General features: G+C 42.9%; 1 protein-coding gene across 1 annotated transcript; it reads right to left on the reverse strand.

The window, feature by feature from the left end:
• Positions 1 to 12,335: 12,335 nt before the first annotated feature.
• On the reverse strand, positions 12,336 to 60,597 carry LOC141984245 (uncharacterized). Its single transcript, XM_074947181.1, has 5 exons — positions 60,223 to 60,597; positions 25,539 to 26,097; positions 17,066 to 17,185; positions 15,861 to 15,967; positions 12,336 to 12,797 (listed from the first exon to the last, which is right to left on the reverse strand). Exons 2-4 carry the CDS (start codon positions 25,945 to 25,947, stop codon positions 15,864 to 15,866), a joined length of 633 nt encoding a protein of 210 aa, XP_074803282.1. The 5' UTR covers positions 25,948 to 26,097; positions 60,223 to 60,597; the 3' UTR covers positions 12,336 to 12,797; positions 15,861 to 15,863.
• Between the last annotated feature and the right edge of the window lie 5,007 nt (positions 60,598 to 65,604).

Raw genomic sequence — 65,604 nt, forward strand, 5'->3', positions numbered from 1 at the left:
ATATTCAACAGGAGTCCACATATATTTCTGGGTTTTGTTTGCATAGAATGTGTTTCTTCAACACATCTATTTTTATAGTGACCACCATAGTTTGTTTGTTTTTTGTTCTTTCCAAGTCAACCTAAGAGACAAGAGAAAGTGTAAGACAGAAGAAGAGTGACTGCATATAACAAGGAGTTTACATAGAGCAGAAAATTAGTGGTTGGAAACTGTAGTGGGTTTCTTTGAAAACTCTGAAGAATAATGATTTTGCGTCTGAACTGTGATAGCACGAACAGGTGCCTGGTTCTGATTGAGTAAAGTTAGTTTTAGCCTGGAGTAATTGATATGACCTAAGGTTTTTTGCTGCTTGGGGAAATGTGTTGTGGGGAAGGAATGGAGTGATTTTGCTAGAACAGAATGAAAGCAAGGCCTAAGAACAGGAGTCCAGCCAGCGCTGAGAAACAAGTAACAGGCAGGGGCAGAGACAGAGTAAGTCCACCCCAGACAGAAGGCTCGTCAGAGTGAGTTGAGCCCTGAGTCAGTCGTCTGAATTACAGCGAAGTGGAGTAGAGGTGAATAACTAGCTGTGTGGAGAGTGACAAAAAAACATGCTTCATACTTTGGGCCTGATTGTGCCAGTCTTACACTAGTGAGCACTTACTCATGTGAGTAATGCCATTTGATTCAATGAGACTATATGGGCAGAAGAGATCACTGGCATTATCACCACCGTCAGCGAGATAGTTGGATTTAAGTCAAAGCCCTGCGTAGGGGGTGGTGCAGAGTTGTACCACACCGGGGGAGCCATGGAGAGAACATTCTCTAAGACGCAGTCTCTCCAGGGAAGCTCCAGGAACACAAGGAAGCACAATCTACTCCATCCATCAGGAAGGGCTAGATTGCTCCCTGACATATGTCCGCCCCGCCTCTGTCGGCTGCATCCCATCTCAACCTTTCAGCATCCTGCTTCCTCACAGGGAGCTGAAGCAGGTGGCCCCAGAGCTCAGGGGTCAGTAGAGAGAAATAGAGCTCAAATGCTCTGCTGGTGTAAGCTGGTATGGTGCCAGTGATCTGAATGGAGCTGTGCCATTTTGCACCAGGAGAGAAATTGTCCCTAGGTCTCCAGAGCTATCCGTATAATACCTTTCAGAAGCATTAAAAGCACTTAAAATGCAAAGGATGACTCAGTAATGGGTCTGTCCTAGTCTAAATTGGGTCCAATCGATTCATTAACTTCCTGGAGGAAGAGGTAAATAACAGGGTGACAAAATTTGCTGCTGTCACAACGTTATTGAGGTTAGTCAAAACAAGGAGGATTAGAAAAAGACTTAATAAGATCTGTGTTATACAGGAGGTCAGACTACATGATCATCATGGGCCCTTCTGGCCTTAGAATCTTTGAGTGAATCTAACAGAACTAAATAACGGAGCAGCCCAATGGCCAATGATTTCAACATAGACAAGTGCAAGGCAATGAACATACTCGTCCATGCTATCCATGGGGACCAGCACTTTACATTTCCTGACTTTTGTGTTTATAATCTCAAGCATTACACCACTCTATGTGGGATTGGTTTGGATTTTCATGTCGTTGAACTAGCTGCACTGAGGACCTAATGAAGCAGTTAGCACATATTTAACTTCAAGCATGTGAATCATCCCCTTGACTTCCATAGGAATATTCACATGCTTGTAGTTACATATGTGTGTAAATGCTTTGTTGGATCAGAACCTGGGTGCACTTGTGAACCCAAAAATGTTACTGATAAACTGAATGTGCTCTAGGATGAGACTACCATAATAAGGACAGCTGTTATGACGAAAGACCGATTTACACCACATTTATCCAGTAAAATATGAGAAGATGAAGGCCAGATAGCTAGAAAGCTCTGAGGGGGAAAATGAGGACAGGGAGAGATTTTGATTTCAGATACCCCAATGTAAATCTAAAGTAACCCCTGATGTCATTGCTGCAACTCCAGACTGATACTGGAGTAGCTGAGAGGAGAATGTGACTCTCCAAGACAGCATGAGAACAACCTACAAGTATCTAGAGGGCATCCGTTTTACGAATGAGAGGCATTGTTCGGGGAGGTGCAGGGAGGGGTAATCCAGAGCAATGCAATGGGAGTGCATAAAGGAACGGTTAGACACCGCAGTCATAAAGGTCTGATTGATTTCAATTGGCTTTGGATCAGGCCCTAAATCCTGACAGAGTATGGAATCCTTTTCAGAGGCTAGTTCTGATGCCCAATCACAAGAAATAATCCAGAGCAGGCTGCTTAAAGCACTCATGAAGAGTACGTAGGGACATTTCTGTTATAATGCAGGGGAATGAAAGGACTAGATGACTGGGCAGCTCTTTCCTGCCTCTAATGCTCCTGTGAACACTGGTATTATTTTTATATGTTTGAGCCATTTGTCTGGTGGAAAGCATTTGGTTAGCGCTTCAGCTCTTCTTTCCTTTTAGCTATGTCCCTTGCCTAGTTTTTTTTTCTTTCATGTTTTGCTGTCCTTGCTTTTTTTGTTGTACTTGAGTTGGCCGCCCCCCAATGCCCCCCTGTGGCTGGAGTGCCTCTGCAGTGCCCTGCCATTTATTCTCCCTTCTCCAGGTCCTTTTACCCAGACTCCCCATGCCTGCTCATCCAATCATCACCTTTACTGGGGCTGGGTTTATTCAGACAAAATGAACTCCAAAGAAAAACCCAAAGTCGATTCTAGGGCATGGCCCTTACTTCAGAGCCTGAGTGAGCGAGGCGGTTCCTTCCCAGGATCCTTTTATCATTTCTTAGGAGATGACCTGCTCTGGGGTTCAGTTTGCACCTGCCTTGCTCAGAGCTGACTCCCTGACAGATTTCCAAGAGTCTGTTCCCTTCAAGAACCGCTTCAGCATTTTCATAAGGAACCAGCTGCTTGAAGCTCCCTCCCTGAAACCAGGGTCTCTGGTTAACTCAATTAGTAAGCCCGCTGCAGGCTTCAAGTCTCCTGTGAGCAGCTCCTCTCAATCCCTTTGCTCTCTCACATTCCCCCTGTTAACTTCTGGACTCTCAAGCTCCTCTCTTTATTCTTACCCTGAAGAAATAGCTTGCTTGCTGGGCAAGGTTTTTCCAAGTTCTTCCAGCTATTGTGGTTATGTGTAGATATTGGATGCTCGGTGGGGTGAGATGTTGGGTCTTTAAAGTTTCTCTCAATATATGATTTTACAGAAGTTTGATTATGTTCTCTTCAGAAGGGCTCTATTACCTGCGGGAATCAGGAATGATTTTTACAAAGCAGATATTTCAAATTCATCTAGGACAATGCAAGTCTAATCCTCTGCCGTTCCCTGGCACATTTCAGTAACTTTAGCACAGCATATATTTTTATCTTCAAAAATGGAGAAACACGTTCTGTATCTTTCCTTTACAGAACTTGCACTGGAAAAGAATAGCATCCAGTGCATATATTACACAGAAAGAAGGCATCAGATGATCACCTGTTTGATCAAGATGTGCACTCATTTTACAGGTCCAATCCTGCAGTGTGTTACTCATGCAAGTTCTCTCATTTGGGTGACTGATTAGTCAATGGTATTACCCACATTTGGTGGGGCTGCAACTGGTATCCTAAATCCAAACGTCCCCGAACTTTTGGCAGGGTGAATGTCTGCACCTAGATCTGGATTCAGATTTTTGGATTAAGATGTTTTGTATAAATTTTGTATGCATTTGTTTTGTATAAATCCGTGGTACGCCCACATCTTGAATACTGTGTGCAGATGGGGTCACCCCATCTCAAAAAAGATATATTGGAATTGAAAGATTTAGAAAGGGGCAACAAAAATGATCAGGGGTATGGAACGGCTTCCGTATGAGGAGAGATTGATAAGACTGGGACTCTTCAGCTTGGAAAAAACAGCTAAGGGGAGATATGACTGAGGTCTATAAAATCATGACTGTTGTAGAGAAAGTAGATAAGGAAGTGTTTACTACTTCTCATAACACAAGAACTAGGGGTCACCAAATGAAATTAATAGGCAGCAGGGTTAAAACAAACAGAAGGAAGTATCGTTTCACACAGCATACAGTCAACCTGTGGAACTCCTTGCCAGAGGATGTTGTGAAGGCCAAGACCATAACAGCGCTCAAAAAAACTAGATAAATTCATGGAGGCTAGGTGCATCAATGGCTATTAGCCAGGATGGGCAGGGATGGTGTCCCTAGCATTTGTTTGCCAGAAGCTGGGAATGAGCAACAGGGGATGGATCATTTGTTGATTACCTGTTCTGTTCATTCGGTCTGGGGCACCTGGTACAGGCCACTTTTGGAAGACAGGATGCTGGGCTAGATGGACCTTTGGCCTGATCCAATAGGGCCATTCTTGTAGATCTCAGTCTGGGAGTCAACATTATCTAGTTAACAGACACAGGAATGGGATTCAGGAGACCTGCATTCTATTCCCAACTCTGCCACTGTCCTTCTAATGCTGGGCAAGTCACTTCCCCTCTCCAGGCTGCTATTCTCTTCCTACCTTTTAACTGTCCTGTCAATTTAGATTCTCAAAATTTTGTAAGACTTTTTCAGATCGGTCACTGTCTTTTCTGCTCCAATACTGCAAAGACTTATGCAAGTACCTTACCTTATGCACTGTGATTAGCTCCATAGAAGTCAATGGAATTAGTCACCATATATAAAGTTGAACATGTGCATAAGTCTTGGCATAAGGTCATGACTTCAACTGGGGCTTCTCGGTGCTCCCGCAATACAAATAATTACTTATAATGTTAATAGTTCCAAATCCAGACCTAATCTGAATTTTGCTAGTCAAGCCCAGCTCTAGATTTGATATTACAGTCTTATTCGAGTTCAAGGAACTGTGTATATGCATATGACATTAGTTGGTGGTGGTGAGTTTGTGCACACCAGTGTGGTGAGGAGCTCTGATGGGGCACTGTTTTCTGAGCCCAGCCCCAGACATACATTAGACCAGCCTCAAGCCTTGACCTTATTTTGTCCCATGATTCCATGCAGTGAAAAGCACATCTGCATGGGCTCCCCAGAGAAGCTGGTTGGCAGATGTCCAGCCACGGCTGTGAAAAAATGGTTAGGTAGCTTAAATCATGCGATGCTACAATTTTCAAAAACCCATTTAACTTTGTGCTCCTGTGTATGGGGCATCAGTCGTTGAATAGCCCAGGAAAAATATAATCCCAGCCAAAACCAAGAACAAAAACAACGGTCTCTCTTGGGCTTCCTGTTCAGACTTTCTAAGAGCTAATACATTAACATTGCCTGGAGTTGTGTTCTGCTGGTTTCTTTCTTTTTTTTCTTTTTCTTCAGGGAATGCCAGCATAAATCAGAGATGTTAAATCAAACCAATCTCGTGGCCACATATTTCAGTGTCCCTGTGTTTTGGAACATTGCATACAGGGTTCATTGAACAGACATAGCCTGTAGCATTTACTGTTGCAATTATGTGGAACTGCTCAAAGACTAAAATTTATAAACGGCACACCCTAAGCTAGTCTTTGAGCCTATGGGGACAAATACTCATCTGGCGTAAACCAGCTAGTTCTATTCAGCTTCATGGACTTCAGTGGAGGACGGCCATTTTGCAACTGTTGAGGATCTGGTCTGAAATTTCTGAGAGTTAATTTCTTGGAGTCAACCACTGCGAAATTCACTCAGCTCAGACAATTTTAGCCCCTTATAATGTAATTAGCGTTATCCTAAACTTACTCCAGATGAATTGGTTTTTACATGTCCTGAAGCTTCCTGACAGTCCTTATTAGTCCTTTTGGGGATTTGAAAGAAACCGCTGAAGGCAACTTGTTATCTCCTTGCCCAAACAAAATCCCATCAACAATAAGTAACATAAGAGAGGCCCATGGCTGTCCAATACCAAAATGCCCGACAAGGATATCTGACAAAAAATCATAAATAATATTGTGTTAAATTGCATATACAACTAGTTCTTAGCACATACAAGATCTGGCCAAGGTTTCAACATAAGAACATAAAAATGGCCATATTGGATCAGACCAATGGTCTTTCTAGCCCAGTATCCTGTCTTCCAACAGTGGCCAGTGCCAGGTGTTTCAGAGGGAATGAACCGAACAGGCAATCATCAAATGATCCATCCTGTTGTCCACTCCCAGGTTCTGGCAGACATGGTCTGGGTGTCCATACCCTCTGGGGTTGCATCCCGGACCATCTTGGCTAAGAGCCATTGTTGGACCCATCCTCCATGAACTAATTTAATTCTTTTTGAACCCTATTAGAGCTGTGGCCTTCACAACATCCCCTGGCAATGAGTTCCACAGGTTGACTATGTTGTATAAAGAAGTACTTCCTTTTGTTTGTTTTAAACCTGCTGCCTATTAATTTTATTGGGAGACCCCTGTTATGCTATGTGAAGGGATAAATAACATTTCCTTATTTACTTTCTCCACACCATTCATGATTTTATAGATCTCTATCATATTCCACCCCCCTTAGTCGTCTCTTTTCCAAGCTGAAAAGTCTTTTTAATCTCTCCTCATATGGAAGCCATTCCGTACTCCTAATAATTTTTGTTGCCCTTCTCTGTACCTTTTCCAATTCCATAGATCTTTTTTGAAACGGGACAACCAGAACTGCACACAGTATTCAAGATGTGGGTGTACCATCTATTTATATAGAGGCAATATGATATTTTCTGTCTTATTAGCTATCCTTTTTCTAATTGTTCCTACCCTTTGTTTCCTGCCTTTGAACCAGTTGGTGATCTATGAGGGGACCTTTCCTCTTATCCCATGACTGCTTACTGTGCTTAAGAGCCTTTGGTCAGGAACTTTTCAAAGGCATTCTGAAAGTCCAAGTGCACTATATCCTCTGGATCACCCTTGTCTACATGTTTGCTGACCCCCTCAAAAATTCTTATGGATTGGTGAGGCATGATTTTCCTTTATAAAAGCCAATATAAAATGTTGGCTCTTTCCAAAAAAATCGTGTTCATCTGTGATAATTCTGTCCTTTGCTATCATTTCAACCAATTTGCCTGGTACCAAAGTTAGGCCTACTGGCCAGTAATGGCCAGGATTGCCTATGGAGCCTTTTTAAAAATTGGCATCATGTTAACTATCCTCCAGTCATCTGGTACAGAAGCTGATTTAAGTGATAGGTTACATACCACACTTAGTAGTTCTGCAATTTCATATCTGAGTTCCTTCAAAACTGTTGGGTGAATACCATCTGGTCCTGGTGACTTATTTCTGTTTAATTTATCAGTTTATTCCCAAACCTCCTCTGACACCTCAATCTGGGACAGTTCTTCAGATTTGTCATCTCAAAAAATGGCTCAGGTGTGGGAATCTCCCTCACATCCTCTGCAAGTGAATACTGATGCAAAGAATTCCTTTAGCTTCTCTGCAATGGCCTCATGTTCTCTGAGTGCTCTTTTAGCACCTTGATCATCCAGTGGCCCCATTGACTACTTGGCAGGCTTTCTGCTTCTGATGTACTTAATATTTTTGCTGTTAGTTTTTGAATCTTTGGCTAGTTGCTCTTCAAATTCTTTCTTGGCCTGCTTAATTTCACTTGTCTTGCCAGAGTTTGCTTCACTATTTTAATAATTAAATTGTTATGAACTACATAATTACATTATCATGAATTACAGTATATGAAAATCATTGGGTCACCTACAAGCTGTCTTCACTAACGTCCCAGTGTAAAGACATTATGTATTACTGTAGCTTTCTGGATGAAACTGTCAGCAATCTTATTTACATCTGGTTCCCTGGTGTGCTCTTGATGAAAGTTAAGGACAGCTACATTATTCAGTTGTCTGTCCCATTGATGACTGGAGATAATTTTTAAGTGCTCTGAAGCTGGAGAATGAGTGTTCCGCAGTTCAGGATGATACAGGCACAATGAGAAGGATTCTTAAAACTATGCTTCCAGAATACTGTAAATGACTCCAAGATCACTTTCTTGACAGGTAACAGCTAATTTAGATCCCATCATTTTGTATGAGTCTTTGGGATTATATTTTGCCATGTGCATTACTTTGCATTTAGCATTGAATTTCACCTGACATTTTGTTGCCGGGTCACCCAGTTTTGTGAGATCCCATTGTAACTCTCTGCAGTCAGCTTTGTACTTAACTGTCTTGAGTAATTTTGTATCATCTGCAAAATTTGCTACCTCAATATTTACCCTGGAAATTGATCTGGAAAAGATCATTTGTGAATATGTTGAACAGCACTGATCCCAGCACAGGCCCCCCTGAGGGACACCACTATTTACCTCTCTCCATTCTGAAAACTGCACCATTTATTCCTACTCTTTGTTTCCGATCTTTTAACTGGAGTGTCTGGCAATGCTCTCAGGATCATCTAAGGATCCATAATTTAATGACAAGCCTTTTGTTATCTTAATCACCCTGCCTCTGTTTAAAAACTCCCTGCCAAAAGGGCAGAAGCTGGGAGCAGCACAGAACTTATCACCTTCCACACTCCCTCTGGGACCTGTGCTGTGACCAGACCTCAGGCATAAAACTCAGGGCGGGCCAGGAACCAGTATGGCTTGTGGGTGCCGAGCACCCCTGACTTTTTCTGTGGATGCTTGAGCCTCAGAGCACCCACAGAGTCAGCGCCTATGCTCCTTTCTGTTTTCCTCAGGAGGATTTAACCTCCAATTTTTAAAGGATGCCTTTTTGCTTCTAGCTGCCTGTTTTACTTTGTTTAGCCATGGTGGCACCTTTTTGGTCCTCTTACTAGGGTTTTAAATGTAAACCCCAAATTAAAGTTAAGCCTCTATTTAGTTTGCAGCTTTTGTGACTGTACCTTTTAACTTCCATTTAATTAGCTTCCTCATTTTTGTGTTCCTCTTTCTGAATTTAATGCTATTGTGGTGGGCTTCTTAGGCATTCCCCTTTCCCCCAAGGATAAATTTAATTATATTATGGTTGCTATTACTGAGTGGTTCAGCTATAATCACCCCTTGGACCAGATCCTGTGCTCCACTGAGGACTAGTTCAAGCATTGCCTGACCCCTTGTGGGTTCCAGGGCTAGCTGCACCAAGAAGCAGTCATTTATAGTGTCTAGAAATTTTATCTCTGCATCCCATCCTGAGGTGACATGTACCCAGTCAATATGGGGAGAGTTGAAATCCCCCATTATTATTGAGTTTTCTATTTTTATAGTCTCTCTCATCTTCTGGAGCATTTCACAATCACCATCACCATCCTGGTCACATGGTGAGTAGTATTTAAGCATGGAATTTCTATCCATAGAGATTCTATGGTACAGTTTGATTCATTCAAGATTTTTACTATATTTGATCCTATGCTGCTTTCACATACAGTGCCACTCCCGCACCAGCACGACCTACTCTGTCAAAAGTGACTCAGCTGCGCAACAACTAAGTTGCGCAATCACACCTATCCCCATTGTTATCCTGTCCTTCTTCTTCCTTTGTCTGTCTGTTTAGTCACCTTTTTGTGTAACCTGCAAAGTCCACAAAGCTAACCACTCATTTACCCTAGCTGAGAATCTGATCCATTACCTGGAAGCCCAATTCAGTGCTAAGTGCAGATCTGCTTCAAAGTTTATAGAGCACAGCTAGAGGAAAGGAGAAAGTTGTAAGTACGAACAAACGGTTAGGCTGGGAAAGGGGCAGAGAATGAGGGGACAAGGAAACTGCTTTCTTGAAGAAGAACTCAAAGGTCTCTAGGGATTGGGAGGAAGTATGCATTTTTTAGATTCTTTATTTAAAGAATCTTTGTGCCCCAGCTCCTAAATGGCTTTATGTAAAACAAATTGAATATGTAAGGCCAGGTTCTGACACCATTACTCTCCCTGAGTGGCACCTTACTCTACAACTAGTCTTGCTTAAACCAATAGGATTACTCGTGTAGTAAGATACTACTCAGCAAGAATGAGTGGGATAATGGTCATTAACCACACACAACAAACTAACAGCAGACTCTCCCTGTGTCAAACACTGCCACTCTAGCCATACAGAACGGCAGATGGAAACAGGGGAAGTTAAATGAATAGTAGCTGACCCAAGATGGGTGCTCTGAGGGGTAGAGTTCTACACATGAAATCCTAACTCTGAGAAAGCCATGCTCTCAGCTGGGACCAGACTGACCCAAAAGATATGGATCAAGCTCAAACCCTTCTGAATTAAAAGGGAGGAATACCAGCTTTGGAAAAGACAAACTTGAGGAGGAGCTCAGCTCAATGTGTAGTATGATAGAATTATTATTATTATTATGCTGTATTATGTGTAAGCCATGGAATGGGATTTGAACCCACACTTTCCTGGCCCATAGGTTAATATAATAAAAGCTGAGCTGCAAGGACATTCAAACACGTGAATACATTCTGTATTTTTCTGAAGTTACATATAAAAAACTCAAGCATGTGGGTCAGATAAGAGGGCACATTCAATGTTTTTATTGATCAAGTTAATAACAATAATATAAAACCAGACCACCGTAATGGCTATTTATTATTGGCATTGCATTACAGTGCTTTTCAGCAGTGATACGAGCAGATAAAATGGTATTCCTGCCCCCAAAGACCACCTTATCTAAAATGCCAGCCCTGCAGATCATTATGCCGGTGAGTAGCCCATACTCAGTTGGATTTGGCTTCAGTATGACTACTCACGTGAGTAAACACTAGTCGTGTAAGGGAATTCTACAGCACCAGGCCTGAAAACACAGCAAGGTATTCTAACAGGAGAATTACCGCTCCGAGGAGCAGCTATCCCAGTGGAATTGTACTGATATCGGCCTTGTGCCATATGTGTTTGACGGCATTGCTAGAGTTGGCATATAGGGACTGTGGCTTTGATAAAGGCAGCTGGCAAAGAATGTGACTTGTTGATAACATCTGCCATGATGATATTTTTGAAAATGGAAAGAATGTCAGTGCTCACATAATGTAAATAAACCCTTTTGGCTGGGAAACATTCTGAGAGGGTTACCCAGGAAAGGTGGGTGTATTTACAGCTTGGTCCTGCACGTGTGACATTATTGGGCATTTTGCCATTGAGTTCAATGGGAGAAGGTTCAGGGCTTGAGTGGTCAGCTGTCATTTCCATTGTCAGCTCTTGAATTCGAGGGTTTAGTTGCCATGGGACCAAACATTTGTAAGCCAGCTGCATTTTCATTAGAGCTGGCTGGAAAATGGTGAGTCTGTTTGGGGGGGGTGAGGGGGGAATTGTTTTCCAGAAAATTTTCTCAAAGCTCTTGAATTTTTTCAGTGTTCTGCCAAAAAAAACAATTGAAAACATGAAAATTATTTTGAAACCTAAAATGAAGGTGTCTTTCATTTTTTAGGCTTTTTCTCTCCTTTTCCATTTTTCTATTTTTTTGGAGGGGGGTATGGAGGGGGGAAAGAAACATTTGCTGCAGGAAAAAAAACCTTTTTTAAAAAAAATAAAGGAATAATTTTGACCAGCTCTGACTTTTGTGTATTTGTTTTGGTCTGGCAAAATTAGGTTGCCCTTTGGCTTTTAAATAGGGACATATGGCAACAATAGGTGTGCTAAGGTGTTAGCTTTAACAGTGAATTATGTCAATGTTATACATTATGACTGAGTTTCAAGACTGCTTAAAGAATTTAGGTGGCTGACTCCCACTAAAACTGAAGGGAGTTGAGCATTCAGCTCCCCTAGACAGCTTCGAAAATCTCAACATATAACTTCTGCATTACTTTGATGTAGCTAATTTGTATTATAATTTTAGGGAAGGTATATCATAACTGGGTTTCACAACAGAATTGCCTTAAAGCCATAATTTTATAAATGTATAGTTCCTTTTATCTCAAAGGATCATAAAGCATTATAAACAATTATAGTCTATCATAATGTCTTTAAGCAAACAATTTCCATTGAAGCCAACAGGTGTTTTGTTCAAATAAGGACTGTACAATCAGGCTGTACATACCAGTGTGAATACAAATAGGTATCATTTAACCATCCATGAAACAGCAGCTATTTAAAAGCCCACATCAATGACATGCAACAGTTTAGTGGAGAAAATAAAGAATACATTATCCATCTAAAACTGCACAAGGAATTTCCGGACAAAATGTTGTTGCTCACCAGAGCTGATTAAAAAACAAAAAAACGCATGTAGTCAAACACCCAATTTGCAGTTGAAAAACAGTTTCAGTGGAACATTTTTAAAGTCTGCTTACCACAGAAAATTTTGACTTTTTGGTGAAAAACCAAAGGCCAAACATTTTTGGTTTCTAGCCAAAACTTTCAATTCAGAAATGTTGAAATGAAATGTTTTAACAGCTTTAATCAAAACAAAACTTTTTGACATGGTTGAATTAAAATGGTTAGTTTTGGCTCAGTTTGACATTTAACTGCCGTTTTTTTCTGTGGGCTGGGACTGGACTACATTTCACATGTGTAATGATAATTCTGAGTTGCAATTTGAGAGATGAAAGACCAACAGTTTGTCCATCAATTAAGCCAAGTCATAGCACAGCATATGTCGAAAGCTTAACGTTCAGTAGTCTTTCAGGAGTTTTTCATTATTTCCTTCCATCTTAGATCATTTATCCCAGTACAATTTCAACATTCACCATATTCTCAGTTACAAATGTGATTTGAAAGCAGACCTCCAATACAATTAGGGGAATAGTCTTCCATCCAGATCTAATTCACAATGTTTTCTCATTGTCTTATGACTAAGTTTGAAGACACCATTCAGCACTTGATTCTTGCAAGTCAGGAATCAGTCAGTTCCATTCCAAGTTACTCCTCCCTGCATCTCCTTTTCACTGCGGCATTAGTAACCCGTTGAGTCATTCCACAAGTTTCCTTCCATGCTGAAATAAATGTATTTGGGGGGGGGGGAATTAATCTTTCTTCAGCAGTGAATAATTCCATTCACTCTGATTTCATGCAAATTATTCCATTCCGACTGAACTGTTTTCCAATCCATATCACATCACTACTATGGCACAGCCACTGGTGAGCGTGTGCAGACCAAATGAGAGAGAAGTTGATATTTATTTCCATTTCTAAAATTTCTTTCAAAAAGCATCTATGCCAAGCTCTGAGGTCTAATCCATTGAAGTCAATACAAAGACTCTCATTAACTTTACTGGGCTTTTGATCAGGCTCTAGGGCCCAGAGCCTCAAAGCTATTTAGGTGCCTAATTCTCACTGAAATCAATGGGATTATATGAATACCTCTGAGGTGCTTTTACCACCCCCAAGAAGTATGTTCATATATACAGAACCAGGAGCCTCTCCTCGCCTTTAACGAATAAAGCCAGTCAGTGGTGAGTGCACAAAGGCAGTCTCTACCCTATTCCTCATTCCCCAAAAGCATGGGTAAATAAATGGGCCTTTGCTGTATACCCTCATGGTCAACACTCTCTGGCTACCTTGGACCAAGCAGGAGCGTGAGTCCCAAAGTCGAGGGACCCTCATGGAGCACGCCTTGCTGGCAGCTTTTCTTCCCGTCGGTTCCATCTTGAGGGCTTCCACTGCCTGCAACTGTGCTAGCATTGCAATGGGGGAGAGAAGGCGCATCATGCAGACAGGTCACAGGCCATTTAGGGGTTTATAGTTCAGAACAAGCACCTTAAATTCCTTGTGGAAACCAATAGGTGGCGAGTTCAGGTCCCGAGTTCGAGGCACGTTGCACATCATTATGTCCCAATATTAGAGTTTGGCCTGGACAAATTCTGCTCTGACACCAATCCAAATCCACAGTAACTCCACTGACTGCAGAATTCCACAGGAATTTGGCCCATTGTCCTCACCCCAAGTAGTTTACAGTCTAAAGCCTTGATTCTGCCACCCGTGCGGACTGGTTTCTTCCCTCCTAAGTTGTCCCACTGATTTCAGTGGAAGTGCTTGCAGGAGCAGAACTGAGCCTTGAACAAACAAGCAACCCAGAACCCAATGGGAGACTCAGAGGAAGGCTCTGCCTTGGTGGTTTTTTGGTAGCGTAAGAATAGGTGACATTATTTGATGTGACATAGATTAAAGCACATGGGCTTTGCAGGAAAAAGTTAATATTGGCATACATCTAGTGAGGTGGGTGAGGTAATATCTTTCATTGGACCAATTTCTGTTGGTGAGAGAGACAAGCTTTTGCGCTCACACAGAGCTCTTCTTCGGGTCTAGGAAATGTACTCAGAGGGTGACAGCTAAATACAGGGTGGAACAGATTGTTTAGCATAGGGCGTTAACGTGTGTTGCAAGAGACCATTCAAGGCGAACTGGGCAGTTAACTTCTCTGCAGTCATAGGACAAAGCAGGGTTAGTGGGTTACACATCGTTTTAATGAGCCTGTAGCGGGGTGGTCACCCACTCCCGGCCCAAAGGGGTTAAAAGCCAGCCCTTGGAGAGGGCTGGGGCTGGGAGCCTTAGGCTGGTCTGAGTGGGAGGCAGCTTCAGCTCTGGCCATGCCCCAAACAGACTCGGCTGGCCATATAAAGAGACTCTCTCTAGCTTCTGAGAGGGAGGGACCTGGCTGCAGGAACCTAAGCAGAGTACCTAGATTGGAGCAGGGCTGGGGAAGGGCCTGAGGAGCTGGGGGAGCTCCAGCCAGGGAAGCCCCAGGCTGCGGCCTAGTATTAGGCCAAACATGTATGGGGGCTGCAGGGGACAGCCCCAGGTTAGACAGAGGCAGCAGGTCCAAACCCAACCTTGCCTGTGATGAGGGGCTTATACTGTAGTCTGCCCCAGGGCACGGGGGCTCGCTGGTGACTGGCAGTAGCCTATGACTGAGGCGAGGTAGGGATAGGGGGTGGGGGTTCCTTGGGGAGGGGAGACCCTGGAAGTGAGGGGTTACTGCCAGGGGGCAGCACCCTGGGGTGCAAGGGGCACCGGGTCCGGGAAGGACACGGAGGCCTGGCCTAAGCGGGATACCGGCCTGCAGAGGGCACTCCAAGGCTGGAAGTAGAGCTAATTCCCAGGACACCAGCAGGAGGCACCACAGGGGTGAGTCCCACACGCTTACAGAGCCATAAATCCAGTGTCTCTTCTATGTCCATGATTTTTAGTGTCTAGCAAAGTTATGAATTTAAGCTCCCAGAGTCATCTGTTGAAGGTGTTCTGCGGGTTTCCTTTGAGGATGAGGACTGAGACATATGACCCCTGCTATGATGATCAATACCCCCCAACACACCTTTCAAGATCCCTGGGTCTTACACATACCTATCACAAAATACCTTGTCCAGCGCACTAAATGCTCCAGTAACAACTATGTGGGTAACACAAGACAATAATTCTGCTCTCCAATGAACTCACAGAGAAAATAAGAGACAAAAACACCATATCACGGATGGGTGAACATTTTTCACAAAGTGATCACTCCACATCTGACCCCTCCGTCCTCACAAGCTTGTTTCTTTCACCAAAGAAATTGGTTCAATAAAAGATATATTACCTCACCCACCTTGCTTAATAGCCTAGAACCAACAAGGTTAAAACAACATTGTAAATGTACATCTAGTGAAATCAGGGAAGTTCCTTCTCATTCATATTGGTGTAAGAGAGATCAGAATCAGACCCAGTGAATTTTCAGGATAGAATTTCCAAAGCAAGGACAGATGCCTGACAGGATAGGGAGAATTTCAGGCATTCTTTGCAGTCTCATGTCCCCATACTAGAGATTTGCCCAAACCAAAACCCTGAGTCTAAACACCATCAGATCTTGGGGCCACTGGAAATCAAAAACCAAATCCAGGTGTGACTTTTGCAAACAGCCCCTATTTTAAAAGGGTTGAAAATAGCCTCAAGTCTAAACTCCCCAGATTTTGGAATGACCCTGATTTTTGGAGTCTGGGGCAGGGGCAGCGTCTGCTCAGGAGTGTGACATGAGTGGACCCTCTGCCAGGCTGGATGTATCTAAGATGCCGATGTTGTCTCACCTGTCAGTTTTTGGACTTCAGCGGGCTAGTAAGTAACTGCAGGCTTTTCTTCTTTGCAAGAGTCACCCCATAGTTCACAGGGAGAAGGAGAAGTGCCATGAGGAAGGCTGCAAAGAGAAGAATGCAACTGCAGACACGCTGCTATATTTAGACACTAGCTCAAGCAGACTTAGCAGAGGTACATCGATGTGAGCTTGGAATCCCACCTCCCAGTTCAGATGTGGACGTACCCTGAGTTCCCAGCAGACTAGTGCAGGGTAGATCTGCACCTCAGCTTGCCGCAACCTAAGTATTAGTCTAGATAAGTCCTTACGAGCTTACCAATTTTTTATTTAGTCCACTATATGAAAAGCAAAACATGAGGAAAACTCTTCCCCAGATAAAGGCCAGATCCTTTAAGATACTGAGACTGTCGAGAATCTCTGTGACTTGTTCTTCAGCCCCATTCGCTTAAATGTCAACAACCATGACAGCAGTGGGAACCAAAGGCACTCAGCACCTCAGAGGATTAGGCCCTAGATGATTTACTCACATTACAACTAGAGCTGGGTGGAATTTTTTCAGCAAACAGTTTATCTGCTGAAAAACAAAGCGTCGGGTTGACCAAACTTGTTAATAAATTTGGGTCAAATTCAGCGAAGAGTTTTGATGGGGAAAAAAAACCTCCATCAGGGTTAAAAAAAAGAGCCAAAAAAGTGATTTTAAAAAAATATTTTCAAAACAAAATGTTACCACTTTTTGTTTTGAAATTTAGCAAGAATTAACTTTAAAAGGGGGGGCACCCAAGAATTAAATGAAACATATCCTTCAAGCTGAATCAGTCTCTCCCTTCTCTCACCCAGTTTGGCCACTGAACTGCAAAATCAATTATTTGCCAAATTCTAATTACAGTAAGGCCCTGCCTAGATTAGAAAAGAATGTGTGTGTCTTCAAATGGGTGATTTTAAATACGTTTTCAAAGCTAGTTATGGTCAACCATCGTGAGGGGTGGAGTCTAAAGTTGACCAGGAGCAGCTACAACATTTTTAAAGATATTGAACCCTGTCATCGGAGGTGCTAAGTGATGTTTAAAAACAGTCTCCATTAAGACAAATAGGCTTACACATTTTTTTTTTCAATACTTCCCCCCACCCCCGCCAAGTCTAGAGAGGGACTAAGAGGAGCAACATATTCAGATGTGCTCGACTGGCTAAAGTTTATCCTACCTGGAGTTCTGCAAACATCCTTCCATTTATAAGAAGTTTTTCCCTCAGAGAATCTGTTTGTGTCTGGCTCCTGTTCTTCCCACATCAGGACCGAAGGCTTCTTCATCAGCCCATACATGCCTGTCCAATTGACATGAGATGAGCTGTGTTAACTTTTACAATTCATTTTCCTGTTATTTCATAGTATTTCTCTGCACACAAATAAAGGTGACATTACTCCGTTTAAAAATAAATATTGCAAGTAGCCGCTGCATTTAGATAAAAAATGAGGCGAATCTGAGCCATATAACACTTAACTGTTCTGAAACACAATTAGACATGGATCCAAGCTAGAATCCCGGTTCTCCAAAAGTTCTAGCATTACATACTTCATATTAGAGCGGACTAAAAGATGATGAAAAGGTATTGCAAAAAATTTAGAAACTTTTAATGAAAATCTTTACTTTTACGAGCTGCAGCCAAAAAGGTAAATACAAAATTATGAAAATCTTCAAATAATTTGCATGAAAAATTTTTAAATTCAACCAGCTTTAAGCTTCAACCAGCTTTATGCAAAATATTTCCAAAGTTGCATGAAATAAATTGGGAAAAAATAAATCCAAATTGTGAGCAGTCCATTATACTCCAATGTGGCCCAGTCCAGAGAAGTGATGTCAAATTGCTGATGGAAGATCAAACGGCTCTTATGAGTTCATCCATCAATATTATCAAATATTTTACTTAGGCCTAGAGATATGCAGAAAATTTCCACTTGAATAAAATTTCACCCAAATGGAAATGGCATTTTTCAAAAATCATCAGGGTTTTTTCCCCTGCAACGCTCCTAGTTAAGAAGTTGCTTTTCCCCATGTAACAATATATAAGCCATATCTACACAGCATACTGAGACAAATTCAGCCCTGGTTTAAAAGCACAAAGCACAGGAATGGGAGTCAGCCACTGAGTCCTCTTGGGTACGTCTACACAGCAGCTGGGAGGTGTAATTCCCAGTGCAGCCAGACATATATGAGGTAGTTCTGCTCAAGCTAGTGCACTAAATATTGCAGTGTGACCATGGCAGGACGGGCTATGGCTTGGGCTAGCCACCCAAGGACAATCCCACCTGACACCCTGGGTATGTATTTGAGTGGCTAGTCCGTATCACTGCGGCCACACTAGTATTTTAGCACGCTAGCTGAAGAGGAGCTAGCGTGTATATGTCTACTCTAGCTGGGAATCGCATCTTCCTGCTGCTGTGTCGACATACCCATTGACTCGGAGACGACATTTAAGCTCTTTGTATTTCTGTTTTTCTGTCTGTGAAACAGGATGTAACAAGTATCAGAGGGGTAGCCGTGTTAGTGTGTATCCACAAAATCAACGAGGAGTCCGGTGGCACCCCCTCATCAGTTATTGGGAGTGGACCACATCTGCCCTGATTGAATTGGCCTTGTCAGTACTGGTTCTCCACTTGTAAGGTAACTCCCTTCTCTTAATGTGTCAGTATAATAATGCCTGCATCTGTAATTTTCACTCCATGCATCTGAAGAAGTGGGTTTTTTACCCACAAAAGCTTGTGCCCAAATAAATCTTAGTCTTTAAGGTGCCACCGGACTCCTCGTTGATTTTGAGGATGTAACAAAGCACTGATCTCTAAGCACAGGGTTAGCTGGTATGTCTGTTATGATGGCATATCCCCTTTAAGTCCAGGAGTTACTGGGAATTGCAGTCTCCAGACAGGGCACATGATGGCGAGAAATCAGCTGCTCATCACGTGACTCCCTGATGGAGACAATAAAAGGAGTTCTCCTGGCTCACCCTCAGAAAGTGAGCAGGGAATTGAAATAAGGCCTTGAGGAAAGTGCTTCTAGGGGGACCTGGCAAGAGGCCTAGGAAAGGTACCCGAGGAAGAGCGTATTCTCTTCACTCCCAGTTTGTTGAAAGCTGTAAAGGCCTGTGGTGGCTGAAAGCAAATGATAGGAGCCACTTTGCTCTTGTTTTGAATCCTTTTGTGGCAATAAGGTTACCCTTGAGACAGGATTTTGGCTTTCCCTGGCTGGTGTATCCATCCACCATCTTACTTACATCGGGTCAATAATGCTTACCTTCAGCTGCCATGTGCTTTGAGATATATGGTATTGTGCTTTTCAGCAAAGTATTAGGATTTATTATTACACCAAACATGCATGTAGCCCACTGTGCATACCACCTGGAGTTAATGGGAAGATTTTTCCCCTTGCACCTGATTATTCTGCTCAAGCACATTCGATATTTTGCTCCTTTTCTTTCTCAGAAAAACTGAGCTTTTATTTAAAGTATCTTCCCCCCTCCCCCATCTCCCCCGCCTCTCCCACATCTTGGCTGTGATGTCAGTCATGTTGTATTGTTTTATATCATGTAGCTCAACATGACTGATGCAATCAGACATGCACTGCTCTCCGGTGTTATGGCTCATGAATAAAATTTCCGGAGGAGCTGCCTCAGAGAAGCATAAAAGATAGAAGTGCAACTAGAAAGTGAACTCTCTGACGCATTTTATTCAGAGCATAGCCCAGTGGATAGAAAGGGGAGTGAGTTAAGAATTGGGTTACAGCCTTAACCCAGAATTTCCCTAGTTTTGTATATTGTGATCTGAGCTGTGTCACTTCATCATCCTAACTTTATGTGGTTTTACTTTCTATTATTATAATTGTAGCTTTAGAAAGGGACTCTATCAATTTAAAAGTCATATTTCTGTCTGTACCCTTTTTTTATTCATTATTGTTATAAGTATTACCTGAGATCTCTTGTTTCTGAATGAAACTGGGTTGGCGGGGGGGAATGTTTCTCTGTTTTTTAGTTTATTGCTTTGTGCATTAAAGCACCACTCTGCATATGGTCAGTAGAGCTGGTCAAGAATCTTCCGTCAATGTTTGGTTGGTTGGGTTGGGGTTTTTTTTGACAGAAAATATGGTTTTGCAAAATTGAAATTGAGATGGCAATTGTCCAATTTTCGATCCATTCTAATAGTCAGTTTCACTCTTATCATTCAATAGTCAGTCAGTTTCCCCAATTCTTTGTGTGAATCTTTCACACAGCCACAGCAAAGAGAAACTTTATTTTAAATGTAAATGCAAAACCACAAGTATTGGCAGTGAGGCAAAGGGGCAGGTATAGTCCCTGAACCCAGTTTTAGCTCTACATTGACCAAATCTCAATTAATTTGATTATGCCATTTAAGTACATTTCCATTAATTTCTAAGATGGTTGGCAGTGTTTGGACTTTTAGCAATAATATTGCGCTATTAATAGAGAAGGACCTTTTGGTTGCATAACCAAAACTCTCTGGGCCATATGATCTGTCTTTAGGGACTGAGTGGTGTTTGGTGGTGCAGATGTCTTGTTTAGGCTCTCTGTAAAGGGAAGGATGTTTCCCCATTTGAATAGACCTGTGCTTATGAAGAAGGGCATGATATTTGTGCAGGAACAAGTGTGCTTGCTAATTCATTATTTACAATTCGTTAATCATCATCATTTATTTATGAATTCTTCTGTGTAAAGAGTTTAACCCATCCAATCAGGGATCAGGAACAATACCAAGTGATCCGTTTCACATACTGACTATCAAATAGTCAAAATGAAGAGATTTCAAACGGCTCCTAGCTTTTAAATTATTTGGCCAAACTATTCTTTGAATATTTCTGAATACCAAATGCAGTCACACCTGTCAGGATGAGCTGTTCATGAATAGAAAGAAGGCTCAATCTTTTGGATAATTCGTTCACAGTGAAAACAATCCAGCCAGCTACAGACAAGAGTAAAATCTAGGAAGTTTATCATTTTGCATTTCCCTTTACCATTGATGAAACTCATGATTTTTAATAGGCAAAACTTTCTTCATGTGTACACATCATTCAACAACTTGACAAAGAGCTGCCTGCCTCCTGTGATGTCTTAGGCACCGGGGAAGTAGAAAGCAGCAGTTAGCTGAGTGATGGGAAAAGGTTGGATGAACGATATGGAAAGCTGTGTGAAAGAGAAAGAGAGTAAAGCAGAGAAAAAGAAGAGGGGGAAAAACTGTACGAGGGAGAGGGAATGAGTGTGAAATTGGAAAATGAAACGAATTAAATAAATCAGAATAGGACCAGGGAAATAGAGGCTTTAGAAATAGAAGGAAAGTGATCAAACCCCAAGGGATAGAATGAATAAAGCGTATGGAGGAGAAAAGAAAAGAGGGGACCTCTGAAGAGACTGAGGATGTTTAGGGAGAGCCAGGGAAAAGGCGGGTACAAGAAATGCAACAACAGAAAGCAATAAATGGAGAAGGAATGAACTGTCTGAGGAGAGAAACGAGCTATCCTAGAACACAGGAAAGGGTGGGATCTTCTGTATAAAACACTGCAAAGTGGTCTCCTTGGGGCTCCCCCTGGAGTCGTCCCAGAAGCTCCAACAGAACTAGAATGCAAGGCCCTGATCCTGCAGTCACCTCTATGCTGTGGAGTGCTGTGTACACATACATAGAGCCCTGCTGAAGTCAATGGGCTCCACGGGGATCTGCCCACAGGGAGCTCACTGCAGGATCAGAGCCCAAGTTCCCAGCTTCTGAATGACACGGGCCAGCATGGACACATGACACTTGTGCCCAAATCTGCACCAGGTGCCATTCAAGCTGCAGGTGATGATCTTTAAAATCTGAACAGTTTGGGACTGGGTTATCTGAAACCATCTTTCACCCAGTACCCTGCACCGGCCGTTAAGATCATCTGAGAAATCTGAGAACTCCACCTACATCACCAGATTGCTCTTGCTTGAGAGCTGCCGCCTCTGGAATTCACTGGACTTGGCAAAAGCTAGGGCAGGATGCAACAAGTACTGATTTTCACTGAGCATTTGACTAACCCTTTGTATATTGTTTCCAAGCTCCTGTGTTCAGGAGGATGGCTGGGTATCATGGTGACAAGCACTATCGGAATTAATCACGCTAACAGGCAAGAGTTGTGTTTTGTTTTGCCTGTATCTTTTCTGCAGTGGAGAGGGGCTGCTTCACAGCCATATTAAGCTTTAAGAATCTCCCCAGTTTTAACTTGCTTTACTGTGCTACCCTCAAGGCCTCACTTTGCAGCCAGCATTGAAGGTCATGAAACAAGAGACAACAGTTCCAGGCAATATGTCCAGACAACAGCACAAACATGAGTAGCAGCAGTCTCTCTAGCAGCTGGATCCCAGATCATTCATACACAGTGTCAGTAACTCTTGTAATACTGGATGTTTTCCTTAGAGCCCCAGCTCCTGGAGGCATGTGATTTGGTGAAACTCTCTCTCTCTCTGTAAATGAAATGTATGTTTCTCGCTCTCATGGTTGCAGAGAAAAACTTGAAAAGGTGACCCGAGGGCACCCTAAAGGCTCAAAAGCCAGAAGACAAATAAAAAGGACCCAACATTTCTTTAAAAAAAAATCAGTATTTTTAAGGCACTCGTGATTTTTGGGCACCTGATTCATGCTTTTCTGAACACGGGGGGCTGGCAAACTTGAATGCATGTAGAGAAATACAGGAATGTGTAACTCATGTCAGCACAAGGAGCTAAAGCATGCATGCGTGACACAAAGATGACACAGGGTATATGCAAGCATATCTTTAACTAGAACTGCTCCTTCCATGATCTTAGCATTAAATATTGATAGAGCCATAGATTTTGAGGCCACAAGGGACCACTCTGATCATCAAGTCTGACTTCCTGCATAACACAGGCCACAGAACTTCCCCACTTTCTTGACTGCTTGTATGCCTTGTCTGATGTCTGTGTGATGTCTGCCTTTTTCTCAAGGATGACAAGGCACCTGGATAATTGAGTGTCACTAGCTTGAGGTATGTATCCAGCTCCTGCCCTATTCTGCGCCACTTCTGAAAAAAAAATACATGACTAATTTCTTAAGCCATGAAGAAACCTGTTAGCCATGTAGACTGATTATATCTTCCCCTCCTCCCTAGACAAAATGGTTCCCTTACATGAGGCATTCTCTTCATCTGGAGAATCTCCTTATCTAATGGTAAATAGTCATACTATATACACACTGCTGTCAACAGGACTACTGGTACAAGCAACTGCTCCCTAATGTCATTAAGGATCTGTCCCAAAATATTCGCAGACTCTAGCAAAGCATATTGGACCTGCAGCAACACCGCTGGAGATCATAACGCTTGCAGGGATTCTGGTAGAGTTTATAAGCCCGTGAGGACTCCTGCGCAGATTGCAACGTGACCAAGCTTCTGGTTAATTTAATACAATACCCAACAATTTCGTACAGGTTTACATTACATCTGGATTTGTCTAGCTTCAAGTTCCAGCCATTGGATTGTGTTAGACCTTTCTCTGATAGTTTGAAAAGCCCACTATTAAATATTTGTTCCCCGTGTAGGTACTTATAGACTGTAATCAAGTCACCTCTTAACCTTTTCTTTGTTAAGTTAAATGGATTGAGCTCCTTGAGGCTATCACTATAAGGCAGGTTTTCTAATGCTTTAATCATTCCGGTAGTTCTCCTCTGAACCCTCTCCAGTTTATCAACATCCTTCTTGATTTGTGGGAACCAAAACTTGTCTCCTGATCTCTAATAGTTAAAGATTGGCATAAGCACTGAAGTTCGAGGTTTCATATCCCTTCATATCCCAAAAAGTTTGCTAGTATCAACTATTATAACCCTAGATATTTTTGAATTTTATTTGTGTATTTTGATTTCTAATATGGCGTCTACCTAAACCACTATCCACATGTACAACCACTTACAAAGATCCATTCAAATTCAACAGGCCCAGTGCCCACACTAGAATGGATACTTCCCCTCAAACATAAACCTAAAATTCTCCCTCTTTCATTAAACACGCACTCCTGGCTAGACAGAGCCGAGAGCATGAAGAAACCTTGCAATATTGGGCTCTGCCACTCAACTACTGAAGTACGTTCCAGAGCTGATTAGCCCTTGCTCAAAATCTCATGGCCAGACCCCTCAGATTTAAACCAAGGGGCTGTTAACCAAACACTTTTTCTGTTCTCAGCTCTTACAGTAACAATGAGAGTTGGTGTTGCCAACAGTGGATTAGCCATTGAGCCGACAGGGCCCATGCCCAGAGGCCCCAGCCAATTGGGGGACCCCAGAAAAATTGACACCCCCGCACCTCAACCCCACTCCCCGGCAGAAGCCCCCGCACCCCAAACCAGGTAACTGCGCCGGGAAGCTGGGGCGGGGGAAGCCCCTGCACCCTGACCCCACTTCCCGGCAGAAGCACCAGGCAGGGTGGGGGAAGCCCCAGCGTCCAGACCCCAGCTGTGGCTCCTGGACTGGAGAAGCTCTCACTCCCTGCCCTGGCCTCAGGGCTGGGGGAGCTCTCACTCTCTGCTGCAGCCCCATGGCCGTAGCAGGGGGACAGAGCTTCTCTGGTATTGGGGGGAGGGTAGAAAGGAGCAAACATGTTGCAGGCTGCAGTGGGGGGCGGGGGGCGCGGAAGAGGGCAGGAGCGTGGTTGGAACAGGGGCAGGGCTGTGGGGAGGGAGGGGTAGCCTGGGGGCAGAATTGCAGGTGGAAGGCATCAGGAGGGGCCCCCCGCTTACTCTGGCCTAGGGTTCCATGAAACCTTAATCTGCCTCTGGGTGTTGGCATAGCCGAGCCCCAACTATTTAGCACTTTGTAGTTGACTACTGGTACTTTTTAAAAATTGCATCCAGAAACACACCGGCAGATTCCCAAGCACAGGTGTTGTGTGTTCTCTGAGAGAAACGTACCTCAACAGGCTGCCCGCCTCTTACAGTCCCAGGTGACGTTTATGAATTGCCTTCAAGTTTAGCCCCATGTAATCTAATCTGGAGACAACCCAGCCATGGATAATTGTGGTGAGGTCCAGATCAGAAAGCAAAGTGCTGCAATCTTTTAGCCTCCTGCAGGTGTTAGCCAACTGCAATCTTGTAGCCAACAGTGCTTTTGGCTGAGGATCAAACATGACCCCCTCTCCCGTCCTCCCCTCCACATTTTGGTTCTGAGTAACAAAAGCCAGGCACGTTGTCTCTGCCTAGGACACTGACCAAACCTCTTTCATCTCTTGCTCTTTCGCCCAGCCTGTCAACCTTACCTCTGCAGAGGTGACCGCAGTCCTCTATGTCCATATGCACCTCTGCCATGGAAAAAAGGAGCAGAAAATCTGCACAGCAAATGGCTCAGTCCCTTTCATTCCTTGGGCTGCTCACACCTTGTGCAATGGAATTGTTATCAATCCTGCTGCTAGGGGACCCTCCACAAGCGCTAGGGTGGAAACTTTGCCCTTTAGTGCGAAGTGAAACTGACTAGTCTATTTTCCTTGTCTAAGCAGAACAAAATGCAAAACAATAAATATACCTGGAGATCTATGCTTACAGTATTGTTGCCTTCCTAGTTTGCTGGTAAACTAGGACCCTCATACACAGATGTGCTCTTTGGGGTCATTTCTAATATTGACATAATCCACAGTCTTGCCCTAAATATTACCTTTCAGAGATAAGTGCTTTTCTATCAAGGTTTTCATTGTCATCTTATACTCGTCCTCAGTTATATGGAGTTGTGTCAGCTTCGTGTCTGGCGAATACTCCTCCTTCAGAACCTTTGCCCAGTTCCTTTCAGGTGGCCAGCATGCAGCAGACACTCTGAAACCTGCCTCGTCCAGGTTCCTGGCAAACGTCCGTCCGATGGAGCTGTTGGACACTAGAATCACAATGGCTCTCCCTTTTATGTCAATATTTCTCTCCATTTTCTTCACAATCCCCAAGGAGAAAACGATCACAAAGCAGGTGAGGAATGCAGTGCAGATGCACACGAAAGCATAAAGGAAGCAGGAAAGGGTCAAGGCAAGCATTAAATCGGCAGCTACCAGGAAGAATTGTCTAAAAGTGAATGCCATTGTTCAAGGAATTAGCTTGCTCCTCGCTCAGACTTTTGCTGAGAAATCTGGTAGGAGCCACAGCACGCAGTTATGCGGTTATGAAGCCAGCCAGCATTGCAAAACAAGCAGAGGCAAGTCACAGCTTCACTCCAAGGATGAATCACCGTCCTGGATATAACAACAAATATGATTTCCAAATTACATATATTTCAGCAGACAGCTGAGTGACTCGTGATATTTGATATTGCTACATTGTACATTTCATGGCCTACTAGGTTGAAATCTAAGAATTCTGTTCACAGGGGAATTACAAACAAGTCTCCACCAGGGCTAGTGACAGATCTTGTTTGTTTTTAAAAATAACTTTTCAGGGGCTTTTTCTGTAATACTGTGTCAGAGAGAAATCGTGGAAGGCTCAGGCAGAATTATAAGAGCAGCAATATTCCCAGTATTTTATTGGTATGCTTAAATCTACCACTCTCCATGCTGCAGTAAATCTGGCTAAAACCCAAGAGTACAGTATTGAAATTTTGCCCTTATGCAACCAATTTTGTTTTAGTTGTAAAATATCCTGTGTAGAGAACATTGTGCCTCCTATTTGCGGGGACCTTTCAAACTTGAAAACTTTGGTAACATCTAAGTTACCTTAGAGAAGAGATGAGTAAGTGGGGACATGAGAAAGCTGTACACCCTAACAACTGGTGTAGAGAAGGTAGGTTGGGCTCTGCTCTGCACTACTCATAATACATTAAGAAGGGGCCATCCAATGACATTGACAGGGAGCATATTTAAAACTGATTAAAGGAAATACTTTTTCAGGCCGTATATAATTAGTCTGTGGCACTCATTGCCACATCTAAGGCCAAGCACTTAGCAGAATTTGAAACATGGCCAGACATTTATCTGAACAAGACTATCCAGCATTGTTACGGTAAATATATATTTTTTAAATTAATGAATTCTGGAATGGATAGAAACTCTCATGTTTCAGGGCGTCCCAATCTCTGAAGGGATCAGGAGGCAACTTTCCCTACAGACTGGTTATCCCATAACTGCCTACTGCAGGGTTTGTTACTCCTTCCTCTGAAGCAGCCGGTGCTGGTGTAATCCACACACCTTCTGGGTGTGGTGTTCTGTCCCATCTTGTGGCACCAAGACAATTTAGAGAGCAAGAGATTGAGTTTGCTCTACAGCCTTAGCTAACAGCCAGTTGGCTTTTAGCTCATGCGGTAGGGACTCATGCACTAAGCTCCAGAGATCCCCAGTTTGATCCCGGCCGCCGTGATCTGTCAGTGTTACAAGTGGGGGCTCGTCTGGGATTTCAACTGGGAACACTGAAGCTCGGGATGTGCTCCCTCAGCTAGGGGAAGTATGTAACCCGCACACCTCTTGGGGGGTGGTGTTCTGTCCCACCTAGTGGCACCAAGACCACTTAGGGAGCAATTAATGAGTCTGCTCTACAGCCAATAGGCTTTTAGCTCATGCAGTGGCGGTTCATGCACTGAGCTCCAGACGTCCCCGGTTCAATCCCGCCCGCTGGCAACCAGGGTCTGTCGGCATTACACTGGCCAGACAGACTTGAAGACAGGCTATGGGCTAGATGGGTCATTGCTCTGATCCAGGAAGACAGTTCCTGTGCTCCTAACTCAGAATTCCCAGGTTCTGATAAAGCACTTTTAAACATGTCCCTGATTTTTAAAATATTCTTCAAAAGCAAATTTAGGAGGATTCCTCCATCCCTGTGCTATTGTTTATTAGAGACCAGCAGAGAGTGGACAGACTTATGAGCATATATTGACTTTTAGGCTTTTCCTCTTCCTTTCCTGCAAGAATGCATAGAGATGTTCCCAGGGAAATGTTGCTGAAGGCTTCACAACAAGGCAGGCCGTGGCACGTTAGGTGCATTTGCCAAGAATGAGTGTACAGAAGGTGGAAGCCTGGGAAGCCACATCCCTGTCAAATCCAAACAACAAGCAGAGCCATAATGCTGGGAAACCTGGGAGAAGCAAACAGCACAGACAGGTGGCTTCCATAGACATTTCTATTGGGGCATTCTTCTGTGTGCATCTCATGTTTATCTAATTGGATGTTCTTACCCTGTTTGTTCGGTTTTCTTGTGGCATGGGTGTGACATCGGGGTGGGGCCTTCTAGTCACTCAACTTCAGGGCATGGGGTATTGTAACTGTCCTGCTTAGTTTCCATTCCTACTGAAAAGTTTTGGCAGCATGGGATATTAGAAACTGTAAGCATGAACTGCACTTATTTTCCCAGCACTTGCGGATCCGCTGTGCTTTTATGCAGGTAACTGCTTCACAGCTTGTTAACTAACCATATGTATTTAGCAGCAAGCCATTTCCATTAGTTTCCTGTGTGTATTTTCTCTTATGTGCAAGCTAAGCACTATTTGCCCACACTGGCATATGTGGGTGTATATATATTTTTATATGATGAGCTAGTCAAAGCTTCCTAAGGCCTTCAAATGTCCAATTCCCATTTCAATTAATGCACTACTCACAAATGGCGAAGCCACTAGTAGTTAGCACATCATCCTAAATGAATGCCATTAAGATCTTTATACCTCTTTACTAGACTTGGTCAGAAAATTCTTTTCTTCTTGCAAAGCAAACGTCAATTTTTTTAGTCAATTTTTTTTTTTAAATTTTGGTGTTTTGTTTAAAAATCCCAGGACACCAACACCAAACAAATCTTTTGTTTTTCCATCATTGCTAAAAACCCCAAATGTTTCCGTTTTGAAATGTTTTCTGTTTTGTGTTTAAACCATGAAGTTTATTTGAATGAAAAGGGATGCGGGGGAGGGGGGCGCGGGACTTTCTATTTTGTCAAAAAAACACATTCTGTCCATTTAGTTGGACAGAAAATTTCCAACAGGATCTACTCATCACATCAGCTGGATTATGGAGTTGCTGTGTAGTTTAAAAACAAATAGTTTTTTGAAAGTATGAGAGCTTTTTTGTACTTCACCCTGTACATCAGATTCCTCTGCCTGAGACCACCAGTCCAGTGGTAAAATCCTAGCCACATTCAAATCAATGGGACTTTTGCCATTGACTTTAATAGGACCAGGATTTTACCCCAGAACTTTCTCCTTGTTGTACTGGAGTTGATATTGTATTACTTTCATGAAATTCTGCAAAACTTACCCATTTCCCAAGGTTTATCTTGAGGGGAGAGGTTGTGCTTAGCAGGGTTGTGCAGTACATAGCCAAGGATTGTCTATTTTTATTATTTATTATTTGGACTACAGTAAAGCCTGGAAGCCGTAACCCAGATCAGGTCCCAATTAGATACTGTATACACACATAATAAGACATAATCCCTGCCCTGATGAGTTTACAGGCCCAGAGTCTCAAAGATAAAGTCCATTGATTTCAATGGGAGTTAGGCACCTAAATATGTTGCAGGATCTGGGCCACAGTCTAATTTACTGGTATTGTGTTACTTATACATTTTTTTAATGTGATCATTGTTCTTCATGTTTGTGCAAGCAGTCAGAGCACATCTGATAAATGTAATTAAATAATTAATATTAGCAATCCTTACAAACCCCTTTATAGTTAATAACATCACAGCTTTAAGGTCAGATATCTTGCAACCTACAAGAGAGAGAAGTGAATGCTCTATGACACTGTAAAGCTGGAGATTTCTTCTTCCTAGTCTATCCCTAACGGGTCACTAGGTATTGGTCATTAAATCCAGCATGGATGCAGTACTGAATATTGTCTGTGCTGCACCACAGACTGGTGTAATTTTGGGGAGAAAAATCCCACGTTTGGGAGAATGAGAGGTGTATTGTTTAACACACTACTATAATTCCAGAATTGTAAAGTTATCTTTAGGGGTGGTCAGATTTTCTGGTAAAACATTTTTCTGGCAGAAAATTACTTTTTGACTGTGATGCTGCAAGACCAGGTCAAATCAGGACCACAGACCAATTCACTTGTGTATTAGTATAGATCAAAATGAGTGTAAAGGTAAGAGTGTATTCAGGTGTTTAAACTTCATGAAAACTAGTGGAATGTTACTTGTATTGTTTTCACTTATCTGTTCCTGTTATAACGTAATAGCAAACTTTTACATTGTGTATACCCCTGTAATTAAATAACCCATCAAATAAATCTTGTGAAATGTTAATGAAGGACTTAAGGACTTTAACAGAAAATGCTAATTTCAAAGCAACTGGCCATTATGATGGTCGGAGGTCAAAAGACTAAGTGCATTCCTTACTCATTGTCATCAAAGGGAAAGCCTACGTGGGTAGAGACACTGTCAGCTTTTCTTCTGTCAGAAGAAGATATAAGAATGAATTCAAAGAAAGGTCTTTAATTGCTGAACTGTTTGGACTCTTACAGGGTAGTGTACCAGTTGCAAAGCGGAGATCCCCAGAGACAATCTGGGTACCATAAAAGACTTTTGAGAAACTGACAGTTTATTACTTCACATCCATCATTTAGAGTTACAAACTGTGATTTACCTGTACATATATTTTACCCACTTTAATCTCTCAATAACTCTCATTCTTTTTTCTTAGCTAATAAATCTTCAGTTTACTATAGAATTGGCTGCCAGCATTGTCTTTGGTGCAAGATCTGGCGTACCATTTGATCTGGGGTAAATGACTGGACTTTGGGGACTGGGAGAAACCTGATGTGATGTGATTTTTGGTTTGTGACCTTTTATCACAAAGTCCAGTTTGTCTGGGTGGCAAGATAGATTGGAGAGACTAAGGGGATGGTCTGTGACTCCATGGTAAGACTGGTACAGTGATCCAGGAGTTCACATTTGTTATTGACTTGGTGAAATCTAATTATAGAACACACCACCAGTTTGAAGTGTCTGCCCTGTTTTCTGACAGTCTGCCCGAGGTAGGCACTCACAGTTGTGAGCCACTCCAGATAGCATGACATTGACTAAAATTTTTGCAAAAATATTTGTTTAGTCAAAAACTTCCCTTTTTTTAAAAACTGAAAGTTTTGGATAATGAATATGATGGGGGGCTTTTTCAGGGGAGGGTTTTTTTAACAAAAACCTGGAAAACGTTGACACAGATGGAAAATATTTCATGTCATCACAATTTTTCACAGAAAAAGTCATTTCTCAAATAACTCACATTCTCTTCTCTCCAGATACAGAGATTCTAATTCTAGTGAGCATGTTCTGGAAATCACTACTGGTCACTTCTGCCTGTGTGGGAAAAGGTGAATGAAACAGCAAGTCACAATGCAACAGAGGTGCCAGAAAAAAATATCGGCATTCTCCGAGACTATAGAAATTGAGGCAATAACGTTAGTGTAACCATGTAAGCCTAAATTTTCAGAAGTGGCTAGTGATTTTGGGTGACCAGCTTGACACCTTAAAGGGACCTGACTTTTAGAAGGCAGGTTCTCAGCACTTTCTAAAAATTAGGCCTATTCTGGGTTTCTCATGCTAAGAACCTAAAAGAGGAAGGACCCAACATTACTAGTTACTCTGGAAAAAACTGACGATACCGACCTCTGCACAGCATCTAGTATACTATTGGACCTGAAGAAATTCCCGAAGACTTGAAAAATTCCATTTACTCTCATTAAGTTCTCCCAATAGGCTCACAAGCTTAGAGATATTTCTTTAAAGCAAAGTGATTCGTTTAATGAAATATAAAAATATTGACTTTGAATATAACATTAGCACCACCTATTGGCCATCATTATCCATTGCTACAAAAAAATGGTTACCAGTAATCTAGTATAACTTGGTCTCCAATTATTAAAAGCTGCCTACAATACAGCTCATATTACTTTAGCAAATTACTTCTGCCAGAAATTCTTTTATTTACTATTTTCCTCGCGTTTTACTTTGCACAAGTTGAAATGAATATAAATGTTTTTGTTCCTGTACATTTCCTTGTCAATTCTGTTGACCATGTTGTATTTATACATTTCATGTAAAAAATACTATATTAAACTATTGTTAAGGTTACAAAGTCTAGCATTCAAGAGTTAGAAGATGGCAGAATTAAGGTTCTCCAGACAACAGCCTTATTCACAGATTCACAGACTTTAAACCCAAAGGAATGTAATTCGATCTCCTGTATAACACAGGCCATGGAATTTCACATAATGATTCCTTGTACAAATGGATATAGTATTTTTTCCTGCCTGATTCCATGCACAAGATGAATGGTGCTCAGCGAATGAAACAGCTCTTCAATATTTCCTTTTTATACTCCTCATTCAATGTGTGCGCCTACATTTTATTGACCACACACCATCTGAAACCTCCACTGACTACAGAATTATCAGTTCCTTCATGGGTTTTTCCATGGGGCTCATCATTGTTGAATCTGAAAGATTTTTTTAAAGAGGCAGATAGGCACCTAGGCCCAGTTCCTCAAAGGTATTTAGACACCCACCTCTCATCCATTTCAATGGGACTTAGGCTCCTAAGGAGCTTTGAGGATCTGGGCCCTCGTGGTTCACATTTGGTGCTACCTCATTGCAGGAATAGCTCCACTGAATTCAGTTGGAACTCACATGGATTACAGAACTAATAATAGTCAGCATCTCACCTGTAGTTTGAAAATGAGCCTGTACCTTTTGACATTTGAGATAACTGTGTCCCCATCTGCCTTCAGGACTGTCTGCTTCCATCTGCAGGGCTGTCGAGCCAAAACCTTCCATTACAGCAGTTTCTGAGCACACTCAAGACTTCAGATCCTGCTGTTTATTGCTCTGATGCAGAGTAAGCTTAAGAGCCCTGTGGCAAGTGCTGCTTTCTTTGTAAACACAAAGTCATTTTGCCAAGAGATGACCCAAAAGGATATTGTACGTGTCCTCTAGGTTCCATAGCTGGCTACAATCCTATTTCCTTTCTTCACTATAATTTCAGATCTAAGTACTTCAGGGTTTTTCTTTGTTTTGCTTCCCATATTTAATTCCTGACTCATATGCCACAATACTTTATTGAGCAGAGTCCTTCTCTGCGCCCGCCCCCCCCCCCATTAATGCTCTGTTCAAGGACCTACTGAATATTTTATACTTTTGCACAGAGTTTGCTTTGTTACATATTAAACAACGCGATTAAACAAACTCAGGTCCACTCCACGAGACTGAAGTGGTGCATGGGATTTGCTGTTCCCCTCAAAAGGATGTGAGATAACTCAGAAATTGTGTCATAATGATTGGCGGTTGCCATTCTGGATGGACAGGTCATGGTTTGGAGGCATTTCAAATAAGTTCTTTAGGTTCAGCTTTATTTACCAACGGATCCATTTAAAACAAGGTGTGATGGGATGGACTAGGCTTTGAGCCCCCTGCTGGAGGCCTCATGGCCCTGTCACACAGCCCAGAAAAGGGCAGAGGAGAGAGTCCTCCAAGCAGCCTAGAGCAGCAGTGTGGGAAGTAGCCAATCAGAGAAGCTGCAGGGAGCAGCCAATCGGGGGCCCAGTAGGCTAGTATAAGAAGAGCTGCGGGGCCAGAGTAAGATCAGTTCCTTGTTAGAGCTGGAGGAGTGTGGATGGTGTACCTGGCTGGCTGGCTGGCTGGCTGAGGGAGGTGCCTAGCCATGGACAGAGCAGTGCTGGCAGAGGCTGTGGAGAATGCCAAATTCTGGGCTGGCTGCTGGGACTCAACCAGGACAAGGCACGGAGGTAAGGGTGCAGAATGAACTGGGGCTGTGAGGAAATGGCTCAAGGAATTGTAGCAGTGATGTGGTTTATTTAAAGGGACATGGTGGATAGCTGCTATCTATAAGGTCCCTGGGCTGGGACTTGGAGTAGAGGTCAGGCCTGGGTCCCCCTGCCACCAGCCACTGGAAAAGTGACCTGGACATTGATCTATGCCAGAATAGGAACTGAATGCCTTTAGTGGCCCAGGTGAAGAGTTGGAGCCAGAAAGGTGATGAGCTCCTAGGGAGGGAGCCCTGGGGGATGTGGCCACAAACCAGGGCCAGGCCTGATTGAAAAGCAGGGACAACTTGAGGGAGCCCAGAAGGGGCTGAGAGACAGTTCAGACCAGGGTACTGTGATAGGCCCTGCGGGACTGGTTGAGGAGTGAGCCCAAAGATAGGGCTGCAGATTGAGGGACCCTTACAGAGGGTGCTGAGATAGGACCCCTGTTGGAGGTATATCCTGGAAGCGGTTCTTATTTTTATCTCCCATAAAGACTGTGTGACTTGGCTGGAGGGCTGAGTCACCAAAGAGCCACCACCAAGAGAGAGTGGGCACATACACTGAGCCAGGGGGTGCTCATGAGAGGTGAGTGTACTCCATTACAGAAGGTCACTAGAACAATCTAGAGCTGAGTCAGGTGATCTGAGCAGTAATATGGGGAGGGGGAGAAGGAAGAACCATGAGCATGACTAATATGGTTAAGTATAGGAGCAGTGACTTGGGATATTAAAACAATCCTGCAACTCAAAAATTGTTCAGGCTGCAGCAGTGGGCTTGGGATTCTTGTTCTGACAAGTGCCAGGAGAGATCAGTGAGGAAATGAGTCTCTGATCTGAGGTAAGCAAAACTGTGTTTTCACTTTCCAAAATGTCACAAAAATTAAATCAATGCCTGCCCTCTGTTAGTAGAGGGTGAACTGAGATTGTTTCCTATTAATGCAGAAAATAACTTTTGGTGCTGGGACTGGAACATTTTTAATCTTAATATTTAGCTGACATGCAGTTTAGTATAGTCTGTAAAGTCTAGGGTTGTTTCACACTAAAAAGGAGCCACTGATCAAGTCTTCCTACTGTGGTTTGATTAAGGCTTGGCTGTACTATGAGAGGTGCCCTTAACATGTTTGGTTCTATTCATTAAATTACAAAGTGATATTTTCCAGAATGAGTAATAGCCCATTGAAGTTATTGGAAGGATTCTTTTGATTTCCATGGGCTTTGGATCAGTTGTTAGAGGCCAACAATTTCAGCCCAGCCCTAAGTTGACCTCCTTTATCACACCCACAAGTCTGCAGACACAATGTTGTAGCCTACAATTATTTGCAACTATAGACACAAAAATGGGGCTTGAAAATCTGATTCTATTGGCCAAATTCACCCTCTCAACTCAATGGCATTACAAGAAGGAGGAGTTTAGCCAACTGTATGTTGGTTGCCTGTCCAGCCAACTTGTCTGTCCTGGTTTTTAACTTTTTTTTTTTTGTTCAGGGCTTCCCTTTGCAAAAGTGTATTGCAAAATTTATATCTTTTCACTACCCTGTGTCGAGGCTGAGTCTGGGTAGGATCTTGGAGATATATTTCTAATCCTTCTGATTTTGATTGTCTCTGTGAAACATTACCAATGAAGAGGTGCACAGTTTGTAGGTACATCTACACTGGGAGCTAGGAGTGCGATTCCACAGCTGGCATAGACACACTTGTGTGAGCTCCCATTGGGCTAAAAATAGAATCCTAGACATGTAGGGCTGGAAATTTAAAACATTCTGAGACATAATCATGTCCAGCCCCCTGTGCTGAGTAAAAATAGACCTTCCCTGACAGCTGTTTGTCCAACCTGTTCTTAACAAAGTCCAACAATTGGATTCTACAACCTCCCGTGGAGCCTATTCCGGAGCTTAACTACCCTTGTATTAGAAAGATTGTCCCAATATCTAACCTAGATCTCTCTTGCTGCAGATTAAGCCCATTATTTCTTGTCCTACCTTCGGTGGACATTGAAAACAACTGATTACTGTCCTCTTTATAACAGCCCTTAACATATTGGAAGAACATCAGGTCCCTGCTCAGTTTTTTCTCAAGACTAAACATGCCTGGGTTTTTAACCTTTCTTCATAGGTCAGGTTTTCTAAACCTTTTATCGTGTTTGTTGCTTTCTCTGGACTCTCTCCAATTTGTCCACATCTTTCCTAAAATATGGCCCAGCACTGGACCGTACTCCAGCTGAGGCCTTACCAGTAGAGTGGGACAATTACCGCTCCTGTCTTATATAGGATACTCCTGTTAATACATCTCGGACTATTAGTCTTTTTTGCAGACTATACCCCCATACACTATACCAATAGTCCTATCATGAGACTGATCCCATCAAAAGAGTAGTGTAGCCATGGTAGCATGGGCAGTGGTGACATGGGCTAGCTGCCCTGAGTATGTATCCACTCAAGTTGCCCAGCAACCAGCTAGGGCTTGTCTCATGAGGGGAAAATGTGCTATCTTAAGTAGAGCTGGGTAAACAATTGATTTATCAGTTTGGTGGCCAAACGAATCTGTTTGCAAACTTAAGTCAAATTCAGCTAACAAACTTAGGTAACATAATGCTTCCTACCTCAAACAATTCTACTGTCACTCATCTTAACACCTACTACACTATTTGCATTACACCTGCATTAAAGATAATGGGGAAATGCATTTTTGACTAATGCAAGACTAAGGTCTAAATTTTTCATTCAAAAATATGTTGATGAAAAATGGCTTGTTCCTAAATGAGAATTTCCCTGGACCCTTTCATTTTTTAATATTTTTTTTTTCAAAAATGTTCTGGCTTTTGGATACAAAAACAAAGAGGATTCTTTTTTTCTGGATTTTCCAGTTGGGTTTTTTGTCCCTACCTTCTTTATTTTTATCACTGGAAGAGGGAAAGGGGGAAGGATGGAAAAATGAGGGAAAAACATTTTCAGTGGGGGAAAAAAACCTTTAGTATTATACAGAAACATTTCAGCAAAATTTTATTGAAACTCTGCATAAAATACTTGCCACTTTTTGACCAGTTCTAGACCAGACTATTTCATGGAATTTAATTTTATAGTCAGAACACATTCAAACATTTATACTCCTACCAAAGTATCCTGATTTGATTGGTTTTTTTTAACCTTTAGCAGATCTATAATCTGGAGCATGGATTAAGTGAATGGGTTATTGACCTTCTAGTTCTGTGGCAGTAACAAACGATGATGATAGTACTGCATGGCCTTTTATTCTTTGGGATCTCAGATTAAGATTAATGAAGAAGGTCCATGTTACTCACTAGAGAAGGGACACAAACTATCATTGATTCTTGACACAATAGTGACTCAGCTGCAGCAGTACTCTGCATAAAGAGAACATCAGTCCACAGGTTAAAGAACAAAGTATTAGTCCCTTTGCCACAGACGGGTGGATATTAGTGTTCTCCAGAGCTGTGTTGCAACCCAATAAAACACAATATATTTATCTCCTTGGAGAGAGCCAAGATTTTCTAACCCACTTCCCACTTTTCCTCAGAGGCAGCTTTCCCCTGTGCCTAGCTTAATACTCACATGCCTGAACATTAAGTATTAGTTGTGCCCAATTAATTGGAAAAAAGGAAAGGGATAAAACTCAGAATGACTTATGCAGGCTACATGCAGCTATATGCAGTACTAGTTTAATATAGGGCAATAAGATGAGAATATAAACAATTATATACACACACCCCTGCCTCTGTGTGTTATACACAAAAAAGTATTAAATCTATGGTTGCAAGGTCAAGCCTTCAACTGTTAGGGGGGAAAAAAGTATGTGATCATGTCATTAAAGGCTGTAGCATAATGCATATGCACAATGGGGGGGTGGACGGACAAATTAAGGGTCTCTGCAACCATAACATTATTTTAATGTTTTTAGTGTGTAATTTCTTTGTTTTTTCTTCAAAGTTTAAAAAATCAGGGATGGGGTCTTTAGATCCACAACAAAGGCCACTAGCACTTGATCTAACAAAATAACTGGTAGCAAAGTACAGTAAAAGCTGTGTTATCTGGCATTTTACCATCCGGAAAGCTCTCTAAACCAGCATTTCTGATTTACATTGAAAGTCGCGTTCATAGTCGAGTTGGCGTAGGGCCAGCCGGGTCCCTACCTGGCTCCACGTGGCTTCCCGGAAGCGGTGACATGTCCCTGCCGCTCGTAGGTAGAAGAACAGCCACGGGGGCTCCGTGCACTGCCCCCATCCTGAGCGCTGGCTCCACAGCTCCCATTGTCCAGGAACCGCAGCCAATGGGAGCTGCAGGGGCAGTGCCTGTGGGAGGAGGCAGTGCACAGAGCTGCCTAGCCCTGCCTCCACCAAGGAGTAGCAGGGACATGTTGCCACTTGCAGGGAGCCGCCTGAGGTCAGCACTGACCGGATGCAGCACCCCCTCCCAACCCCCTGCCCTGAGACCCCTCCCACACCCAAACTCACTTCCTCTTAGTTAACTGGAATTTTTGACTTACCAGCAACCCAGCCCCCGTTCTCCCAACATGCCAGATAACCGCCTTCTACAGTGAAAGCTTTATCATCTATGTGGACCTGTCACAAGAAGGGATGAGAGACACACTTGACCAAATGGATTTCCACAGCCATTCGCTAGAGATCAATGGAATGTTGAGATGGTTCAATTCTAGGCGCTGCAGTGGTTACAGACCGTTCTGCTTCCATCTCCCACTCCACTTCTGACTCTGTCCCCTTCCCTAGAGCTATCCTGTAAACTCCTTGCTCAGTGGATGAATTTACTCATGGAAGTGCTAAACAGCCAGATATTGAAAGGTATTTAGGCACTTAAATACCTTTCAAAATCTTGCCTCAAGTTTGCTGAATTAGGGCCCAATGCTTAAGAGTAATTGTAACTGATATAACATTGTCTATAGTAGGCCTCCGAGTGGATACTCGGTATTGCCAGCTTCAAGCATTCAATAATCATGAATCAGGGCCCCAAGAATCAAGGGATTGACATCAAATCCTTGAGTTTATTTAAAAAAAAACCATCTGTGGAAGGTTTTCAGTTTGCATTCTGCTGTCTGAACCTTTTACAGTGCATTTGAGTAGTATTTTCAAGCTTTACTTTGCAACCATGAAGGCTGGAAACTTACTTTTTTCTTTTAAATGAAAATAGAGATTCTCATGTAATCACATGATTCCAGAACCTGGGGCTTCAAGAAAAGCAAAAGGTATCATCAGACTTATTATAATATTGCCAGAGTTGGCAACACTGCCTTTTGCCCCTCAGACTTTTAGTAACTTGTTTTTAGGGGATGGTATGGGAATGCATGGACACACACACACGCACATGAAGTAGCTCCTTGTCATAACTACAAGAAGGTCTTGGAGAAACAGGGATGTTTTGCAAAGTGTTCTGAAAACAATCCGACTTGGACTTATTTCCTCTAATGACACTTCACACTTGAGAGCCTTTGAGTGAAAATGCCTTATCTCTAGCTCTCTTGAGCTTCATCCTGGATGCTGTTAACTACATACCCAATAGAGGGCTTGAAAATTAATATCAGGGCCTTGAACCGGCACTAGGCACTGGAAGTTCTGGAGAGTGCAAAACACCAAAACCATGTGTTCTTGGAGGTTTGCTGGACCTTATAACAAATCTCACTAGAAAATCACAAACCTTCTCTCAAGTCTTGGCAAAGGGAGGAACTGATTCTCCAACATGTCAATGTAGAAATGTACAACTGTCGTCTCTTTATCTGTTGGGGAAACTAAACAGATACTGTAAAAGCAGCAAAGAGTCCTGTGGCACCTTATAGACAAACAGACATTGGAGCATAAGCTTTCGTGGGTGAATACCCACTTCGTCGGATGCAGGTACTGTAGAACATTCTTGCCATTTCCATGGTTGTAAGGTTTTACACTGTAGGCCCTGGCAGCATGAATGAAACAAAATAATTATCTAGTCTATATGAAAAACATGTTCAAAACTCACTGAATGCATTGGTCAATTAATGCGCTCACAGGTTATTCAACCACTCCCATAAACTAGTTTAATAGGAAAAAAGACTAATTCATTTTAAAAATGCCGCTAAATCCAGCAACTCTATTATTCAAGTGGCTCAGCTAACACCCTTCACTCCTCATCTGTGATCTACATTTCCCATCCATTTCTGGGATAAGCTACATTTATATTGATACACAAGATCATTGATACAAAGTTCTCTCCCCAAAATCAAAGGTGACTACATTTTTCAGGGCCAGCCACAGCAAATTCCACTGCTCGTAGCCTAATTCAAATTGGAAATATATATGGCCCAAACCTTTTCTTTTTCTCTCCTTCACTGAAGGAATGTTGTGGAAAGAACTGTTCCCTGAGGGTGTACAGGCAGTGGTGAACACTCATGAGTTCAGCTTAAATTAATTTCAAATTTATAAAGGGTAGATTGTAGGAGAGGCACCGCAGAGATGCCTGTGAATTAAGAAGGTTGGGGGCAGCACTGGGCATAGCAGTTCTGAGTAGGTCTGCGGAACAAACTTTCACAACCCTCCAACTGCAATGAATCCTTGTCCATCATGATCTTGACAGTAGGCACATAGCCAGCCTGAGAATCTTTGGGAAGGGCTAGCAAGATAATTCATTGGGGCAACACCAAAGTGGGAGGTAGAGACAGCACACGGTCTTTGAGTCACCACCTGCTTCTGGCTGCAGAAACGAAGCCCAGCTGTTCATACCAAAGTCAGGGCATAGATGCCAACATTTGAAAGAACTTTTAAAGAGAGAATTCTCCATATAAATTGGGAGCTTGGGGACCAATAAACACCAGCCCATGCCGACTCCTATGCTCTGGTGAATTTTAGAGTGCTACTAGTTTTACTTTTCCCTTCCCACCATGAGTTTGCCTTGTCTGTTCAGACTACGAAGGGCTATAAAGGGCAAGAACTCTGATTCTGTGCATGTAAAGTACCTAGAAATATGGGGTCCTGATCACAGTTGAAGCATCTAGGTGCTATTGTAATACAAATTTAATTATCATAACTTCCCTGAGTTGAAGATAAGTCAGTATTATCATCCCATTTGTATAGGTGGTAAATTTAAGACAGGCAGGTTAAGTGACTTGACTAAGGCCCCCAAAGCTCTGTCACAGCTAGGCTTAGAATGCAGGAGTCCCTTGCTCTCAGTCTTGGGTTAGTACATCAGGTGACATTCCCTTCTGCATTCTCTCCACCCAGCTTGAGGCATCACTTGCTTTTGTCTTTCACAAAGACTGGGTGATGGTGCTAAAGCATTAACTTTTGAAATTAAAATCCTATTTAAAGGAGAGTTAAATAGTCTCCTCCAAAATTTCATTCCAGTTCAACGCTCCTAATAATGCCGCTTTTCTGCCTTAAGCATATGGGCTCTTCTGGAGTGCGCTGATTTCAAAGTGATCTAAGCCCCATCAGAAACCACACTTGAGAAGCCCAGAAAATCTCATTTCATCAGAAGCTCATTAAATGTGGAGCAAAAATGGATATTGCTAATTTTCAAAATAGGCCTGTTTTGTTTTTTTTTATTGTTTGGTTTCCCTTTTGTTCGTCATGGTGACAGCTGTGCTGTCTGCCTCCGACAACAGACAAGCTTTTCTTGAGGGTTGAGGTCTGAGGATTTACAAAAATGAAATCTGGCTGAAATTCTATTGCTTTTTGCCCGTCGCCACTCTCTAACGATAGAGATATAAATATTCAGTGGCCTCTGCTTCAGAGGAAGAAAACAAAGGAAGCAAAGTAGCATGAGTATAGTAGGTAAAATATTTTCTTTTAGAGAAACTGCAGATATTCCAAACATCATTTTTCTTTGACGAGTAGGCAGGCAGGTATAGTTGCTACATATCCTTTTTATATTGAACAATTTTATATTTTGCTTCAGATTCTGGTGGAGGGAGTTGGCGACTGGATGGGAGGCTGGGACTGGGGGCCAGGGGGAGGGAGATAGATAAGAAGCTTGGAGGGGTTGTGAGTGGGATTGGGACTGGCTGGCAGAGGTGGTGCTAGCCCATTGGTAGCCCTAAGCAGAAATACTTACCCTTCACCCACCCCCTAAAAATACTAATTGCATTATTTCCACAAAACCAAGAAATGCACCAACACAACACACAGTTGTTGTTGTTTTTTTTTTTAAACTCCATCTTTATTATTATCCTCAAAATACTGTTAATCTTACTTAATTGCCCACCCCCCAGCTGCTTGGGGCCCTAAGCAATTGGGTAATCTGCTTTTACCTAGTGCCACCACTCCTAGCCGGGCAAGAAGTCTGGGAACACAGAGCTGGAGTGAGTGGTGCAGAAAGTGACAGTGGCTGGTTAAGGAGACTGCAACTGGAGTAAGAAGCCTGAGAGTAGACTGGGACTAGATAGGTGAAGTGAATAGGACTTGAATGAAGAGCCATAGGTGAGGAAGAGACTGGAACAGATTGGAGGAGATGGAAGAATATAGATCAAGCTGTGGAAACGGAAAAATCTGCTCCCACTTGAAAACACTACTTTCCAGAGTCTGAGAATGGAGCCCAAGATTGAGTCTCACCGTTACTCTATTGGGTTTCACAGCTATTTACTGACACTGGTAAAGTGTCTTTCTCCTGCCTCTCTAGTACTGGTCTACAGAGAGGATGACAACCTACTACTGCAATCAGTTACTCCATTAGCTCAGATGGCAGAGGTCTGTGCTGGATCTAAAGGTTCCAGCTGCTGATGACCCACATATGTGTCAATGATGCCACATAATGGAATGTTTTTTCAGTTTCCTTTTTAAAAATAAAACAACTTAGCAAATTACAAATAAACCACATTAAAAGAATATTAAGGTTGCAAAGTTAAACTCTCAAAGGTTAGAAAATGCCTATGTAGCCTTAATTCAGCCCCATTGTGCATATGCATTATGGTAGTCTTTAATTACACAATCAAATACGATTTTTTTTTCTCCCCCACAGAAACCCTGCCTCACTCCTTACACAGTATGGACCAGCTTGGGGGCTGAATCAGGGAAATGTAGTGAAGGAGGCTGGTTTCTGTAGCTATCCTGGTTCATTTGTTGCAGAAGTTGGACGATGTACAGTAAATGAGGTAGAGGATTGTAGAACGAGAAAGCAAGGTCTTGTGGTCTAACTGAGTTTAACTTATTTTCTGGGCACCTGACTTGAGACCCTGGGGGCCTGATTTGCAGAATTGTTGAGCACTCAGCTTCAACTGAAGTCAGTGGGAGTTGGGCTTGAATGTATACAGTCCTATATAATTTCTCTGAGATGCCCAGGACTTGATTTTTTTTTTTTTCAAACTGGGCACACAAAATTAGCGCATATTTTTAACCTTAATATGCGTGCCTCGGCTCACCATCTGTAAAATGGGGATAATGAAGGAGTTGTTGTTTTTTTTGAAGATAACAATCAATGTTCAAGAAGCGCTCATACTATAGTGATGAGTGCTATAGAAAAGCCCATGAGAAAATTAATAATTCTGTGTGAATAAGGTTAAGACAACCTTAATACTGGCACTTCCTAACATCGGAGAACTTTGCAACCTTAGTCATGTTCTTTTAATAGCTTGTGTGTGTGTGTGTGTGTGTATATATATATATATATATATATATATATATATATATATATATATATATATATAAAATATGACTTTGCATTATAATGAAAGTAAACCAGGAAAGAGGAAAAATTACACAACATTAAGTGTATTATCCATCCTGGGATTTTTGCAATCCCAGCATACATTAGAATTGGTGCTCTCCTCATTTTAAGGTCACAAAATGTAGCTCAACATATTTTATAGTGTTTACTTAATTCTAATACACATTTACAGCCTGTACTTTAACAGAACTTATGCTGCAGATTCCCAAAGAGATGATATACTATTTTGAATAATAGTGCAGAGCAGAAGCACTTTCTGATTCTCCATAACTGTCATATTGCTTTTTAATTTCTCCCTGTTTGTTTTGGTGAATTTAGTGCTCATGAAGTTTGCCAGAGGCAGCTCTGGAGAAGAGCTGAAAGACCAGGGCAGTCATTGTACACGCTGTAGAAGTGTTTAGGTTTGTGCTATGCATTGGTGTCTGTTTTTGTGCACTGAGGTGCGTTGCTAAGGCTGCGGCACACATGAAGGTTCTGAGCGGTGCTGTGCAGGCAAAGAGAACTATTGCGTTCAACAGGAGCCGCAACAATGTTTAGAAAAATTATTGTAAAAACATATTTGCAGATCAAAGCCTTAGTGTGAAAATAGTCTTGCAGTGCAAATTCCAGCCATGCAGTCACGATAGCTGACTGCTTAAGATTCTAAGGCCGTTTCAGCTATAAGCCCAATTTTGGCTGTCTGGAGAAAGATCTCTTTTCTGCATAAAGTTTCTCATATGTAGCCAGCTCTGCTGAGGATAATATCAGGATTTGAACCAAAGATCTTCAGGTTTGAAAGTACAAGTCTTTATCACTTGCCTTCTAGCTAGCAATTTTCAAACTCATTAACATTTTCTCTAGATCAGCCACTGGGGAGGGGGGCGGGATATGGATCTACATTTTCATAGTGGAGGTCACACATACTCAGAAGACAATTGTTTCTCTATTCATTTTTGAAATGGTTGAGGTAAATTGGACAAACCATTTCTAAATTATGGGTCATCCTGAATGATGAAGCACATCATGTCCATGTTGCTGTACATGTGGTTTGATTCACACTGGATGCAAGCCCCTAGCCACATTTGTGGCCTTGCAGTTTAGAAGCCCAAATTACCCCATCTGCATTTCAGTACAAGCTAAAGACCACCTTGAACTCTACGTACTGACAGGGAAACTACCCACATAGGTTGGGGGCCAGGCCTCTTTCTCCATTACATTATTCCACTCTGGACCAGCAACTACAACCTCTCATATCTGATCTTTCTATGAGGTTCACACCACACTTCCCACTCTTCTCCATCTACCCATCCTACTGTCTGCAAGAGGGCTAAGTATAGTTCATCCACTTCCTCTATAGGGGCTGGAACCTTATTGTGCTCTTCCCATTCACCCTCCTTGTAGGATTTGGAGATCACTTTGTCTGATACCTATCTTTACCTTTGCCACTTCACATCTGAGTCATGGATAATCAGAGAACCAACAGAGGCGGGGGGAGTCTGCATCTGTCCTTCATGGAGCCATCTGGTGCATAGACCCTGCTTGGCAGCCTCGTTTTGCCTCCATACAGGATTGCCAAGCTCCACCTTATCCCCTGCGCTCTTCCTTCCTGTCCATCATCACTAAGTTTTATATGCCCTTATCTAAGGGGGTTGATATGCACACAATGCATTTCCTACTCCTCTGCCTATTCATTCTGAGTCCTCCAGTTATACTGGCAGCCAGCCATCAACAATCGGCTATGAACCACCAGCTGGCAAATATGGGAGCCCTTTCCAGCAGTGTTTGATTGCTGAGGATCTTGGAATCGGCACCTAATTTGCCTTGACACCATCCCAATATGTAGAGCTCCAATTTAGACTGGAGAAGTAGGTGCCAGTTATATAGTTTTACCAGTAACAAACACACTATTATAATTGATTTACTTAACAGGGCAGACACAGTTCACATGGCGTATGGTGATGGTCTCCAAGCCATGGGTGCAAGTGAAGATTTGGGGCCTTAATGTAGGTCTGTGTGTATGATTAGATTTTTTTTTTTTAATGGGAAAAGTGTATTTTCTCTTCCTTCCGTGATCTCCAGGTGAAATCTTGCCCCAGATTTCTGAATAAAATTCAACTCAATGCAGAAGCCAACAACAGAAAATTTCAGCCTCAAAAATAAATGTTTCAGGAAGTTTCAAGTGTGTGCAAACCAGAATATATATATGTATATATATTCTATATGTTCTGGTTCAAACAGGAATGAATTCAGGGAACACTTATGGATTGTGTTATGCAGGAGGTCAGACTCAAACCTGGCCCTATAATCTATGAATATAAACAAATCTGTTTCAATAACTTCCTCTATGGAAGATATTGAATGCCGGCTGGCAATAAAATACCCTTTTACCACCAGATTTCTCACTGATTTGTACCAGAATACAGTGATGCTAGCATGCTACAACAGCAGCTGTTGCTGACAACTTTAGTGAATGCCAGGTTAAATTTTTAGCTGGGGAAATATTGGATGCCAGATCAACATTAAAGTGTTGGGATGAATTTTCAGAATGTCTCAACATTGGTAAAACACCCAGTGCCTTCCATGGGAGCAGAGTTAGGCCAATGTGCAACACTTTTGAAAGTCCCACTCTTAAACAGCTATGTTGCAGATATTGCTTCTAAATTTAACAGTACATATTTGTACCATATTTTTTGCTTCTTTACCCAGTAACTTTCTAAAATCCTCTACAGTGAAGTATCCAAGTATGCCTAACCCACTTTGCATGTCTGGTTATCCCTATCAACTCACTGAGTTAGTCTCTCAGATTCACAAAACAATAAGGCTTACACTGTGTGTCAAGAGATGTCAGAGGGGGGCAAATCACTTCTTCAAAGAAGGGAAAAAGAGAATCTACCATTTTATCTCTTCGACTCTTCACCTTCTTGAGCTTTTGGCTGAGCAGGAAGTACGGACTATTGTACCTGACATGTGAAAGGTTGAGATGCTCAGTTCAAAGAGTAGTTTTTGCTGAGCTTCTGTTGAACTGAGTACCTTGACTTCCCTCCTATGTCTAATTTTTATTCAAATAAGTTTCCTTGATTTGTATATTCAAATGGTACAGTTATTTATACAGCAAATTGTAAATAGGGGATGCGTACTTATGGCTGAGCTTCATGATGATGTCTAGATCTATATCTTAACTGTTTTAAAAGTACCGCTGTTGAACAATATATCTGGACATTCAGCACCGCTAGAATTTTACACAATACATTTTGCTTTTCATGTGAAAAGCAATCATTTGTAAAAGACCTCAGGTAGATAGTGGGTGGATAAAGGCAGCACATAATACTAGGTTTGGAAAACTTAGAGGTAGGTTATAATTTGAAGCCCTAGCCTATGCTGGAGCTGGATACACAAGGACTTTCTATAGTGCAAACCCTCTGGAGATATTCCAACTGGCTCAGAACCTACTAGCAGAGTTGTGCACTCTGTCTATCTCTAGGTACTTATATTGGCCCCATTGTTGTAGGATTGTTACCCTCACAATAGCAATGTGAGGTAGGGATGTGCTGTTATCCACATTTTACATATGGGGAGTGGAGCCACAGGGAAATCAAACGTGTTGTCCACAGTCACCCAGGAAATGTGTTGTGGAGCAGGGAACTGAACCCAGGTCTCCCATTTATACCCCAACAAGTGTGCTATCCTTACTCCTCTTCCCTCTGACCAGCCATGGCACCACCCTGCCTCTTTTGTGGCTGCACCAAACCTGTGTTTCCCTAATTACACTGACTCCTCCCCCAGGCAGGAGCCTAAGGAAGATGCTCCAGTCTTCCCTCCCTCCCCCCACCACTACCCCTACACACTGCAAGGGGCTTGTTACTACTGGGGTACGGCTGCTTCACTGGAAAAAAAGCAGACACTTTTTTTTTTTTTTTTTTTTTTTTTAATTTAAACCAGGTTTGGAAAGATTTACCCAGGTTCTCCTTCCACTCTGAAGTGTGGCTCATTATGGAAGGATGACAATAAAATAAGTAACAAGGCAGGGAATCTTAAAATGGTGACTACATTCCTTGTGTTTCCTTTCTTCCCTCTCCCCTTGAGGTTCCAAGCACTCTTGAAATATCGCTTCCCTGCTCTTCTCACATTTAGTTTGTCCATTGGTCCTTTCTGGTCTCCACTTGCTGTAGACACAGTAGCAAATGAGGACAAACACAGGGATGGATTTTAAATGCCAGGTCACAACTTTATTCAACTTAACACAGGTGAAGGGTGCTATCCACCCCGTTACTCAGGCATTTTAAGTGGTTCCAGGTTGGGAGTTACAGGGCACCTACCATTTAACCCATAACTCAGGATAGACTCTCCTCAGCCTGCCCGTAGGACTCAGCACACTCTTCTGCATCCTACCCCACCCACTCCAAGGAGGATAGAGGGTACTAAAAGGGAGGACCTCAACCCACAAAGACCACAAAGTTTTCCCCATTGCACAAGGCCCATCAGTAAAATCCCAGGTCTTTTACTTCTGGGAACTGTCCTTTTATCCTCAACTGCACTGGGAACCAGCTACAAGTTTTACCTTACCGAGTACAATCACTAACGATTAAATCCTATTCCTACTTAACTGCGGCTCAAGGATGCTGCAAGGAAGGTGGAAAAACTCCTCAGGCCTCTCCCAATTTGGCCACTATGGAAAGAAAAATATTTCCTGATCCCAAAATAGGTGATTGGTCAGATCTGCAGCTTCCACAAAACAGAGCTCCAAGGCTACCAATACAGGGTGGGGAGGATGCTGCTGTTGAAGCAGAGCAAAGAGGCTCCCCATGGCCTGGACTGGAGTTTAACGAAAGTTGGGCAGGGGTGAGGGAACAATCAGCTCCTTTCCTCCCCAAGCTAACCAGTGGGTGGCTGGAGACTCTGAAGGGGGGGGACACCCCTGTGTCCCCACAACATGTGTTCTCCTTCCCTGGTCAAATGGGACTGTCCCAGTTGCCACCAGCCTCATCAAGTTTCTCACCAGTTGAGGCAGGTGGGTGGCATTTTATTAGAAAAACTAATGCTGCCCCAATGTTGCGAGCGTACCATGGGTACGCTTACCCTTGTGCAAGTCCTACTGACTTCAGTGAGTGGCTTTGGGGATCATATCCTAAAATGGGGCTAATAAACATTCCCCCGATAAGTTTTTACAATGACTTCATGAATCAGAAGTGACCTGAAAGGGGAGCTATCTAAAAGTCAGCTTGACACTTCTAGTCCCCACTACCACCAAGCTCTTTCTTCTTCCTACAACCCCCTAGATATTTGGGGTCCTAAATATTTACAAGTCTTTATGCCACCTACTCTTTTGGCCTCCTACACAAAAAAAACACTTTCAAGCAATAGTCCAGATGCTTCTGTAGGCTGAGGATGGATTGGGAGGGGAAGCAATACTTTCCTTTTGATGTCTCCCTGCAGCAAGAGTGCTAACAGCAAGACATCACTTAAAACAACCTGAGAAGCAGTGCTGTGCCCTGGCATAGGCATCTGAACCAGGAGCTGCATTAAAACTTGAGGAAGGGGAGAAGATTGCAGGTTTTGGCTGCCTTTGTAGCAAAAGCCTATATTTCCCCTTTGCCAGGCAAATTCAAAGGGGGTCCATTCCCGGTCATGGTTTGGAAGAGCTTTATAGAGAAAAGAGAGCTTGTGCTAGTAACATTAAGGGGTTGCCAAAGTTCTCTTGCTGATTGCTCACCCAATGGATTTCATTTAGGTACCTATATCAATGACTGGCTTTTCAAGAAAGCGCAGCTCCTAGCAGCTCCCGCTATTTTCAGGGGTAGCTGCTGGATGCTGGACCCTTTTCAAAAGCTGGCCGCTCCATTTAGGTGCCGACAAGGGATCTGAGTTTGTTCTGAAAATCTGGCCCCACACTTTGAAATATGGTCACTTGGAATATTGTACACTATGGTGGGTGAGATGTTAATCTGTCCCACATTCCATTCCTGTGGTGTTTCATTTTGTCATATTTACCCTGGGTAAATTGCAATGAAGCTTTAAACAGAAAGATGAAAGGGTTACAAGTAAGGCCAAACTCATTTTCTTTATGAGCAGTAAATATAAGTGTTCGCGTGCTGAGCAGAGAAAGAACTGACTGTTAGGCTCTGTCTGGGGAGTGGGGGTTGTCTGGTTTGTTTTTTTGTTTGTTTTGTTTTCTGGTTTGTGTTCCAAAATTTAGACAGCACATCAGTAAACTGTCCCTGGAGCTCAGTCTTGAATATTTTAGGCTTGTCATAGCATCAGCATCATCAGCTTTCCAAGATAATTACACTGTGGAATAATCACCGTAGAATGAATGAACCAAGCCTAAGACAGTTCATCTCCAGGGGTGTTTGTTTTTCAGTGATGTGAATGTTGGTTTTAATCAACAGGTCTGTGCCATGGGATAAATTCCACTATCCTGATGTGGTGTAGGGTTGGGGCCTGTTTCAATTAATAACCATCTGGAATGATCAGAAATAGCTACTATAATGCCACTGCAAAGATAAGGATTCATATACTTTGAGCACACACATTATACATCATGACTGACATTTTCAAAGCTACCAGAAGGGATTTGGATGGTTGATTCCCATTCATCTGAATGAGAATTGGGTGTCCAACTCCCTTTGTTCGCCTTGAAAATCTTAGCCTGAAAATACAGGGCCTGATCCAAAGCCCATTGAAGTCAATGGAAATTTATTTCAACGGGTGTTGGATTAAGCCCATTAAGATAAAAGGCATAAAAGTGTGAAGGACACTTACAGCTGAATATCCAGACATTCAGACCTTTGTGTATGGTTGGTTTTTTTAATCTTTGGGTTTTTACCTTTAGTTTCCTAGCTTTCAAATCTTTGACTTGTTGTTATGATTATAACCTTCTATTAAAGTTTTCTGAAGTAAGTGATCTGTTTAAAATACTATTTGATGGGAAAGCCATCTATATAATGTAAATACTGTACTTCCTTCACCTGTGAGAACAAGACAAGCTTCCACCCCATTTCACTAGTGTGTCTCAATCTGTCTGAGAGGGATCATTCCTAGAGGTGAGGGGGTAATGAGCTCAAATTCCAGGCCCAGTCAATTCTTGGTTTCTCTCTTAGGTGTCTGACTTGAGACACTGAAGTCCTGATTTTAAAAGGAGCTGATGATTCACAGTTCCCATTAATCTCAGTTGGAGTTGCAGATGCTGAGCATCTGCAGGTCCAAGGTCTAGATATCTCACGTGGGGCATCCAAAACTGAGGCCCCAAAATCAGTGGACACATTTGAAAATGCCACTTAATAATTTAGTTTGTGGCACAGTCAGGAACAAGACCCAGATCTTCCTGCTTTCAGTTCCGTACATAAGGCACGGTCCTATCCCCTATCCTTCCTCTCTGATTGCCAAAAAATTCTCCTCTAGCACAATTGACCAAATCAAGACAAGCTGATTTCAGTTGTGGCAAAGATCTTGTGAAGAGGAGATGATTAAAATCAATTTTCTAATAGAAAACCATTCACAACCTTAATCACAATCCCGTCGTAACAAATAGAATATTAAGAGCGGGACAATGACACCTTTAATCATGCTGAGTAGCACCTTTCTCTAGTGGTGTCCCTCTTAAGGGAATGGGGCTACTGTTTGAAGTAAGATGCTATTCAATGTGGGTAAGGGGTGGCAGAATCTAATAAATATGCTTCCAGAAATTGGACACACCTCCCATTAGCATCAATGGTTTTCATTTGCCAAACCTCACTCGTATTATGCTAAAATGTAGGTCTTCCATAATCCACTAACACAGAGAAGAAAAACAAAATGTCACTTTTTCTGCATCCCTGTTGCCTATAAACTAAACAACACAAGTACTGGATTTGATCTCGATCTCAAGTCCTGCGTGTGGAGAGGGTCTTGATGCTGTGCTCTCAAGGCAGAGCTTGTTGGAATGGATATGAAAGCTGACAGGTGTACGTGTCTGCCCCCTTTTCTCCCCCCTCCTCCAGAACTCGAGAAGATCTGCTGAGACTGAGCACCAGTAAAGGATATGAAACACATTGTACTTTATCTGAAGGGCATGGCATTGTCATTTTACCTCTTAGAAAATTGGCTTGGGAGCAGCTAGCACTTGAATCTGAACTGAAATGAATGGCTTTCAGTTCCCCTCCTTTGCAGAACCTCATGACCAACACCACAGTTTCAACAAAGCTCATCGTTTTCTATTAATTATAACAAGAGGATTATTAATACATTTCCCTATCAGTACTTTTCCCTATCAGCCCCAATCGCAAAGTGAGTGAGGATGGCAAGGTGTACCCCTAACTGAAACCCGGTGCACCATTAGTTTGTTATCCCATCACAGGGTACACTGTCCCACACAGGGCAAACCTAGGCTAGCACATCCCTGATCCAAGCTTTGGCCCTTTAAGGGCAAGTGTTCTGGGAAGTGTAGTCCCTAGAGGTTATGTGACTGTGGGCTGGAAGCAGGGCTGCTGGGGGGAAGGACCAGGCTATAAAAGTCTGACTTGAAGCCATGAGAGACTTGGGAGAGTAATGAGTGTCTCTCCATGCTCATTAGGGAAGAGACCTTAGAAAGGGGCTGCAGCCAAAAGTCTCAAAGCCCAGAGGGAGCAGTTATTAGGTGAGACCTGGCACAGAGGTGGAAGCAGCTGCAGCAGACAGGTAAGTAGGAATTGGTGGAGCTTCTCTGTTGGAGATGAAACTAGGGAAGGAACATGGAGGGGATTTGATTAAGCACTGCTGAGAAGAGGCCAGGGAGAAGGCCCTAAACAGAGGGAGGCAGGCACTATAGTGAAGCAGCCCAGTGAAGCAATGTCGTTTGAAGGTGGCCAGCTGCTTTGTGATAGGATCTGCAGAAGCCTTGAACGGGGCAGGGGAGGAGGGAGTTGGGGTTCCCCTATGGCATCTCCTAATGGTGGTGGTGCAAACCCCTGCAAGCGAGGAGCAAAGGCAGCGATGGCTCAGGAAAGGTGAAGTGTTTTCATACAAGGGCGGAGGAGAAGGTACTTCAGCCCCCAGGGGAGGGCTGTGACCCAGCCAAGAGGCTGAGTGAAAGGATTCCAGTTTGTTCATTCATTCATTTGTTTGGGCTTTTTGTTCTCCTGGAATGAGGAGAGCTTTTGATATTAGTAGATGGCCAAGGTTCCAATACACCAGTTCACCCTACCAGCTTGGGGAAAATCCTTTCTGAGGTGAAACTGAAGCAGCAGCTGCATCTTTAGGCTGGAGAGGTAAGATGTCTTTGACAGCTACCGAGAGGGCCCCAAACCGTATGAGGGCCCTTCTATGCTAGGTACCATACAGATATAACAGGAGATATTCCTTGCCCTGAAGACCATACCATCTTGCAACCAAAAATGTAGGGCTTATAGTGTTTGGAAACTTCTATTTTAATTTTAAACTTAAATTGACACTTCCTGGAGAGAATCAGCTGTTTAAACAACTGACCTACTGTGAGGGCCAACTCCTTCGAAGGTGTAATCACAGCACGTAGTTCTGTTTTCACTGGTGTGGTTATGATTAGGCATAAGCTTGACATAGAATAACAAAGGTGGTATCTTCCTCAGTACAGTAAGGCAACTTATCTTTACCTAGCACAGTAATAGCTGAGTCGATTCATCTTGGACCAAACAAGTCAATGAGAGTTTTGCCATTGACTTGAATGGCAGTAGGATTGGCCCCACATAAGTATAGTATGTGCCAAGTTCTGTTCTTTGTACCGGTTCAATGAAATTACTGTGAGTTTAGAGTCGATGGAATTGTGCTGGGCTTACACCAGTAAGAACGACAGTCCCAGCATACTATTAACAGTTAAACAAAACTACATAATATGCATCAGTCAATAAAGACCTAATGAAAGGCTTAGGATCAATTCAGTAAAGTTAATAGTAATTCCTCCTAGCCATTGATACTGTGACCAGCTAGGGCTTTCAGTTGTCACTATGCTGCATGTCTTGGCTGCTTGCAAGGACACCGGGGCTTGAAATCAAACCCCTGCTCCAAAAACACAGGCCTCTACCATTTCAGCTATAGGACTCTTCCTTTAGTTGGTAGCAGTATAAGTCCTATCACAAGTACAATTTTTACTCCGGCCAGTGTAGGGCAATTGTGCACATGCACGCTAGCCAGCTGATTATAATACAGTACCCACACTTTCCATCAGTCAATATAATATCTAAAGATCTGTCTACACTATACCCCATTCCTCCAGATGGTAGAAGTCTCACAGTTACATGATGGTTTTTTGTCCTAGTAGGGGTTACATCAGACTAATCCTTTGGCCATCTCTAGGCTGATGGTAGCCTAATAAAGATTATGGACCAATGCTGCCTTCTGGGGAAAAAAAGCGGATATTGGATGCCTCCACTAAGGGTAACCATTGGCCTCACTGAAATTCGTACTTCATTCCCTCCAGGTAAAATTTTCAAAAGAGCCTAAGCGTCATTGCAAATAAGTGACTTAGATTCTTAGGTGATCTTGAAAATATTACCCTTAATTTTTATAGAACCTTAAATATTTGCTTTGCCAAAGAAAACGTTGTAATTATAGCATCTTAATAGCTCTTAAAAAGAGACTTCTGTGAGGAAGTCAGTCTGTTAAGCAACCATAAGACACAAGCCTGTCTGTGAAATGTGTTCAGCTGGGAAACAAAAGAACATCCATATATTAATATGCAACGTGCGCCTCACTACATTTCACTAAGTCAACATCATGTTAGCACTGAGTCTCAGGAAAAGACAGTGCACTTCACAAAGCAGATCCATAGAACGACTGGACAAGATTTCTAGATGATGATATGCTCTAGTCTCTAAGCATTTAATGCCAGCGTAACTAATCATTTTGTAATATGGTGGATAACTTAATGAGTTTATACTTCTAAAATCTTAGTTAATATCAGTATTACATTACAGTCTGTAGGCCATACTCTACTCTCATTAACACTCCTAGGAAGCCAGTCAAAGACGGAGGGACTGCATGGGATATAAATAAGGACAAAATTCTGCCCTTATCACCTAACGCTTGTGCAGTTCCAGACAACATATGGTAACTGTTATTAGACACCAAATATAGTCGGAGGTAAAACCCACGGTCCTCACTTTCAAAACTGCATGTACATGTGTGCAACAATGTACATCCATGTTGTGTGCACATTTGCCATGATTGTGCATATAGTCAAGGACATTTTGTGGTTAAATGGCCTGTTAGCTATTGCACATGCAACAATAAATTAATCTCTGCATGCACATTCTGTTTTGCATCTGCAACGGTGCAGACACAGCCCTAGATATTTGGACCTATCTAGTGTGCAGTGCCGAGGAAGATGAGGGCACTTTCCATGTTCCTGAATATAACTCAAAGACTGAGTGAATTAAAGCAAGCCTTTCTTTGAAGTACTCCTGTTTGATTATTGCCAGAGTTGCAAGAAGCTGATTAATGAGAGATATGAGTGGATAATGGCAGCCTGTCTACCCTGTGAATGGTCTCCTTTACTTTCCGTTTTTTAGAACGGAAATATTGCACCCCAAGGAAAGCCTCATCAATCTGTTTAAGGAGGCAAACCTCTGCTACTGGAAGTTAACCCTGCAGTAAAGCAAAATGATGCTTATTCCCTGCTCAGACTAGTCCAGATTGCACACCTGTAGAAATACTTGGGGCTTGATTCTCTGCAGTGGGGTAAATCAATAGTGCTTCCACTGAAGTCGATGGAGTCATACAAGTATAAAACTGTGATAGGTAAAGAAACTGGTCTCTATAATTTGAGAATGATTAAACAGACACCTACTTCCCAGCCTGGAACTATACTTACAACTTTGGAAATCCTGAGAGGTTTTTAATTTTAAAACTATTTAGATGGCCTCTGAACTACTTTTATGATTACATGATTTTCAGTGGTTCTTGTGTATTTGTATTTTCTCATCATTCTTTATTAAAGAAATCCTTTCAATAAATCCTCTTCCTCTGTGCCATGTGACTTTTAAACCTTTTAATCTTCATGTTGGATTATGCTGCTTTTGCTGTTAAAATCCACTCTGCCCAAAGCCTACCTGTAGAAACAGTACTGTTCTTTATGAATAAAAGGAGATAGTCACCATCAGCATTGTATCTCCCTTATCACTTGTATGCTACAATCCACTTCTTGCAGTCAATGTTCTCATTGTTGTGACTTTAGCTTGTACGTTTATAACATCCAGCATCTCTCTGGAGAGGCAGAACCTGACCTTCTGGAGCTAGTCAGCCAAGATGGACATAGCCAGATACCTGGATTTTGTTTTCATATAGGGTTTAAGTCAAATTCCTTAAATCAATGGGAGTCTTTCCACTTACATTTGGCTTGGTATAAATTATTTTGATGAATTACTCATTATAGCTCCTGCCATGTGCCATCTAGGTCACGAGACACAACAAAGGATGCAATAAGAGCTGAACCCTTGAAACATCCCCAGAGACCTGCAGGTATAGAAAGGAGGAGTTGGAGCTGGATCACAAAAGGGTCTAAGACAAAATCACCCGTTTTCCCAATAAGGGAGATATATATTGCTTGGCCATGATTTGAACACATTGAATGGAAGGCATAGACTAGATTTGGGGGAAGTTTCTTTCATAAAGAGTTACTCTACTGGGGAATAATCTGCTGCATTATTATTATTAAGCAGTGGAATAAATTGCCTAAGGAGATTGTCTAACCTGCTCTTAAAATTATCCAGTGATGTTTCCACAAACACCTGTCAAGAATGGTCTAGATAATACTTAGTCCTGCCATGAGTGCAGGGGATTGGACTAGATGACCTATCAAGGTCCCCTCCAGTTCTATGATGCTGTAGGAACAAATAGCATAAATGAATTTAAGGTAAAAGTGGATGTAGATTTGTAATTGTGTGTGTGTGTGTGTGTGTGTGTGTGTGTGTGTGTGTTATAGTAGCCAATACTGTAGCCTTTATGCTGAGTAAAAATTGCTCCTGGGTGTAGCTGCCAATGCAACTACAAGCATAAGTGCTACTCGTGAGGACCAAGGGTTGCCAAATTGGACTCTCAATCACATATGTGTGCAGAATAGGGAGATGGCATAGATGGGCCCCTGCTTCTCTCTATCCATGAGTGTTGTATGCCAAGAGGAAAGATGAAGATCACAACCAAGAGGGTTGGATGGGGCAAACCAAACACCTCTTGACTTTTGTTCATTCAGGGAATCGGTGCAGGTGACCCTGTTTTATGCTACATCTTACTGATGCTCCCAACATCACTTGTAAACAAATCCTAGCATCTTTCATGTGCTTCTCCTAGGCGCTTGTCTGGCCTCATCATAACAAAAGGCAATCCTATACGAGACTGTAAACTCTGTGGATTAGGCACTATTTTCTCTGTTACTGCTTGTACGGTGGTGAGCTCCTTCACTGACGTCCCTAGGGGTGGGATTTTTAAAAGCACTTAAGTGACGTTACAAGTCAATGGAAATTGTGCTCTTAGGTCACTTAAGTGCCTCTAGATGCGACAGCACTAACAAACAGTGTACTAGCCCTTTGAAAAGGAGAGCTTCCACATCCTCTCTTAAATCCTGGTTCTTATTTGTATCCTGTTCCCCACGTCAGGCAGCAGCCATGTATTTTAGCTTCCTGAGGATGTGCTATACTGGCATATAGAGTGCTCGTGATAGGGTGGGGGTGTAGACCCCAAACTGACGAGGAAGGTGCCAGACTAGCCCTGCTGCCAGGGCCTCTCTCACCTCTCTGGCCCTGTCAATCATGTTTGGTAGGGAGGAGGCCTGTAAAAGGAAGGAAACTGCAGTCAGTGGGGGAGGAGCAGGATTACTCTAAGCAGGAGACGGCTGGAGTGACTCCTGAAGCCACAAAGGGAGCTCCTAGCCAGGACAAACTAAGCCCCACTCAACAGCCCAGTCAGAGAGATTTCTCAAAAGCCACTGCATGGACACTGTATCATTGGCAACAATCCCTCCCCCTCCGCTGCCTTGGAGAGGCCTCAGGAAGGGGGGGACCCTCAAATGTGCAAGGGCATTTGACTTGCCTTTCAAACTCCCATTTGCAGAGACTTAAGAAGGCCTGCAAAGGGCAGGGCCCCCTTGCAACTAGAAAGGAAGTGGGGCCTGTGCTGGAACTACCCAGTGGGTGTGGTCAGGTTCTCCCACCAGCTGGGAGGAAAACCTGGGGGGAATCTTTTACAGTGCTCCACGAGCTAGCCAAAGGGCCTCTTATGATTTATCCCAGTATTCTGCAATGCACACAGAGAATGCTGTCTGGTGGCCTTATTAACAATGGTGATAATGGCAAGTACATACTTCCACTATATTTATCGCCCCCAAAAGAGTCCTCAACTATGAGGTTCAAAGGTTGCTGGAGGGGACTTCTTATCAACACAGGTAATAAAAAATAAGGAAATAACCACTTCAGGTAACAGTCACCTCTCTCCTGACCTAAATTTGCGTGCCTCCCCACCTGTAAATCATAACCCTTGTACTCTTCAGTGCCCCGACAAACTCCCATTCAGTTACACCCACCAAAAATCCTTCTGGCCAGTTCCTCAATATTACATTCAAAACACAACCTTAGGAAGAGTCAGCTGTCTTGCCAAACCTTCATTTGCAGAAGAAAAGTTAGAGTACTGTTACAATCACATGTGACTGATAGACACAGAACATGTTAAGTTCAGGTGGAACACAGCCAGAGTACTTCAGGAATAATTGCCAATATTTGCCCAAGATGAATCATGTGGAGTCAATATTAAGATTACCATAGTGTACAATTGTGTTTAATGTATTGTTTCTACCTAAATATTCTAACAGGTATCGTAACTGGCGGTAAACAGGGTGGTCTAAGGGCAAGGACACTGGGCTGGAACTTGATTCAGTTCTATGCTAAGCCATGGTGTTCCTGTGTAACCATGGGCAAATTGACTAATTGAGTCGGTGCCTCAATTGCCCATTTGTAAAATGAGGATAATCCTTCCCTGCATTGCAGGAGTTTGGGTAAAGTCTATTAATTATTGTGAGATGCTCAGATAATATGGAGATAAAGGCCAGGCAAGTACCTACATAGAGTGGGGAAAGAATGTTGCTAAACCATGAACCCTAGATCACATTCTGCTCCAAGTTAAAACCATATCAATCTGAAGGACCTCCCCAAGTCAATGGAGTTTATATTAGTGTAACTGAAGGGAGAATCTCTCTCATTCTTCGGCTGGGTATATCCTGTTGCAAGAGCAAACAAAATTTTACAGTGATTGTCTGGTTTGGTGGCAAAAAAAGGATGGCATTCTTCTCATGGGGGCTCAGTACTTTCTATGTAGGGCCCTCTACCAAAACCCTCTTCTTTTCTACATTAATATATTGGCCTTTGCACATGTGGCATGAAACTGCTGCACATCCCTTCCCATGGCGAATCTCTTTGCTTATTTATATCTTAATTTAAAACACTGTTCTTCCGCCATGACTTTTATATAGGACACATGATGTTGGGTGTAAAGGTTTAAATCTGGCATTAAGAAAATACAGCTACAGATTATGTAGCCATTCACCTATGGTCAATATCAACAAAAAAAATGCAGAATTATTAAAGAAAATACATGACCCATTCTTTATATGCAGCTATGAGGCTGCAAGATTAATGTACAAATGAATATCTATAGCTGCAGGGAAACATGTTTTGTTTTAATCACCAGCCAGATCCTTAGTGGATATAAATTGGGTTAGTTCTACTGGAGTGAATGAAGTTACATTGATTTACACTAGGTGAAGATCTGGCCCCATCAGGCATTAAACCCATTATTGAAAAATAGTTCAACCAAGATTTACTAAAATGTTGGCAAATCTGAGGGGTTTTGGTTAAGATTAATACTAGCTTGTGTCTCATAGAGTTTAAGGACAGAAGGGACCACCAGATCATGCAGTCTGACCTCCTGTATATCACAGGCCATCAGCAGCACTCAGCATCTACCCACTAAACCCAACAACCAAAATTAGATCAAAATATTAAGCCCCCAGGAGACTAAACTATTATGTGCCACAAGCAGAGAAGAGGAGGGACTGAAGTACACTGATGACTCAGGCCCCTGGAATGGGAGGGGATTAATTAAGTGAGATATACCCAGATAATCCCAGCAGGTGACTTGCACACCATGCTGCCGAGGAAGGTGGAAAAAAACCCTAGGTCACTGCCAATCTGACCTGGGGGAAAATTCCTTCCCGACTCCACATACGGTGATCAGTTAGACCTTGTGCATATGAGAACGAACCCGCCAGCCAAGCACCAGAGAGCAAGAATACTCGGTGTTACTTCAGAGCACTGGCCGATGATCCCCACTCCAGTGTCCCATCTCCAGCCGTGGCCGTCTCTGATGCTTCAGAGGAAGGATATGCAACAAACTCCCAGAACACATTGTAATCCCTTCCTGACCCCTGCAGGTAACCAAAACCAGCACTCCTCTCTTTACAGCTGCTTTACAATTTCCAAAAATTTGAGATTGAAAAAACAAAAGAATTGCACAAAAATATTTTAAAAACTGCTCCTGGGAAATTGTCCCCAGTTTTTCACCAGCTTAAAACATAAGGGTCCTTTGGGGAGAGAGGCCTGGCCTCCACAAAGCATGTTACAGCATCCTAATCAAATCAGGCAATAGGCCTGGCCTCCACAAAGCATGTTACAGCATCCTAATCAAATCAGGCAATGGTGTATGGCGCTGTGAATCTGTTATGCCTTTTGTATGGCGAATGGGGTTGGGAGGTGGACGAGGATGCACACTGTCCCTCTGGCAATGAGCACTAAAGCCTCCCAAATAATCATTCAGCCTAAGTTACATGAATTTCTGTGCTGTTCCCACTCCGTGTTATGAATTTTCACTTTAGGGTGGGGTTACAAGGCAGCTTAGCGTGGGAGAGTCCTTAGCTAGAGAGTCTGCAATGGAGCTGCTTTATCAAGAAGACAGAGAAGGGGGTCTCGGAGCCAGTGAGCAGCAGCACAGGATCTCTGCGTCACTGGCTAGCTGGGCCTGTACCTCCAGTCAATCATCCAAGATCCGCTACTTCCAGGGCCTTGAACTCCTTGTTGGCTCCGATTCTCCAGTGGCCTCTGAGAAAGATGTGGAGAAAACTCCATAAAGGTAGCCTCACAGAGGTTCACTCTCCCACGGTGCCGGCCCAGCGAGGGGGTTTTCTTCCCCATTCAGCACAGTCCCTCTGCTCAGCAGCGTCGTTGCCTTGTGAGTCGTTCCCTCCCTAATTAAAGTTTCTGAATGAATCAAGCAAATCCTTTCCCCTCCTGCAGACAAAGCCTCCACCCCACTGGATTGCGATACCCAGGATCCATATTAAATTCCCCCCAGACAAGCCTAGCATCCACTCCCGGACAAGCAATGCACACAGCACCATCATAATAGAAGTATCTCTTGTAGCCATGACAACAAGCGGGTCAGGATGAATAATTCTTCCCTACACCCTTCAAATCTTAAAGCAACAATGTTGCATCCAATTGCCTATTAGTACCATGTACAAACACAGCTGGGCTATGGCCCTGGGGGAAAAAAGATCATGCTCTATTATTTGCTGCAGTCATTTTCCCTTCCTCACTAGCACTTAGTGCAATCAATGGAGAATGATCCCTCTCGGAAATCCTTGTTGTTCCTGAGTCCCACACAAATGAAATAATAATAATGAATTAATAAAAACCCTTGCCCACTCTGCTGAAATAAATTATTTAATGAAAACTGATTGGAAAAAAACCAAAATCCTGCCACAGATTAAAAAAAAAGAGAATGGTGCAGAAATCAGTGGGAACTGATAGGGTTCTGCCCTGACACACTCCGCTCCATAGTGAATGCCTTTAACAAAAGACAGCTGAACAGTGATCGGTTCTGCCCTGTGCCCCCGTGCTGTACGGAAAGGTAGACGGTCAGGTGGATTATGCAGTCACAAACACCAACAGCTTTGTTAATGGAGTGGATCCTGACTCCTGCTGAGTTCGTCCCTGTGTGCCAAAGGGAGCTGAAACTGACAGTGCATCCCCATGTCGGGGAGTCTGCTGTGGCCGTAAAATTGCTAGTACAGCTAGTTCCTCCAACCATTCATCCTCCCCCTGCCAAATATCACACGATTGGCTTTATCACGAGATTTTTTACAATAGCAAGGGTTGGGTGGTTTTTATTTGCCTTCTGATTTTTGAGCCTTTAGGGACCATGTTTTCAAGCCCTTCTGCCTAGCCATGAGGGCTAGAGACTTACCTTTGTTAATGAAAGCTGAGATTCTCACGTTATCACATGACTCCAGGAGCTGCGGCTTTAAGAAAAAATCAATAAAATGGAGTTGCCAACACTGCGGATCTGGCATAGAGGCTATATCCGGAGCATGCCAGGGTGAAAGGGGGCATGATCATAGTAAAGTGCACTCCAGCTATCTCTTTGGAAGTTGCTACCAGCTTGTGCTATTTAGAGCAGTCAAGAGGCTGCTCGAAACATGGGGCCTGACATGGCGTAAAGTGGCCTGAAGAGGAGGCAGCTGTAGCTGAGCGAATCAGAGGATTTGGGTCACACTGCACAGAACCTCTGTACTATACACAGATGCCAGCTGATGGAGAGTCAGGCCCAGAGTTTGCAAAGGGCTTTGAAATTCCCAGTGCTAGGCAGTGACGGCACATCAAATTCTCCAGTTTTGCCTGAGGTAACATTACCTCAGTAGGGGTGGATGCAGGCAGGGCTGTGGGCTAAGAGGGAGTCATAGAGCCACCAAGCCAGGGTTCAAGGATCCAGGAGGGCTACCCAGAAGCAGATAAATCAGTGATCGATCATGTAGACTGGGGAGCAGGATGAAGTACTGGAAAGATAGAGGGGCCCAGGAATGTCGGCATACAACTGAGATTGGTCCTGCACTGTTCACAGCTCCACACTCCAGGTGAGCCCGACCCCATCTGCTCTCAGACAGCCGGGAGTCAAAGGGCATAAAGGCAGGAAATGCAACATGAAAGGGGCATTTCCAGGGTCAAAATCCTGGTCAGGTTCAAACAGCTGTAAATGACAAACAAGGTGCAAGGCAGGGGAGAAGTATGGCTAATACACTAGTACTCTGATTCTGGAGTGTTTTATTCTTTGCATGGGGGTAAAGGATTGCACAAGGTGCCAGGCTGGGGAGAATCGGACCCATAGCATGGCAATGCCATCTCAACGTGTTTGCTACCCTATGCAAAGATGGCACAGAGTACTTTGTTGTACTGCCGTGATCCAGTGCTGCTGTAGGAACAAAGCTTCGTACCCTGAGGAAGGTTCAGCTAGTTGAGAACACCAGCTCAGCAGCATGTATCACTGGAAATGTCTCTCTCCAACACGTCAATCTCTGCACTGGCTCCCCATTGAATACACAGTCCAGTTTAAGGTCGCGGTTCTGATTTTCAGAGGCCTCTGTGGGATTGGTCTTGGATCTCTGAAAAACTGTCTCCCTGACTTCTCAGGTTGGCTGAGTTCCACTGGGGCAATGAAAGTGTTGAGCCCTAAGCAGAGGCCCGGGACCCTGGGAAACAGCTCCTTCACGGGAGCCAGAACAAGACAACGGAACTCACCGCTCGATTAAATGGGAATGACTCCTACTCTTACCACTTTCAGAGTTAAATGCAAATCCCCTCTTCACTCAAGCTTTCCCACAAGAGCTGGTCAAAAGTTTTCCACTGGAGAATGCTGATTTGATGGAACTGGAACGTTTCAGGGGAACATGTTGATTCTGTCAATATTTTTGATGAAAATCAGGCTAGATGGCTGTCTGGCCTGATTCTCTACTGCTCCAGAGTATGAGGGCTCCTCCCATAATTTGCACGCCTGACATAAGGTCCCATATGGCAGCGGAAGATTGAATGTAGCTGAGTTCATCTTTAATGTGCCCGCAGCCTGCCCTGACATGTGACCTCTTTCCCCTTGTGCCAGAGTGGGAGGGAGGAGTGGGGGGTTAGAGGTGTCTATAGCATCTCTGCTAGCTCTAGACCAACAGAGATTCCCTCTGCTCCGAGGAAATTCTTCACTGGAGAACTGTCTGGGAGAGGGCCACTTTGCGCTGCATAACAGGGAATGGAGAATCCGGGCCAAAGTGAACGCAAATGAGTTGTCGACTAAAGTAGCAGAAAACAACCCATGTCAGTTAGTTGCCTGGTGTGAACGCAGCATTAACAACTCGTTGCAGTGATGGAACAAACCTTTTATTATTTGATATGTTGTAAAATGAGTATTCTGACACATGTGGCCCAGAATGTTGAAATCAGAGCATTTGGAGACCTACTAAAATACGGGCAGAGGACATTTGCTGAGGGTCACCATTGCAAAGCATTAAGCAAACCGAAGTGCCGTATCAAATTCAGCACTTATGCATGGAAATATGACACCAAAGCTTCATGTGCCAGAGGGCAAGCTACAGTACTGATCTGTGTCTCATGTAATGAGTGGAAAGTGAATACTTTAAGTTCAAGTGGAACACAGACAGAATAGTTCACTCTTAGTAGCTGGCAGTCCGTAGACATCAGAGTTAATGTTGGAATCGAGTCAGCCAGTATTTGCTTAAGATACCATAATAACTCATAATATGCCACAACGTAAAGTACACAATATGGAATGGCACCTATGCACCTCCTGCAAACACACTTGTGTCCTGATGCAGCTAAGTACATGCTTAACTTTAAGCATCTGAGAAGTCCGGCTGACTTTAACGGGACTACTTGTGTGCTTAAAGTTAAGCATGTGGTTAAGCGTCTTCTGGTTCAAGGCCTTAGGGTCAGATTTATCAAGGTATTTGGGCACCTATTAGAATTTTCAAAAGCACCTCGTTCCCTAACACCCATTGAGTTTTGGGTGCCTAGATGCTTTTGAAAATATCACCTGCTGCCTACATGCCTTAAAAAGTATGGCCCTTGATACACAAAGTATAGATGTGTCTGATGCTGATGGCCTTGGTGGATGGCGGAGAAAAATATACTCACTCTGGGTAGAAAGCTTTTTTTTTTTTTTTTTTTTTTTTTTGGCAAAGGGCTTGTGCTCAGTTCACTGTGCCGCCACACTCCGCCAGTAGCTCGGTGTGGGGAGCAGGGATACAGGCAGGTGGCTGTGCAGGATGTCCCCTGTGCTGCAGAAGTGAGTTGTGGCGAAGAGAGTCAGTGCCCAAGAACCCTGGCACAAGGGGTAGCTGTGGAGCAAATGCACCAGAGCCCAGTGAACTGACCATGGTCTGAGGAAGCTTTATGGGATGTAGAGGGGCATTTTACTTCATCACAATGGTCCTAAAGGAGGCATGCCACTATGGACCAGATCCTCACCCTTGAAGTCAATGGGAGTTTTGCCACTGACTTCAACAGACGCAGAATTGAGCCCTTTATCCTAGAGGTGGCCACTTCGCTAACCCATATGTTGACAGATGTTTGGCTGCATGTGTTTGTGTCTCCCTGTGTGCTAGCGCAGCTCTGCACAGACAGCTGGCACAGCAAATCTCAAGCAAACCGCCCAATAACCATAAGATCCGTTAAGGTATAAAGGCATCCAGCCAGGTTTATTGTCAACAAAGCATGGTACTAGTATCCCACAGACTCTACCGGACCACTTATACATGGATGCCCGTAACAATGGACGAGCTCAGTGAAAGGCGCGACTTTCCGTTCCTCCCTAGGCTAGCCAAAAACAATCCTTCTAAAATACATCTTTATACCCCAATACAAACAAGTTACGTATTGCCCTTCTGACATAGTTAGTTACTGCCCCCTGACGTGGCTAATTATTACCCATCATCTTGTACATGTTGGTTTGATCAAAACATTTCTATTTACATACTGTCATCCTAACCTTATCTTTTAGAAGGGGTCAGTGTGTTCCTGTTATCCTTGGGGAATGTTTTTGTACCATCCTTGATATCAAGATGTTCTGGTACCATTTGATATCAGGATGTGTTTGCCTGAGTACACTGTGCTTAGCGCTTCTTAGGAATGTGTATTTCTGCAATATCAGCCCTGTTCTTGCCAAATTCTGTGAGCAGATCCTGTCTCTTGCTCACGGCTCGTCTTTGCTTTATATCAGTAAAGCTTTAACTACTACTTTAGCTCAGGTCTCAGACCAGGCCTTTTATCTTAGGCTGTCTTCCTACTGCACCATACATGTTAAAGAGGGCAATTTAACTGTAGAAGTCCCAATAACATCCATGGGTGCCACATGGCTAAAAACATGATGAAACTCTCAAAATACAGTCAGAAGGGACAAAGAGGAGTTTAAACTACTACACTTGTAGCTTATAGGCCAACAACACAAGCCGCTGGGCACATGAATACGAGGAAAGCAAAACATGATACTTTCATTATTTAACCAGAAGCTCCAGTGACTTGAAGGGGAGCGTTTTCAAAAAGTAGAAAGTTGTGCTTTTTCTGCAGC

This window comes from Natator depressus, chromosome 3 (genome assembly GCF_965152275.1).
Source record: "Natator depressus isolate rNatDep1 chromosome 3, rNatDep2.hap1, whole genome shotgun sequence".
Classification (NCBI taxonomy): domain Eukaryota; kingdom Metazoa; phylum Chordata; order Testudines; family Cheloniidae; genus Natator; species Natator depressus.

What these genes read in the sequence shown, in the direction of transcription:
- LOC141984245 (XM_074947181.1), bottom strand. Translation starts at nt 25,947, where the DNA reads ATGGCATTCACTTTTAGACAATTCTTCCTGGTAGCTGCCGATTTAATG. An exon ending in AAAGCACTTATCTCTGAAAG is followed by an intron (nt 17,186 to 25,538) that starts GTAATATTTAGG and finishes TCAATTGGACAG; the next exon opens with GCATGTATGGGCTGATGAAG. An exon ending in GGATGTTTGCAGAACTCCAG is followed by an intron (nt 15,968 to 17,065) that starts GTAGGATAAACT and finishes TTCTCTTTGCAG; the next exon opens with CCTTCCTCATGGCACTTCTC.